Genomic DNA, 72089 nt, shown 5'->3' with positions numbered 1-72089 from the left:
TATAGTTACTATAATTACATTGATGCTTGGTTCAAAATTCTTCTACATCAAAATGAGTCATATAGTCATTCTTGGTTTTTCTCATTTGACCACAAATTCAAATCAGAATTCCCTTTTTGGTTCCTAAGATGGTCGTCACAACATGGTGCCATCCTAGAAATCATCCCTTCTAAGTTAATAGAACAAGTCATTCATAATATTGTTTCCATGGAAGAATGGGGTCTCCCTTTTCTACTACGAGACCTTCCCAACCATGATATACAATAAAGTTACTTCTGAATAATCGACTCATTTTTATTCTGTAAATTAATTCAACCTTCTTAAATTCTTATATAACTTATCATATTTTCACGTACTATGTGCCAAAATATTCAACAAGACAATGACGGTTCTGTTCATATAAGGTTTAATCGACCCCATATTCAATATTCTCGCCATAGTACTTCTAGTATCCCTACTGATACTGAAGATAATGAAATTTTCACTACACCTTTATTTACTAGACAAGATAGAAAAATTCATATTTGCCAAACTTCTAACACCACCAATAGTAAATTAAAAGGACTCGATAATTCCTTTACTTATCAAATTAGTAAACCAGTTTATTCCACCCACATCACCCGTCCTGATGATTGGGTTACAGTTAATGAAAATTATTCCCAAAATCAACAATCTTCTACTAGCCAAAATATTCAAGATATTCAATAATATAAGGATGGTTCTATTCATTATAGGTTTAATCGATCCCATATTCAATCTTCTCGCCATAGTACTTCTAGTATCCCTACTGATACTGAAGATGATGAAATTTTCACTACACCTTTATTTACTAGACAAGATAGAAAAATTCATATTTGGCAAACTTTTAACACCACCAATAATAAATTAAAAGGAATCGATAACTCCTCTACTTCTCAAATTAGTAAACCAGTTTATTCCACCCACACACATCTTCCTGAAAAAGATAGTACCTCACAGGATTCACCTACTCAAATTGATTTTGAAGTTGTTCTTCTTATTAATCCACAATTATTAACCCTTAGTAAACTTTTTATTCCAGATCTTAATAAACTTCATATTGAATTCAAATCTATAACAAATAAGTTAGAATGACAAACTTATAGAACCAATTATGATAAACACCAACAACCAAAAATTACCAAGAAATTGTATAAATTTATGAACGAAATCAGCACTGAAATCTACTTCTTTGAATATTTAGAAAATTATTAACAAAATGTCAATACTATTACTAAAACTAAATGGAAAACTTCCCCTAATACTTTTGTTTCTTCCAGTCAACCTCATTTAGAAACAATCCTTATTGAACATAAGCGTGCTGTAGTACATGCTTCTCCCTTTAAGCTTCCTGGTGTTGAATCTAAAATCAAAAAAGTAATTGAACAAAATAATAATACTAATCAATGTTTAAAAACTATTAGTAAACAATTAGACAAAATTGAAACTACTTTTGATGATTACTCAGCTAGTCATACTTCCACTAGTAAAGCCTTAAACAAACCACTTATTAATATTTCTAGCAATAGGAAATGGTTAAGCCTAGTTACCCATGAAGCTACTACTGTTGAAGCCATTGAACAATTGTTTACTAAAATATCCACTACTTCTAACGAAAAAGGCCTTATGGTCTTAACACAACAACCACTTGTTCAATTCAGTAGTGACACCGATACATCCAACAATGAAATCAATCAAATAGCCCAACAATTCCAAGACAATAATCTTAACCGAATCACACATCCTAAAGTTAATTTAAACGATTGTAAGTTTATTTTATTTCTACTTATCTGTTCTTATTTAAAATATTCTATCTATTATATTTTAGTTTATTTACTTTAACTTGTTTTTATTTTTGTGCTGCTTCCGCCTCTCTTTTTGGTATCAAAGCCAAGTTTGTTGATGTTATTCACTTATTGTTTCGCTATTCTGTTTAATTTCTCATTACCATCACCAAATATATATATATATATATATATATATATGTATGTGTGTGTGTGTGTATTCAGCTTGTTTGGTTTCTATTTTCAGGATTCACTTTTCATAAAATTAAAATTTTTTGTTTTCCGTATTTTTTCATTTTCACTGAATTTTTTTAATACTCTAAGCAATTTTTTAAATTTTTAGATACACCTAACATAAATACACTTAAAAAATATAATATTTGCGGAAAAAAAAATCTCTAGAAAATTCACTAAATACCAAAAATATAAAAAAAATACGAGAATTCAGTAGTTTTTTCGTATTCTTGTTGATTTATTGATATTTTTAAATATTTTTTTATAAATATTTTACTTTTTAAATATAAGTAAGGTGTATCTTAAAAAGTAAAAAAAAAAATTACTTAAAATTTTTAAAATATTTATTAAAAACAAAAAAAAAATATAAAACATAAAAAACTTAATTTTTAAAAAATTCAATCAAAAAAATTAAAACCAAACATACTGATTTTAACTCTGAATTTTTACACATAAATCATGAAAACGCCTCCTAAATTGGTGCTGCTTCAACTTCACACAGCCTTCCGTCTCTGCATAGCTGTTATGCGCGGTGATCCTTCTAAAACTATTTGTTGTGTCTTTTCTTTTCTTTATTCGTTTTATTTCAATTGGGTACTAATAAAGGTGGTTGTAGGATTTTTTAATTTTATTATGTGACTTGACTGGAGTGGAATCTATATTTTTGTTGGGTAAATTACAAATACATCTCTTAAGATTTGTAGTTTTAAAAATTATATTTCACCTTTTGAGATTTTTAATTTTATAACAAATTATCTCTTTTATTCATAAATCATCAAGTCAATTAACAATTTTTAATAATGTTAAAAATATGTTTTAATTAATAATTTAGGTAATTTTATGATTGTATAGGATAGCAATTATGAATTTTATTTTTTAGTTAATTCTATTAAATAAAAAATTCTAATAAGACAGTATTTGTAATTTTTCAAATGACATGGACAATCTGTATTTTAAACAAATCTCAGGGGGTGTATTTATAATTTACCCTTTTTTATTTTATGTTTTATTGGCTTTGATTTGGAAGAAGTTATTTGGTGGTTATTAGGCATGGACTGCTGATCTTACAAACATGAACGAAACTAGGAGAAAATTATGGGCCATGATCCCTTAATCTTCTTGTTTTTGTGAATATTATTCTTTTCCATGAAACTTTAAAAATATATATAAAATTGCCTCTCAGTATAAAAAATATATATATCATTCTTCTTTTATCTTGAATTCTCTTTTTATTTTATATCAAAAAAACTTATTCATCTTATTAGAAATTACTTCTATAGTATTTAAATTTTTTTATGTATATATAATTTATATATCATATATACATACACTTGTATTTTATATATGTGATGAAAAAAATTATTTTTCTTTTGACTCCGATAATGAAATCTATTCCATACCGCTTATAAAGAAATGTTATGGGAGATATTATTTGGTGGTATCCGCACAATACTTCAAATCCATGGTAGCACACTAGAAGTAACATTTGACATCAAATAAACACGAGTAATGGTAGAGATCTTAAAAATTTTATCAAAATTTCTACTAAATGTCTCACGTGAGTATGAGACCCACACAATATAAATCTCATATAAATCTTTTTCCTATATAAAATATTTGATAAAATTTTTAAAATCTCTAAGATTTTTAAATAAACACTCCACCAGATACTGCAAAATGTGACGTGGCTTTTGTCATGAACATAGTTACATAGCATGTCAATTTTGACATGATCCAAAGCTTCCATCATTTTTGTTTTTTCTTTGTTTATAAATGAAGTTCAACAGCAACATTAAGGAAAAGAAGTCCAGTACGTAATAAAAATGATACACAATACAATAAAATAATAAATTTGATATATTGAGTGCAGAATTTTCTTAAAATATCAAATTAGTATATATTAATTTATCAGTTAAATCTTTAAAAAAAAAATTGACATATTAAATTTTGAAAATTTGCGTGGAGATGAAGCATGGCCAGATGGTGCTCTAGAAATATTGTATGATTGGTAGAAGCATGGCCAGATGGTGCTCTAGAAATATTGTATGATTGGTAGAAGGAATAGGGTCTAAGATTTTCTATTGGGTTATGGATTAATAACAGGATATGATATTTGATAATTGATGAGATACATTATCAAGTAATACTCCCGGACTACTAAATATTTTTTCTTGCTTTGGAGATGTAATAATGATCTCTAAAGTGACAAGAAAAAAAGTTTTATGTTGGTTGTTTGATAAAGTTAAAAATTGAAAATTAAATATCGAAAGCTGAATCCTAAATTTATTAAGTTAAAAAGTTAATTAATAAAAATTTAAATATTGAACTAAAAATAAATTGTTTGATATGTATAAAATTAAATTTGAAATTTATTATTTTTAAATTATATAATTCAATTTTTATATTGTGATGGTGATAGTAGTAGTGGTGGTGGTGCTGGTATGATGGTGGTGGTAGTGGCGGTGGTAATTGTAGCGGTAGCGATGGTGGTGACGGTGGTTGTGACAATGACGGCGATAGTAGTGGTAGTGGTAGTGGTGGTGGTGGTGGCAGTTGCAGCGGCGGTATGATGATCGTGGTGATAGTAAGTTTATAATAGTATATATTAATACTTATATTTAGTATTTATAAATTTAGTCAGAATTAAATATGTTTCATATGACTTTAAAAAAAAATTAATTTTAATTTTAATTTACAGGTACTTAAATTTTTAAGTGATATCAATTATAATTATTAAATGGACTTAATTGATTATCACTTAATACATTCAGTTTTAAACTCTAAATCATATTATCAAACACCTCCTTAGTTATTAAATTTTTACCTATTTTTTCTTTGAAAATTATTGTACATAAATAAATTTCTTACTTAGATTTTTTTTTTTTTTTTAATATGGGAAACTTACATGTAAGTCCTAATAAGTGGATTTATTATCCAATAGATCATATGATAATTAATGACATTTTTCATCAAACACTATTAAAAAAACATCATTAATTATTAATTTTCAGCTATAGTTTGAAAAATTTATCATAAAAAAGTCACTAATTATAAATTTTATCGACGGTTAAAAAAATCAGCACAAAAAAATATATATATGTTAATTTTTTACTTTCAGCAACAATTTAAAAAATTTATCACATAAAAATTTATTAATTATAAGTTTTAGCAACAATTAATAATAATCATGACCAAAAAAAAAAGTTATTAATTGCCAATGTTTAACTACATGAAAAAAATATATAAAAAATTATTTTTAGCGACAATTTTATTAAAATTAATTTTTAATAAAACTTAATACAAATAAAATTTAGGAAAAATTATTTATAAGTCCTATTATGGAGACTTATGCTACATATGGTCCTACGAAAAAACTTATGTTCCCACAAGTCCTGTATGAAGTTTGTTGACACATTTACCCTTAATATTAGTTGTTAATATCATAAATAATAGTAAAATCATATATAGGAAATTGAATATTACCATAAATTAAGTTTGCGAAACGTAACGTGACACTTACATAAACGTAACGTGACGTGACCATATTAGATAGGACATTACATAAACATAACGTGACACCGTAACGTGACACCTACATAAACGTAACGTAACGTGTCACGTTCCGTTTCGCAAACTTACTAGGTTTTTGATTTTTTAAATTGAATGTGAAAATGTTACTTGTTCGTGTATTTTGAAATTCACATTCACATAAATATGATCTATGGTGGAAAATTAAATGTTACCATAGATTAAGTTTGCGAAATGTAACGTGACACCTACATAAATTTAATGTATGTAACGTTCAATTTCCTATATAGGAAATTGAATGTTACTATATATTAAGTTTGCGAAACGTAATGTGACACCATAAATGTAACGTAACGTGACCATATCAGATAGGACATTGCATAAACGTAACGTGACGTGACACCTATATAAACGTAACGTAATGTGAAACCTACATAAACGTAACGTAACGTGTCACGTTACGTTTCGCAAATAGGATCTTGTGAAATATATTCTTATCTAAATAGGACTTGAGACTCTATAAGAAATTACACAGAACTTAACATAGCATAAATGTCCGAAATAAGACTTATAAATAAGTCTCCCTAAAATTTAACTACTAAAATTTATTAGTTTGCCTTTTATTTACAGATCTACAATAATAAATAAGTCAATAAGTCATAAATCCAATTTTGGAGATCTTGGGGATAATTGGCACAAGCTTTACTTTTTGAAGCGCATAAAAGATAACAGTAATGATAGAGATCTCACAAAACATAATTTTCATAACTCTCAAAATAATGTAAACCATTTATACACAATTTTTAAAAAAAAAAATTAAATACATCAATGATCAATATATTAATAGGAGTTATGAAATCCTCTTTTTATGAGGATTCTGAGACATTTTCAAAGGACAACTATGACATCTAACAAAGCTCTCTCACTACAGGAAATAAGGGTTTTTGCGGCGTTTTTTTAACGGCGTTTTTTTAAATGTCATTTTTGTTAATATTTAACGGCGCTTTAAAAACGTCGTATATTTCTATAATTAAAACGACACCGTTTTATAATAAATGGCGTTTAAAAGCGCCTTCAATTGCGGTACCCCACACGCGCTATTTGGAATCTGAGAATATAAGCCTTTTGTAAACCCTCAAGCCTTCAGAGATAAACAAACATTGAATCTTCGCCTCGCCTCTCTCTCTCTCTCTCTCTCTCTCTCAATCCTCTCTAAACCCTTATTTTGAATCTCACCTTCAAATCTCACAGATTCACCGATTTCGAAGCTCCACCGCCACCACCATCTTCACCCGCGACGTAGCGAGATTCACTGATTCAAATCTCATAGATTCATCGATTTCAGATCGGTCTACACCGCCACCGCGATTTCGATTCAGATCGATCTGCGATTTCGATTCTCACTCTAGATCTCTCTCTCAGAGATTCATCTTTGATTTCATCTCAGAGCGATTTCGATGTCTCTCTCTCGATTTCGAAGCACCACCACCACCACCATCTACACCAGCGAGGTATTGATTTCTCTCTTGGCACTCACGCTGGTTCCATTTATATTGTTGATTTTCATCGGCAATCGCTTCTTCTCCGTGTTTTGTTTTGATTATCAATTTGTTGTTTTAACTCTCCAATATTTGTCTCCATGACTCCACCAACTTCACTTGGAAATAAGGGAGTTAGTTGAACTGAACTAATTTTGGGGCTGTTTGTTGCTTTTTTCAGTGGCTTAATTTGAGCTGCTCCACCCCCCTCTCTCTCTCTCTCTCTCTCTCTCTCTCTCTCTCTCTCTCTCTCGTTTGCTTGGGGAATGTATCATGAATCTTCTGTATCATTTTTTAGTTGTCACTGTGCATATTCTCTATCTTTTATCCTTTTACTTGATGTAGGCTATATATATGTTAATTAAAAAGTCGAAATATAGTGCACATAGAAACTGTGTTCTACATCTATGATTTGTAATTGCTAAATTTCCTAAATAGTTTGCTGACATTTTGTTTTTGCATGTGGAACTGAGAAATCAGGAGGATTCTCTTTATGAAAGTACCTGAGACACGAAAGGCATTACTACTGTCTAAGATTGATCGAGTAGCTCTGGTAAAATAACTTGCTACTTTTATATATATATATATATATATATGTTCGAGTGTCATCTGTTCCTGCATAACTTAAATATTATATTATTTGGAGCTGCACATGAATTGAGCAATCGATAAAAAGTTCATATGTAACTTGCTTATGAGCTTGTTCAAGGTTCTTTCCCTTTCAATAAAGGACATTTTTTTGGAAGGAATACACTATATATTGCTTTAGCCACAATAAAAGTAATGATAAGAAAAACAATGCAACTACAAGTTAAATGTCTTGTGCTTCTGCTGGCATCATTAGCATTGGGCTTTAATTTAATTTTATTTTTTGAGCCATTTATAATATGAGGATCATGTTTTTGACAGTGAATGACATATACTGTAATTTTTTAGTACTTCACTTCATACAAGGTATCTCACAGTTTTTATTTCTTTCAAACTTTTGGGATTATAAAATCCACAGAGATGAGATACATACAAAACTGGTTCAAATAATGAGAGAAAGGTTATTTGTTCATTTGCAGGAAGTTGGCTATTTTCAACGTGTCTTAACTTCCTTCATTTTGTTTTGTGAGTTGTTATTAACTTCAAATTGAAACTTCTTGAATTTTTTTCCCTACATATTGCCAGCATTAGGGGGTGTAATTGCCATTGATTTGTTTCGATATTGCAATATTTGAAGCAAATTTTTTGCCTTGGAGACCCCTGTTAAAAGTGTACCAATAGAGTAAAAATTCGCTCACTGAAATTATTGATGTAAATATTTTGTCTAACATCGTTGATTTGAAGATAAATCAATGAACCTCTGATATTCTTTTAATTTGTAAATGTTAAAAGATAAATCAGCATTAGGGGGTGTAATCGCCATGTAAATATTTTGTAAAAATTCCCATCTCACATATTTTTAGTTTCTGGTTTGCCTACTCTTTATTTACAATGTGATGCAGCACAGTTGGCAACTAGCACAAATTAATTAGTTATTTAGGAATTATTTCTGTCCTAGGGCAATTCATCATTACATTTGCTGGAACTGTAGGCCGAGAATGGTTTTACAGAGCAATTAGTAACACTATTAAACTCTGTAGGGTAGAATGATGGTGAAGGATGGATGGGGGTTGGGTGTTTTGGTTCACTTTCTTCTTATTTTTATGTTAATATCCTTTGGATTTTTATTTCTCTTCTTTTTTTTTTTTTTCCTCTGATCTGACTGAGAAAACCTTCAAGACCATGTAAACTGGATTAGATTCTTTTGGACTATGTGGTTGGCAACAAAGAAAAGCGTGGGGCTCGCGAAGCATTCATTGACTGTGACTGGATCAGCGCTTTCTGCTTACTCTTCTGCCCAGCATGTTCGCAGCCGTCATGAGGCATGATAAAGTTTCAGATTGATTGAATTGCTGCTATAGAAACTAGTCCGTGTAGAAATTTAATGGAAAAAAAAAAAGGCAGTTTGTAGTCTTGTGTAGAAATGTTTGAAGTACGTATGTTGCACTGCTACCTTATTGAGATGTTTTCCAGGATACTCCAATCTTTATTTATTTGGTGCTAATCAAAGATATAACGTAGCTAGCTTAGAGAAGTTAGGGCGAGTCGCCTATTTGTCGATTCCATTAGGGGCATGGGCATTATAGAAGCAAAATTTGATTATTTATTTATTTATGTTTCTTTTTACTTTGTTCGTATGCTTGCTTGGCGGTTTCCTCGTGTATTTTATAATCCTATATATCTAATATGAAATTGGAAAAGAAAATTACTAGTTTTTATGCCAGTTTACCATTTCCTTGAGTTCTACTCTCCAGCTGATTCTGGTTTTTTTGTTAATCAATTCTTTTAGACTAAGAATTGTTTTGTGGAAGATATTAGTTTACAAATTGTAGGAAGATATTGATAATTCACCTCGTTGTTTACCATCATCAAAGCTGTGTAACTTTTTCTTTGATCATCATGTGCATACAGAGGCCCACTCTTTGGGTAGTTTCTTCCCTTGTACCAATTGTAGGGGGAGTGGCATTGGCATCATTCACCGAGGCATCTTTCAATTGGTATGACACTAACTGAAAATTCTCTTAAACAAAGAAATTAACAAATCAAAACCCTTGAAATTTTGAAGTTTGGTTCTCACATGTGATGCTTTCTTTTGTTTTGAGACAGGATAGGTTTCAGTGGTGCAATGGCTTCCAATTTGACCAACCAATCACGCAATGTACTCAGCAAAAAGTTCATGGTCAATAAAGAGGTAAAAATTCATAACTTAGATACAAGTTCTAATTTTCCATGCTGTCTAATCATCAAAGTTCCACAAAGACCTTTCTTTGCTTGCACATTTGGAAAATGACAGTTCATTTTCTTGATTCATGCAAACTTGTCACAACATTGTTGTTGTTGTTGTTGTTTTTTTTTCCCTCTTAATTTTAACCAACAATCTACCATAAACAGGAAGCTTTAGACAACATCAATCTCTTCTCAATCATAACAATTATCTCTTTTGTACTGCTGGCCCCTATTGCTATTCTCATGGAAGGCGTGAAGTTTAGTCCATCATACGTGCAGTTCGCTGTAAGTGATATGTGTCTAACAAGATGGATTGCCTTAATTTGTTATACATAGTGTTTATAGATCAGTTTTTGTATCCCAACATGATACACATTTCTATGTACCTGGTTTCAGGCAAGTCAAGGGTTGAATGTTAGAGAGTTGTGTGTGTGTGAGAGCTCTCCTGGCTAGTTTTTGCTTCCATACTTACGAACAGGTGAGGTTTCTCATATCTTGTGTTTTCATGGCCTAGAACATTACAAATCACTGTATTTGTTACATGAAACACCACAATATTTTGAAATTAATTAAAGATCAAGCACAATAAACTGTTGCTATAGTGCCAAAAATTTTGGTTAAACTTCAGTTTCACCAATGATTTTCAGTGCTAACACTCATTTTATGATAATCACTCCCCTTGATTAGTCAATAAAATGCATCATTATCTCTTTCTTCAAATTTTTTTATTTTTGGGGACTATGTTTTACAGAATGGGTCCATTCTGTCATGAAAACAATAATCAGAACTGAAAAAAAAAACTATATTTGATCAATTTTACTTAAAAATATCATGTAACTTATCATTTCAAATTCTGACTGTCAGGTTTCTTATATGATATTACAAATGGTGTCACCGGTAACCCATGCAGTGGGAAACTGTGTGAAGTGAGTTGTGGTCATTGTGTCCTCTGTTATTTTCTTCCAGACACCCGTTTCGCCTATTAACGGTCTCAGTAAACCCTCTATAACTAACATGTTACTGGTAAAAGATGCCTCTCTTCACACTTGCTTGGTTAATGCTTGGTCTGTAAACTGGGTGAGTTTTAATTGCAAGAACTGCTGTGGCGCTTGCTGGTGTCTTCTTGTATTCAAGAGCGAAGCGCATAAAACCAAAGGTTACATGACTATCATATGATGAGTCATTCATTACATGAGATAAGTCAAATTCATATTTATATTTATATTTCCTGTTTGTTGTTTGTGTTTGTGTAGGTAATTACGAAGGAAACACCTAACCTCCTTAGCAGAAACACACCTATTGATGAGTTTCCAGCAGCTTTGCAAGGTTTCTATTGGCGCTCACCAGAAAACAATCTTTTAATCATATTTTGGAGCAGTGGGGCAGGTCTTTTAATCTTTTAATCATATGTTTGATATTGTGTTTAACAGTTATTACAACCCTTGGTTCCTCCTGTAGGACTTTACGATACTGTATTTGATGTTGACAATGATAAAGAGAGAGCAGAAGCTCAAGGTCTTGAACCAAATGGGTTCAGTTTTGATGGAGCTGATGCAGCCGGTGTTGATTACGCTATTAATCGGTGAGTGGACTTTTATCTGTCACTCAAATTACAGAAATGTTCTTTTCTTCTTGTTTTGACAATTTCAGTATTTTAGTTTTTATTGGGAAATTTGCTCATTCAATTTTTTTTTTTTTTTAAACCCAACAAGTCAAGAACTTTGGGTATGAGTAATGAACATAAAAACATCATGTAAGATGATCCTATGGTTGAGCCACTAACACGAGCAAATAATATTACACTTCTTCTATCAGTCCCTACCTCTCATGAGGGAAATTATTCAGCTTCTCTTATTTTCTTTTCTACGCCCTTGAATTGTCAGAGCAGAAACTGAAGGACTGAGGAGAGTTATATAGATAAATAACAAAATTATCTCTTCACATCAGCTTCATTATACAATACAATATGCTCGACCTATGTTACCTGGAACACAATCATTTCTGTACAAGGACTGGGAACCATAACACAATACACTACATGGTTTAAAATATGGTACAATAGATAAATCTGTTTGGCTGCTACCTCCTTGAACAAGACTGAAGATCTGCAAACCGTTGCCACTCCCCCCTTCTTCCTTTCCTCATGTGCGACTCTCTCTCTCTCTCTCGTGGGGTTGAAGAGCGAGAAGAAAGAATGATGATGACATTTATTATTCAGTACTTCTGCTTTTAATATTTAATGGCTCAATGCACTATTGATTGTGATACCAATATAGATTTCATATTAGATCCTTGTTCTGTATAAGATTGGAGAGAAGTGAAGATATAATAGATTTTAAACATGATATAATTGTTGTTCTGGTCTCAGGCTCTTAAGGGTGAAAAGAGATAAATTAATACTGAGCGAAGTCTATAAATTGAATAGAATGTTTTGTGGGACGTAATAGATACTAATATAAGTTGCAACATGAAAAGAGATAAAATAAAGTACGTTTAGAACCTGTACGTAACACATTTGTTATAATTTCTTCTAAAAAGCTCTTCCATGCCTTTGCTTTATGGAGAAATCTACACAACTTTGATATTGTGCATTAGAGTAGATTTTTTGTTATGCCATGTTTCATTTCAGATTGGCTTGTGTTATTCTTTGCCTGACTAGAACTGAAGGCTTCTACGCTATTCTACATGGACTAAATTCTTAAAAGAAGCTATTATTTATCCAGCCTAATAATATTAATAATTTCTTTAATTGAACTATTTATTCTAATAATATTTAATAATTTCCATAACTTATACTAATGTGAACCCAGCTCAATATTCAACAAGAACCATCTAGAATTAATTCCTACAGAAGAGAAGGGTACAATGAGACCGAGACAGTGCAACTTCTGAGCCAAACCCACATTCAATCTCCGAGTTCACTAAGACCCGGGCAATTCGTCAATGAGAGTGAAAACTCAATGCTTCACATGTTTTCACCCTCATCAAACTATCAAGTCTGTATTGAAACCCATTTCATGAGTTGGGTATAATTGGGTTAATTAATTAGACCGGCTAATAAATTGTTTTAATCGTGTGGTTGTAGGTTCAGTATCTTAGCAGCAACAGCAGCAGCAGCAATGGAGGTCAAATTGGAGCCACCACCGAAGGCAATCACCTCTCCCTGTCAATGAGCAACAATCAGCAAAGGCCGTTCATCAATCCTCCGCAACTGTTTGCAACTGCTGCAGCATCATCAGGATTCCCACAGCAGATAACTACCCGACCCCAAAATTGGCTACACCAGAAAAATTGATTTTACTCTCTGATGAGACCCTCTTGACCCAACTTTTTGTTTTTTGTTTTTTAAATCTTTATGTAACAAGGCCTTTGGAGTTTGTAAGCATGTAAAGATTAATGCTTTGAGCTTATATTTCTTCATTTGTGTGTTTCTAAAACCGTACATATGCATTATTATTTAGGCTGCCTTCTTATTTATTATTACATCAATAGGTCCTTGTTCATATTAAATTTAAAATTTAAGAAAATTAAAAAAAGGGGATATCACGGCGTTTCTGAAAACGCCACCTAAAACTCTAAAAGCTAACAGGAAGTTTTTTAAAAAGATATGGCGGCGTTTTGAAAACGTCGTTAAAATGATAGTGACGTCATAGTACCTTTGGTGGGATATTTGGCGGCGTTTTTAAAAACGCCGCCTATAGTCATATAACGACGTTTTTTAAACGTCATAAAGCTATAGCGACGGCCGCAGCATCGGCGCTTGACATTAAACGTCACAAAAATAATTAACGACGTTTGTTGTACCTATAGCGGCGTTTTGTAAACACCGCTAAAAGCAGATTTTCCAGCAACAACCTCATAACATCGACGACTTTTTTTTGACAATCCCCTCATAACACTGTTTGTTGCTACTGACCTCTAACATGGATGACATTTTTCTAACATTGGCAACTTTTTCTGATAACTCTTCATCAACTATTTTAGCAACTTTATTGATGATTTTTTTCAATGACTCTCGGTGAATTAAACTGATAGTTTATCCGTCTCTTTTAAATTTAAAACCGCTGTGATAGAGGGCTGTAGGTGTAGAGTTCTAAATTGAGTTCTATACAGTTAGTAGAGGAAAAAATTAAAAATAAATTTAAAAAAAAAAGGAAAAAAGACAAATCATAATGGAAAAAAAAGACAAATTAGAGCTCTTTTAGAACATCCGCAGTAACTCCCTTTTAATAGCTTTTTGCTATTGTAAGGGGTTAACTCTTCAAAAATTCTTCCCCATCAGATCCGTTATACAACCCCTTAAATTTAGGATTGCTACAGTCACTCCCTATTTGTAGGAGTCACTATAGCTCTCTCATATCTAACAATGGTCGTCTACCCGGATGTCCCAGATGAAGGGATCCAGGCAAAACTTGCTTTGCCAGTCGTCCACCTGGACGTTGCTACGATTCACCTTCCGGACGTCCTATAGACTAAAGATTGAAGAAGCAAAAACAAAGGTCAACAAATTACCAGGTCAAGAACATCAACAAGGGATTTAATTCCATTTTCATCCATGGAATTGATATGATCCTCCACCCATTTCCCCAAAATCAAATCTAGTTCAAGAAACCCTCTATGTCTGCTTTTGTATAACAATCTACATGCACATATAGTGATGGAAATCATCATTAAAATCACCTGAAAACTTAATACACAAATGGCATTTTTGTAGAGAGAGAGAGAGAGTATGCCTGGAAGAGATTGGGAGAGGATAGAGGAGGTGGTTCGAGCATGTATAGATGTTGAATTGAGGATTCGTGAGATGCTGAGCAAGAGAGCTCCTCATATTCGCCAATTTTTTTTTTTTAATGAACAATGCTCTACTTATGCTTTCTTCTGCTTTTTGTTTAATTATTTTATTATTAAAAAAATATTTAAATTTAAAAACAATTAAAAAGATTATTTTAATAGAATAAAGAAAAAATAGGGAGTTTGTTAAGAGAAGTAAATGAAAAAGTGATTCTTAAAATAGAAAATGAATTTTTTAATAATATTTTAGAGTAAAATTTAGAAAAAATTAGTCTAAAATCCCTCTCCCATATTTAGTAATGTAAAAAATCAATAATATTATTTTATTGTCCCACACTCATATGATTGAGACCCCTTTTCTTTTGAGACCCCCACAACCCCCTTTGGATCTCAACCATCGATGGTGTGAGCCCTACACATACATCAATGGTTGAGATCCAAAGGGGTTGTGGGGGTCTCAAAAAAGGGAGATCCTAAGCATTTTTTCACTCATGTATACCACACACAGAAATTTCCAAATCTCTCTCTCTCTCTCTCTCTCTCTCTCTTTCTCCCCCCCCGATCTCATTACTTCACCTCTGCCATTACTGCCGCCTCCTCCACCGCCACCGCCACCGCCACCGCTACCACTGCCTCTCCTTTCAGATCAACTTCGCAGATCGACAAATCCGCCACCATCATCACCAGATCAGACCTCCACACACGGACCAGGCCACCGCCTCCACAACTCTCTATCGCATTCAATTTATGCTCCCATCTTTTTACCTCTCTTTAAATTTAGAAAATTCAGTACCCACACAAATTCTATGGAATAAAACAACCCCATGACAAAAAGCCAGAATTCTACACCATTGTTGCTCAGATTCATTGATAATGCCTCCAAAAGTACAGAGCTAAACATTAAGGTTGCGTTTGGTAGAGTTTTATAATTATAATTTGAGAGTATGAGTTGTATTTTGAGTTTGTAAGGTTTGGAATTATGATTTGAATGTAAAAAATTTGTTTGGTGAGAGTTTTAAAAATAGTTTTGAAAAGAGTTTTGAATTGAGTGGGAAATATTTGATGTGACATTTGATATTTGATACAAAAACTTACAACTCATAACTAAACATACAACTCAAAATTATTTTAAAACACATAAAAAAATTTAAAAAATTCAAAAAATATTTTTTTCAAATATATAAAAATTAACATATCAATTGCCAAAAAAAAAATTCACTGTTCCGGTCAACCGGCCGGACGACCGGTTAGGCCAAATTTTGAAAAAAAAAATGAAAAACCCGCTATGTCAAAATAGAGTTTTCTGCAGAGTTGTGGAAAATTAATTCCACAACTCTATCCAAACATCATACTCAAACCATGAAGTAGAAAACTAGTTTGAAAACACAACCAAACAAAAAGTTTCTGTTTCTATGAAAGAGACATTTCAATTCTACTGAAATTAATCATACTTTTCCCTCCAAGATTACACAAGGAAGAATACCCATGAAAGTGCCAATACAATGTCTACAACAACCTACCTCAGCCAATCGTGGCCGAGTATTTCAAGCTTCCTCTCAAAGTAAACTCTCTAGATTGCATGGCAACATGAAGAAGCACACACCCTTTAACAAAGAAGATCTAAAACTCTCTGTCCTTAACAAATGTCACCATGAACAGAACAAACCCAATGGCAAACAAAAGCAATCCAGAAAACGAATCCGAAGTACAAATCAAGCGCTCATCATGAGGTGTTGATCCCACAAGCTTACTCTCAATTTCACTGCCATGGCTAAACACAAAGACCTCATTGAAGAGTATTCCCATATGCAAAGTTGTGTTGTAGTGCTTTCGGACACCAGTGAAAATGATTGACTTTTGTGCATAACATCGCTACTTCTGCTTCGTGTATTGGAATTAAGACTAGAGAAATTCTTTGGTTTGAATTGAATTTTCTCTTAGTTGATCCAGAGAAATTCTTTGGTTTAGACTGAATTTTCTTTAATTTGAACTGAATTTTCTCTGGATTAGTCCAGAGAAATTCTTTGGTTTAAAGTGAATTTTCTTTAGATTGGTCTAAAGAAATTCTCTAGTTTGAATTGAAATTTCTCTAGATTGATTTAAGAGACCTTAAACATTATGAAAATATTAAATGTCCTTTATGCTATAAAATCTTAATACCAATGACCTTAACCTTAGACATTATGAAAATATTAAATGTCATTTATGCTATAAAATCTTAATATCAGATACCCTAAAAAAAATCTCCTAAAACTTAAGTAAGCTGCTAGAGATGCTCGTAGAGCTCTTAATTTAAAGCTCCAAAATATTTTTGAATTTAAAAATAGAGTCGGGTCTAATTTGCAATACATTCTAGTCCCCTGCAGTTATATATATATATATATATATATATTTCAAAGATAGCGAAGTCAAAAGGCCAAAATACAACAAAGAAAAAGACCCCATCTAAGCCGGAGGGCAAATTCAAAAACGAAACCTCTTCCATTCAAATCAAAATCAGTTCAGTCATCCTCCAATCTGACGGACAGGCCGGGAAAAAAAAAACATAATTTCACCAGTGCATATTTGAAAAATTATTTTTAAGTTAGTGATAAACTTTATAAACATTAAAAAGTAAAATTATAAACTTTATCACGTGTTTGTAATTAATTTTTGAGGATGGTAATCCCCCCCCCCCCCCCCAAAAAAAAAAAAAAACACCCAAAAGCTTAAACTTCCAATCCAGAGAGACACTCTCATGAGCTTATACTTACTGCACAGATCGATGTTAGATTTCAAATCCCAACATTTAAAATACCTTGCAAAAATGGTATTACTACATTGTGTGTGTGTGTGAGAGAGAGAGAGAGAGATCTCATCACCATTACTGTAAACAACCATTCAGTTAGTCACAGCAATGTGTAACAACAATAAGTATCGATCCATCCTTTTGAGACTCCATTATCAAAATCAGATACGATACACAGTTACAGAAATTTTCGAAGTAAAAATAAATATCCAAAGGAAAATTTCCAAGGAGTCTTACGTGACGGTCATTTGAGCGTCACCCCCACCAGATTTCAGGCATCAAAGCTTCCATCTGATTCCAACTCACGCCAGTGAATGCTCTCCCACCTGTAAAGTGCATCGCATCAACTAAATTAAATATATAAATAAAAAAAATAACAATAAAAACAATAGCAGTTATCACCTGAAAGGGGAAAAAATGTAAGTATCAGTCAGTCATCTTAGAACATTATTCTTTGTAAGATAATAGGACTAGATGACGCCCAAGAAATGGCGATTATCTGTCATGGGTAGAAAAATATAGCGAAGGTGAAGCACATAATGGTGAAAGGAAAACCATATTAACTACACCAAAAAAATTAAATTAAGGATTTGCTTGGTTGCAAAATCTTCTTGAACAATATGCAGGCAAATCTCAGCAACTGAACTTTATGTCTCAACCATTATTTCAATAAATACTGGATTACATATGATTATACAATAGTTTTATAACCTCTTCCACTTATCACTTATAAAACTAAGCGTAAGGTTTCTTCACTGCTTGTCATTTCTACCGTATAAACTTATCACTTCTCCACTGAATATACCATTTCTCAGTTAAAATGTCTCCATTAAGATGGGGCGGAGAGAAAGAAAAATGAACAATTCCAGAAACAAGCACCTAAGTCCTGCACATACAAAATTTGACGCATTAAAAGATAGCATTTGTAACTATTCATACAAGAATCAATACGTGGACATATGCATCTATAATTTGCAAAAGTATCCATGCATCACCAAATCTTAACCCACAAAATTACCCAAGCATCTCCCTTCCAGAGTTCATGCACAGTACCTTCAACCCCACTGAATTCAACATCCTACAACACCCTCCTTTAACAATTTTTGTGAGATTTTTCCATTAATAACTATGAGCAGAAAAGTGATGCTTGGGCCCTATAGGAATCATGGTAGGCACTTTAGATGGCATAGAAGACCACCAGAAGTGCAGAGAGAAAGAACTGAGGTTGCCTCTGTGTGTGTGTGTGTGTGTGTGTGTGTGTGTGTGTGAGAGAGAGAGAGAGAGAGCCAGAGATGAATGTCTAACGAGTGGAGAAGATCTCCATTATATAGGACTTGAGCTATGGAAAGCAACTCACCCTTGGGAGTTGGGAGTTGACCAAGGCAGTAAGTACATATGATACACTCTTCAAGGTGTCAAATGGGTAGCTATGATATACATCTTTCGACGTATCACATGATCTGGTCAACATATGGTCTTATGACATATGCCTCTGCAGTGTTATTAGGCGCAAAGCCCAGCCATGCCCACCCCTTGCGCCTTGCCATGGTCAAGGCAAGGCGATTTCACCAAGGCGCGATTAAAGCGCACGACTCGAGCTAGGCGCATTTAAGCCCAAGGAGCAGTCCTTGAGGGCTTTTTTTTTTTTTTTTTTTTTATACAAATTGGACCACCAAGATTTAATGGGTTAGCTACAGCAGATTATTTCCTTCAAACATACTTGAAGATTTAGCCCAAATCAGCGATGACGAAAGAAACACCAAGCCCTAATCCAAATCTCCAAAGAAGTTCTTCTCTTCCAGTCATCTTCCAGCGCAGGCCTCGGTCGTCTTCCAGTCCAGGATGTGCTGGTATGTTCTTCTCTTTGTTTCTTCGTCTCTTCTTCCCCTTCTCTCCGTCTGTTCTCTTCGTCTGCTTGTTTGTCTGTCTTCTCTGTCTTCGTCTTCGTCTTCTTTTTCTTTGTCTGTTCTTTTTCTTCTTCTTCTTCTTCGTCTGTTCTTCTTCGTCTGCTTGTTCGTCAGTCTTCACTGTCTTCGTCTTCTTGTTCTTCGCCTGTTCTTCTCTTCGTTAGCCTTCTTCTTCACCTTTTCTTTTTTGCTTATACCTATCTGCCTTCTTCTTTTTCTTTTATTTTTCGTTTTCTGCTTTTCTTCTTCTCCTTTTTTTTTTTTGTGCCCTCTCCTCGTCTGTTTGAACCTTTTTTTTTTTTAATTCTGAATTGCTCTGTTTCTTCTCTACTTCTATGATTTAGATGGCATCTAAAAATACAAGAAAAGATCCTGCATGGAAATATGCACATCAGTTAGATCCTAAGAACCCAAATCAATTCAAGTGTAATTTTTGTGGTAAAGTATCTAATGGAGGGGTTTATAGAGTCAAACAACATCTTGTTGGAGGTTCAAGAAACATCACAGCTTGTCAAAAATGTCCACCTGATGTAAGGGAAGAGATAAAAGAGTATATGGGAAACAAGAAAACACAGAAAGAGCAAATGAACTTGTTGCCTCATTTTGATGAGATGAACAATGATCTTGAAGAGGATGAAGATGACATTGCTTTTGAGATTCATCAGCCTCGTGGACCAAGTGGTAAATCATTGCCAAGCAATCAAAATAGTTCTTTTGCTGGATCAAAAAGGTTGAAGAAGAAGGGGCCCGTGGATGTATTCTACATACCCAATCCTGAATTTGTGGTGCAAAATAGAAAAGGAAAACAAACAACAATTGATCACAATAAAGAATTAAGAGACCGAGCAGTGATAAGAATCACTAGGTGGATGTATGATGCAGGTATAGCTTTTAATGCAGTTAGTTATGATAGCTTTGGACCAATGGTTGAAGCTATTGGGCAGTATGGTCCTGGTATGAAACCTCCCAGTTTCCATGAAGTGCAGGTTCCATATCTGAAGATAGAGATGAATCATACAAATGAGTTGATGAGGATTCATAAAGAGGAATGAGTGAAATATGGGTGTTCCTTGATGTCAGATGGATGGACTTCGCAGAATGGGAGGACTTTGATTAATTTTTTAGTCAATTGTCCTAAAGGAACTATGTTTGTTGAGTCCATTGATGCTTCAAGCTATTCAAAGGATGGGCAAAAACTCTTCGAACTACTTGATAAGTTTGTGGATGATATTGGAGAAGTTAATGTAGTCTAAATTATCACAGATAGTGCCTCAACTAATGTGTTGGCTGGTAATAATCTTTTGTCTTGATTCTTAAAAAATATGTACTTACTAGCTAGTTAGTTAGTTAGTTTAGTTGTTATTAAATAATCTTCTGTGTTTCGTTTCTATAATTTTAATAGGTAAGTTTTTGGAGGCAAAGAGACCACACCTCTTTTGGACACCATGTGTGGCTCACTGCTTGGATTTGATACTGGAAGATATTTTCAAATTGCCACATATGAAGAAGACATTTGACAGGGCTATTCGGGTACACGGTTATATTTATAACCATCCAGGTGTGTTGAATATGATGAGGATGTTTACACAGTTAAAGAATTTGGTCAAGCCAGCAAAGACAAGATTTGCAACAGCCTTTCTCACTCTATCTAGGATTCATCAACAAAAAAACAACTTGAGAAAGATGTTCACTTCGGAGGAATAGACAAGCTCCAAATGGGCAAAGGAGCCAATGGGTAAACAAGCAACACAGATTATGTTCATGCCATCATTTTAGAATTTGGTTGTCTATGCTCTTAAGGTCTCAGGTCCACATGTGCATGTGCTTAGGTTGGTTGATTCTGAGAAAAAACCTGCCATGGAATACATTTATGAGGCTATGGATAGGGCTAAAGAAAGTATTGCAAAGTCATTTAATGAAAAAGAAGAAAAATACAAGAACATCTTTGAAATGGAGTCACTCGAAGCAAGTGACCCAAGAAATTTCGACCATCCCTCAACTTTAGTCAAGAATTCACAAGTCCCTGGTGGACCTACATGAGGTCATGGGTCACTCGGGTGTCCCAAAAACAAGGCCCTAACACAGAAGGGTACTTATTTAGGCACTACTCCCGACCTAGGCATGCTGTGACTTCCATGGCAAGGTGATCTGCTGAGTGGGTAAGAAAAAGGCAAGGTGTCGAGCGATCTGAAGAAGGTGATACAGAGAGGGAGATCCGGAGCAATGAAATGGCTTGGTATAAACTGAACTCATACAGATACCTACATTAGCCCCCTACCCGAAAGCTCTCACGAATCAGTTCAAGTGCACAGACATATCTCTATGATCATGAGGATTGCCCGATGTTGCCAATAGTCATAATGGAAGTGGTGTTTTGTAGATTGAGGGCAACTCCAACTCTGATTTTTTGTTGTTGATGCAAAAGTTTTGTTCACTAAGGTTCAAAAATGTAGTGAGTGTGATTTTCTTAGTGGCAAGGCATATGAACCCTAAAGAGGAGTTGAGGAGCCCCCTGCAGTTAGCCTCCTACACGAGCGCTTTCACAAGTAAATGAGAGTGCTTGTGCACCTCTTGACCATAGGAAATGGAACTGTATATGAGGTCAATTATTGATTATACTCTTCCATCATGACGATGGTGACTCTATGTATGAGGGCAACGCTAACCCCATTGAGTGAAGAGGCAGAGCGAGGTGCTTGAAATAGGAGCCAGGGAACCCCTTGTCAGTGAGACAAGCAAATAAGGCTTCATTTCATAAAGGAGCCAGCATATATTGGCTCCACCCTCCACCATTTGGAAGGGAGACATATATAGGCAAGCACCCAAAGGGAAATGTTGATGGGCTTTATCATAGAAGAGAGTAAAGATTGCATCTACCCTTTATGGGAGCATAAAGTTGACTCCACCTCCCCCATGGAGAGAAGAATGAAATGGCTCTACCTTGGCTCTACCCTGAAGGGGAGCATAGGGTTGGCTCAACCTTCAACACCAAGAAGAGAGGCATGAATAAGGCTCAAGTTCAACCTCGTCAGGAGTAAAGTTTGGCTCTACCATCAATCAACTTTTGAGTGGAGTAAAAGAATGACTCTACCCCATAGGGAAGCATAAAGTCTGCTCAACTTTGGAGGAGACCGAGAGACCAAGGAAAAAATTATGACACAAGATAGGTGACAGGAGATTGGTGATACATCAAATGCAATTGCCCATCAGGATCCTCCTTGTGAAAAGCATCAAGTGCATCCTCCTATGGGATACAATCGCCTGTGCAGTCAATTATTGAGATCCATCTTATGAGATTGGATACTGCAAATCTCCTTATGTGACCAGCTACTTGGATCTTCCTTGTGCAATTAGCTAATGGGATCTTTTTGAACTTCACTAATTCTAGGTCAGAAAATGTTCTTTCTTCACCAATGTCTCCAAGACGAATCGTATTTAATTATTCAGAAGATATTTACTTAATCAAATTATTGATGGATTGACTAGCTTGATCATTCATCATAAATATTAGTTCTTCGTCTGAACTCTCTTCATCACTAGAAATTTCATAAAGAATTTCTTCATCATCAAAAATTTCTTCTCCGTATAGTATTTCGAAGTTTTGTTCTTCAAAAACATTAATCATTTTCCTTGCACTTTTCCCTCTATTAGGGCATTCAGATACATAAAGAAATAACATTTACAAGATTTATTTTTTCGAAAACTTATTTATTTCTTTTTGCAAACAAATTTTTTTCTTTTTTTTAATTTTTTTTTTTTTTTTTGTTTCCATTTAAATCATTTTTGTTTGGAAAATCCTGTTCATTTTCTTTTTGTAACAAGATTACAACCAATTTTTCAAGTTCTTTCAAAATTGTCACAACCTATGTAGCACGGACACTGACACGGGACACGACACGGACACGTAAAAACGCAAATTTTTAAAAAATAGAGGACACGACACGCTGGGGACACGTTTAATATATATAATTTTTTTTATATATTATATGTAAAATTAAAAAATATATACTAATTTTATTTTTTATTTTTTTTATTATATGTAAAATTAAAAAATAAATATATTATTTGTATTTATTTATATTATTTATTTACAAAAGAAAGGCATAAAAAAAAAAAAGAATAAAGAGGGAGAGACAACACTAGGGATGGTAATTTCAACCGGGCCCGACGGGTACCCGACTCCCCGACCCCGAATTGAACGACTTTTTTCCAAAAAATACCCCCGACGGGCCGGGGATGGTATTTAAAAATAAATCCCCGATGATATTCGGGCCGGGGCCGGGGCCGGGGATACATTTTCCAACCCGACCCCGCCCGATTCAGCCCCCCGACCTTGTTTATATATATATATATAAATATATGAGTGTTGTGTGTTCTGAACACAGTGTTCATATATATAAATATATGTGTGTTGTGTGTTGTGTGTTACAGCTAGCCTACCCCCCCTCTCTCTCTCTCTCTCTCTCTCTCTCTCTCTCTCACTCTCACACTCACACACACAACCGAAGCTCCATCAACGCCGGCTCCTCTCGTCTCACCGACAGCTCCCTCACCGCCAGCTTCTTCTCTCCTTCTCACGGTATCTCCGTCTCTCTCTCTCTCTCTCTCTCTCTCTCTCTCTCAGATCTCCTCTCTCTCTCACACGGATCTCCTTCTCTCTCTCTCTCTCTCTCTCTCTCTTGTTTTTTGCTTTTGTTCTTCAGATCTGGAAAATGATGACGATGAAGATGAAGATGTTGCTTTCAGATTTGTTGGTGATGAAGATCGTTTTCTGATGAAGATGAAAATGATCTCCTCTCTCTCTCTCACACGGATTTTTTTTTTTTTTGATGTTTTCGATGTTCTTGATGGTGACGAAGATCTGTTCTTGATGCTGCTTTTTTGATGTTGTTGAGATGATTTTTTTTTTTTTTTTTTTTTTTTGATGTTGATGTTGTATTTTTGGCCGAGGATTTTCGGGATCGGGAAAACCCGATCCCCGTTAGGGGGCGGGGGCGGGGGTGGGGGCAGTAGTTGGTTCCCTGTCGAGAACGGGGACGGGGACAGGGGGAAATTCTGCCATCGGGGATTGGGGACAGGGAGGGTGATCCCGGACCCCGCCCCACCCCGCCCCGCCCCGTTGCCATTCCTAACAGACACGGTAATAAGAGGAAAGAGAGTGAGAAACACGAAAAACAGTGAGAGACAGAGAGCGAGAGCGAGAGGCGACGACGACGATCAGAGAGCGAGAGGCGAGACCAGAGAGAGATGGACAAAGAGAGGAGATGAAGACGATGAGAGACGAACACAGAAAGAGAGGAGACGAACAGAGGCGCGAAAGAAATACCTCGATCAAAGACAAAGAGGACTCGATCTAGCCTCGATCTAGGCTTCAACAGGTTCTTCCTCTCTCTCTCTCTTTCTCTCTCTCTATATTCAATGGGTTAGGGTTTCTCTCTGTCTCCTAGTTAGGGTTTCTTTCTGTTTACAACGTGTCCACGACGTGTCAAGCGTGTCCGAAAGAGTGTTCGCCTGCAAAAATTCAAATAAAAAAAGGGAACACGATAGGTCGAGTGTCGGACACGTGTCTATCGCGTGTCCGACACGTGTCCGACACCCATACGCTGCCTCCAAAGACGTGTCCGTGCTTCATAGGTCACAACATTGTTGATCATATTTTGAATTTGAAATTTGGTTTTAACCGACTTTTTCGTTTATACTTCCAAGCATTGATTTGCTATCAATCTTGGGACATAGTTTATAAAATTTTAGATGATTAGCTACCATTTACATGTTTATTACTCAAGGTAAAAAGACAGTTGTACAAAGAACCAAATGTTAATCATGTGAGCAATGATGTAAATGATGTCGTAATCGACTACTCTGGACGTCAAATAACAATTTTGAAGTCCACAAGAATTTTGTATATAAGGGCAAGTTTGCCTTGAGTAATAAACATGTAAATTCTCCTTGCCTGACTTCTTGCCTAACTTTAAAAATCCTTAGTCTTTAGTTTAGCTACTTTCTTTCCTTCCATATTTTGTTGTATTTAGTATTAGAGCTTCGTAAAGAGCTTATAAGAGCAAGACCAAGTTTGTGTATATAGTATGTTTTGTATGCAATGTGCTTCCAAGTGTTTCTTTTCTATATATTGTGTTTTTAATTAAGGTCAATCATGTATGATCCATCACATGTGATCCATGGATTCCAACTTAATCCTACACGTGATTCATGTCCAACTTGTACCTAGCCCCAAAATTACCTAGGATGGGAGCAAGGTCTAGGATCTCCACTCAAGATCATTAAAGTACTTGTGTCTTTTATGCTAGAGTTGAGGAATTGTTAAGGTCCAAATTCCTAACCTTTGATATTGTCATAATTCACAGACCATTTTCATATGGTCGGGCAGAGCTACAAATGAACCAAATTGTTCACGAAAAGGCTCAACTCAGCTCATTAACGGCTTAGCTCATTTAGTAAACGAGCCAAACTCGAACTTAAATATTAGGCTCGTTTACTAAACGAGCCGAGTTCAAGCTCGAATAAGATCAGCTCGTCAAGTTCGGCTCTTTTATCTTTATTTAATATAAATACATTATTTATATATTAAATAATATTTTTTATTTAAATAATATAAATTATATTAAAAAAAAAATCTTATCGAGCCTAGCTTGAGCTCAATAAAGGAGCTCTCGGCTCGGCTCGACTCGGCTCGATTGCAACCCTATAGTCAGGACAAAATATCATTGATGGATTAAGATTTTGATATTACCAGGGATATTCTCTTGTATGGTCTAACCGCACATAGACCATCTTGATATGGTCTGTATAAAAGATCATTGACGAATCAAGACTTCGATATTGTCAGGAATATTCTCTTGTATGGTCTAACCAGACATGCCCTAGTTTCCTCTATGTAAGGGGCTCACCATGCTTCTAAGAGTGCCTTAGCAATCTCCTCCTCCACCTATGGCGATCCTGAGTGACCCTAACCCTTCTAATTGCCTACCATCTTTCCAGATTAGTTTCCCTGGACTATCACAAAATTTGTGTGATTATGAGGTGTTTGATAGGATGAATATATATGTATTTATGTAATTAAATATATGTATATGTATAATTAAAAATGATTAAGGTCTCGTTTGTCAACTATACATTTTAATCAAAAAATCAAAAAGTTAGTATAAATTATCACATCACTCTCTATTTTTCTGCACATCTTTTTATAGAAAGTCAAAAAGCCACTAAAATAACCTGTTCTCAAACGAGGCCTAAATTAAATTACAATTAGCTTATAAAATTAGGGTGTTTAGGTTATTATGTGATTGAAAAAGAAGTCATCTTTTTGAATTTTATAATTGAAAAGAGAATGATTCATCTACTTTGTTAATAAGGTAACGAAATGAACTTCGAGTACTTCATAGGAAAGAGAAGGTCATCGGACATTATATCCAGCCCAAGGGTAGGACTTTCTTGATCACCTCATTCTTCAACAATGGGTTAAGATGTAGCTAAAGTATCTCCAATGTTACGCTGAGGTTGGTGTAAATTACGATGTGTCAATTCAGGTGGAAAAAAAATGGGTAATATGTACAATAGAAGAGAGAAAGAGAAGAAAGTAGAGTGGTATTAAGGTCATTCTTCACTTAACTAATTCACAGAAATAGTGTTGTATTTTAGTCCAAAATCACATGGTCCCTCTTTGGATGTTTTTGAATCCCACCCTACCCGCCCCCAATCCAATCTATTATCACTTTGAGATAGTTCCTCCTTCAGGAACTAACATAGATTGAGTAATCCAAATTCCTAAAGCCTATCCAGTCAAAAAAATATTATCAAAAGCAGACATTTGGCAAACCAACTAAACAAAATACTATCATGGACTTTAATTGTTTTCTTTTCCTAGTTGATCACAAGCTTTCCTAAACAATTCCAGAAATACCTAACAATATGCTAAAAATTAATGCTTTGAGACATGAGCCCCATAGTTATGCCATTAATAGGTCAAAATCAATCCAAATCAAGGCAAAATTTACAAACAACCTCATCAAACCCTAGAATTTGCCAGACATAAAAACCAGAAATTAGAGAAATCAGCATTAAAGAGAAATAAACAAACCCTAACCATGATGAACTTAAATTAACGATTCCTTTCAGCTGGCAATGGTCGATTGAATCCACCCCGTCGGTTCATATACTGCCTCGGCTGCCGCTTCGTCACCGCTCTCACTCCGCTCACATCCGACCCAGCCACATGCTTTCCCTTCGTCGAATCGAACCCTACAGGAATCCCCAACTTCTTCATCATCTCTATCTCATCCGCATCCATCTCCCCATATCCAACTCCGCCGCCGCCCTCTTCACCACCACCACCGCCGCCGCCCTCCGCCGTCGTGGATCCCTTTTTCTGTTGCTCCCTTGCAATTCCGTCGACGAACTCCGACACGGCGGCGGCCGCTCTCTTCCGGTCCTTGTCGTCGTCTTCGTCGCCGCCGCGCTTTTGGCGCTTCCGCGGCGGGTCCGGAGATGGAGTGCGGTGGGGCTGATGCCGGCGGCCGAAGCGATCGGGAGAGCGAGAGCGGGAGCGGTGGCGGTCGGGGGATCGAGTCCGGGATCGGGTGTGGCGGGATCGGGTGCGGTCCGGAGTACGGGAGCGTTTGCTGCGGTCGCGGTCGCGATCGCGGTCCTTGCGATCGCGATCGCGTTCTCGATCTCGATCTTCCTTATTATCTCTTCTTCGATCTCGGTCTCGGTCTCGATCGCGATCGTGGTCGCGAACTCTTTCGCGTCCGCTCATCTTCGGTTAGAGTGATGGTAGTGTTCATGTTTTTGGATGTGGTTTTTATGCCCTTTTTGAACGAGTTTTGGGAAGTTGGGAGTGATCGAGTGTTTTGAGAGGGATTTTTTAGGACCTTATAAATAAGTGTATTTTTTGACTTTTTATGAAATATGAATTGAATTTGAAGCGATATAGTAGAGAAATGATGTCAGTTAAATAAAATGATATGACTTAAATAGGACAGTGACTTTTTTGAAGGATACCAAACATAGCCTTAACCGCGTTAAGGTAAAACACTTTGGCTGCAAGAAAAGTATTAGCATAATGCTGTAGATACTAATTAATATATTACAGTAATGATAAGTAGCTCGAAATTTTCAAACTCGAATTCATCCCGAATTCAAAACGACGTCATTTTAAACGGTAGTTTCGTTTTACGAGAGGGTTATTTAATGAAAATTATCTTACCGGTAAGAGAATTTTAATATATCTTACCGGTAAGAGAATTTTAATATATCTTACCGGTAAGAGAATCTAAAACGACGTCATTTTGGGCAGTCATGGGATTCGGGGAACAAAACATTTTCTAATATATTAATATAGTGGGGGGCAAATGTGTATGTAACTTAAATAAGTATAAAAATAAAAAATAAAAAAATTAATATTATAATAAATATATTATCTAAATGGTAAGAGTGTTTTTAATGAAACCTAAGGTCTTTGGATCAAATCTTACTCATACATTTGAATAATATTTTTTTATTTTCGGATTGAAAAATTTGCCACGTGGTAGAAGAAAAAGCCATCACACTATTAGACACCAAGTCATGTATTCACATATATAATAGTACTAACGGTTGCCACACGCGATGCGTGTGCTATTCAAATAAATAAAAATAAAATAAAAAATTAATTATATATTGTGTGCTAGTCAAATGGTAAGAATCTTTTTCATTTGTTATAAGTCTAAGGTTCAAGTCCTCTCCACTCATCTATCTAAATTTTTTTTTAATTTTAAATAAAAAAAGTGAACACGTGACAGTATAAGAAACAAAGTTTCAGGACACTATAAGAGTTGTTCACTTTATAATAGTATAGATAGATAGATAAATATTAAACGCTATTAGACACTATTAGACACCAAGTCATATGTTCACATATATAATAATATAAATATTAATAGATATGATATAATTTTAGAAGTTTTGAGTATTTGTAATTTGTATAATAGATAAGTTATAATATTAATATTTTTCCGCCATACAAAGATTTTTCCGCCATACACACGATAAAGGATATACATATAAAAAAAAGAACAAAAACTCTCCTCTCCTCTCCTCTCCTCTCTCTCTCTCTCTAAAAACCTCCTTCCCCGGCCTCTTTTTGGGCCGGCCGGCCGTTGCCTTTGGCTATGGCGGTCGGCTGGCCTAGCTCCTTCCGGCCTCTTTTTGGCCTAGCTCTTTCCGCTTGTTAGTTTCTTTCTATCAATAAACGTGAGTCCCCCATTTTCCCCACCCAGGTGTTCGGCGTTGCTGCGGTAGAGTTTTTTTGGTGGTGTGTCAAGGACCGTTACAGCTGATTCATCAGGGGTCGTCCAGGATTTTCATTCGAGCGCTCTCTTGCAAGTAGGAGCTTGAGGGGTGAACTCCGGTTCAGATTGGTGGAGTAGTTTTGATGCTCTGTTTAAGCGGAAACATGGGTGTCGTTGGCGATCCAGTTCTGTCTGGTTTTCACTCGAGCGCTCCTCTTTGAGTGAGAGTTTGAGGGGTGAACTTCTTCCATTGTTTTGGAGGTGTCCCAGAGGGTGGTCGGTGTTCGGTGGGTGTGTGGTTCCACGGGGTGAGTAAGGTGAAGAACTGCTGGTTTCAAAGTTATCCTTTTAGCCTCAGCCGAGGTAATGCTTTTGGTCGGTGAGGAGTTCTGGAAATACTATCACCACCACTGGAGAGGAGTTCGGCATTGCAGCAAATTTTGGAGCTGCGTTGTCAAGTTTAGCAAGGAAGTTGCAGCGGCAGGGTTGGTGTTTTCCGGTGTTGGCTTTAGTGTTGTTTTTGGTCGGAATGGCAACATAGGTATGGGATTGGGTGTGGCAGCAGCATAGGCATGTGTGTGGACAGATTAGCAGGGGAGTTGCAGCGGCTTGGTTGGTGGTTTCCGGTGTTGGGTTTGGTGGTGTTGTAGCAGCATAGGTGAAGGCCTCGGAATAGCAGCATAGGTGAGGGCCTGGGGAGTTGTAGCTGAAGCATAGGCGTGGTTGGTGTGGGCTGAGGTGAGGTATAGCAGCGTAGGTGTGGGCTGCAGCAGAGGCGTGGTGTGTGCTTCGGGAGTTGTAGCAACATAGGTGTTAGGTGATTTTTGGGTTGATTAGTGGTGTTTGGTGGGTTGTTTTTGTGTGGGATTTATGTATTCTAATTTTTTAGTTAAGTCATTCTTAACTTTTCTGTTTTAAAACAAAAAAAATGTGAGGCCAAGGGGTTGGTTGTATGGGTGCGAGTAGCAGTAGTAGGGGTATTTTTATACTTTCTGAATCTCTCTCAATGCATGTCATCTTTCGTACCTTTAATTTCATGTTGTTAATGGAATTTTTCTTTGCTGATCAAAAAAAATAATATTAAAATAATAATGTCATAAAATATGTTGATATACTACTTGATATATCAATTAGTGCATGTAGCACCACCAAAAATACAAACCTACCCCTGAATAGGACTTGATAAATCAACTAAGGCTTGGTTTGGCATGTTTGAAAAAAGTCAAAAAGTCACTATCTTATTTAAGTCACTATCTTATTTAAGTCACATCATCTTATTTAAGTCACATCACCTTTCTAACATATCACCTCAAACTCAACCCAAACCCAACCCATATTTCATAAAAAATCAAAAAATACACTTATTTAGATCATTTCAAACAACTCTTAAATAGTCCATGTTTGATTTGTATTTGATTCATTTAAGTTGGTTAAATATACAATTTAAGTTTAAACATAATTTTGAACTAGTTAAAATTTTAAATAATCAATTCCTTGTTGAGCGTAGTTCTAAAACTATATACAAATACTAAACCACTTGAGTCGAGTTTGGCAAAAGTTGGTTTGAGATATATTTGAAAGTTTAACGAATTTATCTTGAATAAATTTTAAAATTCATTAAAGTTTGTAAACCAAACTTAATTGTTTGGCTTGTTTATCACTCTTATTCTTGAACTCCTCTTAGGATAGGTTGAAAACAAGATGAGTATTAAGTTGTTCAACTTAATTTGATAACTTATAATGAGTTTAAAATTATTTTAAAACTTGATATGTTTACATGACGAGTCTAGCTTTTAACAAGCCAAATACAAATTGACTTAAAGTAGTTTGATTTTTTATGGTGCATATAAACTTATTGAGTTGTATAATAAGTTGTTCAAGTTTGACTTAAATACTTATGGTGTGTTTGGTTGGAGGATTTGGAGAGGGATTTGGAAAGGGAAAGGGAAAAGGTGTGTGAAACTATGTGAAATTTAGGCATGTTTTATTCATATTTCACCTACCTTTTCCATTTCCCTTTCCAAATCTCTCCTCAAATCCCTCAACCAAACACAACATTAGCGAGTTTAAAATTATATTCAAACTTGACTTGTTTATATAACAAGTCGATATCAAACAAACTTTTAATGAGTTCAATACAAATTAAGTTCGAGTAATTTAGTTGGCTTAACACCCCCTATAAGTTTAGGGATGAGGGTTATAAATTCAATTTTGATATTGTTGAGTTGTCTCTAATTTTTATCTTTTGAAGTCATAAAAATAATAACAATTTAAAGTATTATATTACCTTCACATACTTTATTTTGGAAATATAGTAACTTTTTGATCTTTTAGTTAAAATATGAGATAAAAAAAATTAGTATATTTGGAATAATATTTTGATTTTTTACGAAATGATATGCAAAAAGTAGAGAGAAAATAGAATTTTTAATTTTTTGGTATATGTTGTTGACTTTTTAGTTTTTTAGTAACTTTTTGACTTTTTTTAGACTAAAACAATAAGTTGCCAAACGAGACTTTAATATAATACTTCTCTAAGTGGACCATGTAGCTTTCAGATTCATGATTATTATTGAAGAACTAGCAGTTGACACGTGCAATGCACATATTTTTTTTTTATTTATAAATATTTGATCATACAATGTGTGTTATAAAAGAGTAATTTAAAATTTCAATTAGAATTAAAATTAAAATTAAAGTATGATTTTAATTATTTATTTTGGTAATATTGACGCTATCATTCCATAAAATTATTACTTAAATACTTATATATATTAATTTTTAAAATTATTTATGTATTTTGATAATTTTAGGTCTATCGTATTATAAAATTGTAATTATCATATAACAATTTTGTATGATATATATTAAACTATAAAATAGAAAAATAAATACTCATTTTGATATTAAAAATAATAGTTAAATTAGAAGAAGAATTAGTAACATAAAATTAAAAGTAATTCTAACTATTTAATTCTCTTTTATATTCATTTGGAAAATAAAAAATATGTAGAAATAGAAATTATATAAAATTTATTAAAAAAAATTAAATATAAATATGTTATAGTTGGATTATTATGTAATGATTTTATATGATATATGTAAATTAAATTATAAGATTGTAAAATAAACATTCTTAATTAAATTAAAATATCATATATAAAAGAAATTCAATAACGATTAACCAAGAAATAATCACATAACAACATCTAAATCCAAAAAACAAAAATAATAAAAATATTCAAATGATAAATACAACTTAATGTGTGAAGTGATTAATCATATGTAATATGATGTCAAAACATAAAAAAACTTACTGTTCAACAATCAAAAAAGTGACTCAAGTAGTAAATCCAAACTTTAGGAGTTCCTCGTGAGTATTATTGTTGTGCAGGTTTTTCCTCATGTGAGTTGTGATTATATAAAATAATATAAGAAATGAAGTATAATTTCATATATAGAATCACTATAAAATTTAAACAAGAAATCGATAATATAGAATAATATAGAATTGGTATTGGATATAGAATAATGCATGATTTTTTTTTTTTTCAAAAAAAAGGCAATTTAGCATTAAAAAAAATTCTAATACCCTTGAAAGAAATATATATATATATATATATATATATTTAGCAATTGAGTTTGTGAATTATCTCAATTTACCATGAAAAATATATGGAAAAGAAATATTTGTCAAATAGAGTCCATATAAAATAGGTAAATTAGTATAATTTAAATTAGGTTTGGATTTGTGTAGAACTCTATATGTAATTAAGAAAACACATATTGACGTGACTCTCTTAGAAAAAAAGTAAACCCTTATAATGTATCATCTAAACATAGAAAAAATACTACTTTGAATAATACTAGTGGCGGTACACACGCGATACGTATGCAAGCTTGTAAAATAAATATAAGTTTGAAATAGTGCATTAAAAAAAAATTGAATATAAAATAATCTTGGCTAAACTCAAAATTCTCAAATGAATATAAATTTATAAAAAACTGAATATATAAATAATTAAACACAAATTCAAAAATTAAACATTTGCAATCAAAGAGATTTAATAAACATGAAAAATTAATTAATTAAAAACTCAAAAAAAAAAAAAAACTCAAAGATAATGCCAAAATATATAAGTGTGTGTATATATATATCCTATAAAAATCGAAGATAATGCAAAAATATATGAGTGTGTGTATATATATATCATATCAAACCTTGAAATTGAAATTTTTTTTCTTAATATCTATTTATTTTTCCTTCTTCATCTTTTTTGTTTCTAAAATAAGTCACTTTCAAATTATATATGAGCGTGTATATATATCCTATCAAATATTAAAATTCAAAAAAAAATTGAATATATATTTCTTCCTCATTCTTTTCTCTAAAATAAGTGAACTTTCAGAATATATTTTCAACTTACTATTCTCAGCTATCAAAGAATTAAGAGAATTTTTGTTTTTTAATATTTTATTATTATTATTTTGTTTCAAAAAATGTTTAAGAACATCCCCATTCTTTTTTTGTGAGTGCAAATTTATTTATTTATTTTTTTTTTTTTGAAAGGTTTGGAATACTACTTTTTTGGAAACAGTTTGGGAATTGAAAAATAGTTTACCTACGTTTTAAAGAAAGATAGAAAGAAAAAAATTGAAAACACAATGAATAAAAAAAAAATTCCCTTTTTTGTTTTATTTTTCTGACTTCTCTATTAATCTGTTAAATCAATGTGCAAAAAAAATAAATTTATGCTTAGAATGATATAATCTACATAATTTTAAAAGTTTGTATTGTAAAATCCACTTCTAACTATACTATGTATAAATCATCTAACATATATGTGCACAAAATCTATAGACAAATAAAATAAAAATATACTCACAAAGATAATATATATACAAAATCTATAGAGTTATTATTATTATTTTTTTGTATGTTTTTAATCAACATAATGAAGAAAATGAAAATGGAGTTTTTTTTTTTTTTTTTTTTTTTTGCAATAAACGTAATGAAGAAATAAAAACTATTAAAGAATTACAGAATTTATACAAACAAAAAAATAAAAAAATAAATAAAAGCCTTAGTCATTGAGAATTTTTTTTTTAAAAAAAAAATCAACACTCTTAGATTACTTACGGTCAAAGAGAAATAAAAGAGAAATATTGATAAGTAATTACTTGAAATGCTATTTCTTTTGAACAACACAAAGTTGTAAAACAATCTGGAAAAAAAAAAAATTATGTATATAAGTTGTAAGACAATCGTCGAAAAAAAATTTATATAACTTTGTGCACAACAACCTAGAAAAAATATAGGAATATGAATTTTATAAATGTAAATTCTGCATAATGGCTTATCAAATGGTCAACTCTTGTATGGGTCTACACTTTGCTTTTGTACTTTCTCTGTAAACCCAATCAAAACCTCCGAATTTTGGTTCCAAAAGACCTCTCTCTTAATCTCTAAACCAAATAATTATTCTTCTTCTATTACATCCCTTTCTTTCTCAATTTTTCGTTTTCCTTCTATCCATTTAGGCATCTTTAACACACTCAATCGCATTATTTGAAAATGATTGTAAAAGGGGAAGAAGAAAAAAATAAACAAATTTATAACAAAAATAGATAAATAAACAAACAAAACAAAACAAAACAAATAAACAAAAGTTTTAGTTATTGAGAATATAAAAATTTAAAAACTCTTAAATCACTAATCATTAAAGAGAAATAAAATATGGTATTCTGTTGGTTTGTACTTCCTTTGTCATAATTGAATCAAATACTTTTGTATTTCTTTAAAAGGAAAAAATATTGTAGAAATAGAGGAGGAAAGCAAAAAGTAAAAAAAATATTGAAGAAGACAAGAAGTTATTGTAGAGTATTTATTTGGAGAATATGGTTGAGTAGGAAGTTATTGAGTACTTTTTTTTTTAATTATATAAATGCTATATGGCAAAAGTTTCAAGAAGCTAAAATAAGACCTCACTTAGGCCAAGTTTGGGAAGACTAAATAAGTGTACTTTTTGTCTTTTTGGACTAAAAAATTGAGGTTGAAAATATGGATGTTTGAGTTAACTTTTTGACTTTTTATTGAAAAATGTGTAATAAAAAATTGTAAAAATTGATTTGTAGGGAAAAATTTGAATTGAGAGTTGTGCAGCCGTAATTGTTGACTTTTGGTGAATAGTGTTAACTTTTTAACTTTTTGAGTAACTTTTTGACTTTTTGACTTTTTTGGAACATCCCAAACTTGGCCTTAATATAATAGTGGAGTTATGCTAGGACTCTAAATAATTACTAATTTTTTACCAAACCTCTTATAGGGGTGTGAGACCCACACACATGTGATTTGTGTGGGTCTCACATCTATGTGAGAGATTTTGTAAAAAATTTAATAATCTATTTGGGAACCATAGCATTTTCCATAATAGTAGCTTGCATGTTTTTGGTTTTCCAAAAGTATTTTTCAAAAAATTCTACTTTCTTATTTTTTGTGTTTTTTTTTTACTAAATTTTTTTAATATTTTAAGCAATTTTTTTTTTAATTTTTAGACACACATAACATAAATACACATAAAAAGTATAATTTTTGTGAAAAAAAATCATTTGAAAATTCACTAAATACCAAAAATGCAAAAAAAAAAATGAGAATTCAGTATATTTTTCATATTTTATGTATTTATTAATTTTTTAAAATATTTTTCACAAATTTTTTACCTTTTAGATACATCTAAGTAAGGTGTATCTAAAAAAGTAAAAAAAATACCTAAAATTTTAAAAATATTCATTAAAAACAAAAAAATACAAAAAATAAAAAACTCAATTTTCAAAAAACTATCCATAAAACCCAAACACACATTAGTACAGATATCTATACTATATATTAAGCAAAATGGGGTTTTTAACCCCAAGCCTTGTGAGAGCTCCAATCTCCCAATCTAAATTTCTTGATTTTTTGATTTTAAAAAAAAAAAACCTTAACATTTATTAACTTCTCCCAACACCCAAGTTTTACACTCATAATAACACTTTAATGCATTAAGAACAAGCATAAATTTTTTTTTTGAAATCCAGCACATATGAATTCCTTGAAAAGTCCCAACACATATGATTATTATCCCTCATAATAACACTTTAATGCATTAAGAACAAACATAAAAAAAAAATTCTTGAAAAGTCCAACACATATGATTATTATCAAAATATTAAATTTTAATATAATATAATAAAAAAAACATTTAATTTCTTGAAAAGTCTAACACATATAATTATTATCAAAATATTAAACTTTAATATAATATAAAAAAGGAAAAAAAGAAAATATTTAAAAATATATATATATATATATATATTTAAAAATCACAATTTATATACATAGATAATTGTAAACACAACCTGTATATAGCATAGGTGATATGCTAGTGTATGATGATTAGCAATCCTACAAAATAATAAGTGGCAAAAAGGTGGATGCTGTGGAAATGGGCTGGGCCAGTACTATTTCTTACCCATATACCTTCTTTTGGATCTAGTCTATCTTAGCCCATATAAGCTTAAATTGAATTAAAATTTAAAAAAAAAAGAAAGAAAACATATGGTTGGGCTCGATACAAATTTTTAAGAAACTATACTGATACACTTGTAATTTTTATTTTTCATTTTCATTTTTTGCAAACTTTTTAAATAATATATATATATATATATATTTGTTTTTCTTTTTAGGAAAGGTTGGGCTTACACACACCTCTTCTACGAAAACCTGGCTCAAATAATATAAAGCTTGTTTGGTATAATTTATTGTAAGTTAAAAGTAAATAATACAAAAAATAGAAGTTAAAAGTATTTTTGTTCTCAATTTTTTTAAAATTATTTATGTCCAATAAACTATATGCAAAAGCCACACCATCTCCCTTTGGGGCCACCATCCTTGCAAGGAGTCTAACAACTAATTATTGAGTAAAAGAAAAAAAATAATAATAATAACAAAACTATAAGCAACCATAGCTTTTTGGGTCATAAATTTCAAAACTATTTATTTTAATCACTCAATTATATTAAAAAAATATAATTTTGAAAAATAATAAGGGATAAAATGATATTGACATCTGCATAATTAACTATAATAATAATATCATTGGTCAAAACTATTTATTTTAATCACTCAATTATATTTATGATTTTGAAGAATAATAAGGGAAAAAGTGATATCAACATTTGCAAAATTAACTATAATAATATTATCATTGGCCAATCCTAATAATCATTCTCTAGTATGTACATGTTTCTTGCTCACCAATGTTAATGTCTCTTGCTCACCATAATTTAAGAAAGATTTTAAACTTGGTAGACTTACAATATTTTGCAATTATATATTGTATAAATTAATTGATATATAAACTAAGAGGAAAATTCATGATATATGGATTAGATATTAAAGAAAGTTGAACCAGTCGTCAGATTTACCTTTTTTATTCTCTCTTTTTTTTTTCCACAACTTCAAAGACTAATAATATTTTGCAATAATATATTGTATAAATTAATTGAGATATAAACCAAGAGGGAAATTCATGATATATATGGATTAGATATTAAAGAAAGTTGAATCGAATGTAAGATTTACTTCTTCTTTTTTTTTTTTTTTTTTCTTTTCACGATGTCATGACCTTTTTCCTCATCAACACTCTTGAAAATGCTTGGTGGCACTTACTGATGTTATCTTTTTATTTAATGTACAGTTTTGCTACAATTACAAATTAATTTATTAATCTTTTTACTAATTATTTTAATGTTTGCACCCAAGGAAAAGTAAAACACTTAGGCCTTGAGTGTATGTTGATGGTATGGTCCAATTGAAATGATTTGTGGCTTCTAAACAGAAATAATTGTCTGTGATCAAGAAAATGCACTACTTAATTCGAATATTATCTTGATGAAAGGAATTTCTATAATTTTCTCGATGTGTGAAAGTAAACAAACTTGCAAAGCAAGTAACCGAAAATAAAGGAAATTTGAACTTTCATAAACTAATAATGAAGAACAATTAGAATTGAAATTGACAAATGCTTGAATAGAAAGATGAATTGAAATGGAAAATTGTTGAAATTGAAATGACCAATTGGGTAATTAAATTAAGGGCAAATTACAAACACCCCCTCGAGATTTGATAAAAATACAAATTCTTCCCTGAAGTTTGAGAAATTACAAATTACCCCCTGAGGGTCAAATTTTCATAACAAATTAGGGGAAATTAAGAGGGAATCTGTATGAAAATAAAAAACTTAGGGGATAATTTGTTATGAAAATATAAATCTCAGGGGACGGGATGTAATTTTTTAAATCTCAGAAAAAATTCTGTATTTTTACTAAATCTCAAGGGAGTATTTGTAATTTGCCCTTAAATTAACAATAGTTGATCTTGAATTGTGTAGCTGTTGGATCCCTAAGCATTGCTCTAGTCACACGTATCAGAACACTTACATAGACACAAAAGCGATAGTACATCTTACTATTTTAGTTAATAAAATTTAATTTGGGACACTATCTGTAGGAGCAATAATTTCCCTTAGAAAATGGGTAAATTAGTGACCGCTTTTGAACGTTGAAAAAAAGATAGCAACTTCTACATTTTTGTATAATTACACTGTTATTGTTTTTAATAAAGTTAAAATAATCAAAACTAATATAAATAATATAAGGTATAAAAATAATTAAGATAAAATATATATTTTAATGTAAAAGAAATGATAATCAGTGTGTTTGGTTTTAATTTTTAAAAAATTGCTTGAATTCAGTTTTTTGGAAATTAATTTTTTATTTTTTATATTTTTTTTTGTTTTTAGTGAATATTTTTAAAATTTCAAGCATTTTTTTACTTTGTTAGATGCACCTTATTTAAATATATCTAACTAGTAAAATATTTGTGAAAAAATATTTCAAAAAATTAATAAATACACAAAAATAAGAAAAATATAATGAATTTTCATTTTTTTTTTTGTATTTTTGGTATTTAGTGAATTTTTAAAAGATTTTTTTCACAAATATTATACTTTTTAAGCATATTTATGTTAGGTGTGTCTAAAAATTAAAAAATATTGCTTAAAATATTAAAGAAAATCAATGAAAATAAAAAATATATATATGAAAAACGAAAAAAGTAAAATTTTCTGAAAAGTGAATTTTGAAAACTGAAACCAAACAGAGTGAGTATCATTTTTTCCTTCATATGACTCACAATTTTTTTGACGAAAAGGGAATGAAATTTTTATTGCAATTAAAATCTTAAGAGAGCTCAATATAATTATATCAAACTTATGAAACTTATATTAATTTTTTTTCAAACTTCATGAGAAATCCTACAAAATAATAAGCGGCAAAAAGGTGGATGTAGTGGAAATGGGCTGGGCCAGTACTATTTTTTACCCATCTACCTTCTTTTGGATCTAGTCTATCTTAGCCCATATAAGCTTAAATTGAATTAAAATTAAAAAAGAAAGAAAGAAAACATATGGTTGGGCTCAATACAAATTTTTAAGGGGGAACTTACTGATAAGTCTCATGTACTAAGTTCAAAACCCAGCTAATCCCAAAACAAAATACTTGCACCAATTAGTCCAATACATTTTTAATTGTTACCAAAAAATCCTTTTTTTTTTTAATTTACAGACACTGTTCACATCTTATTACCGTCGGACTTCCGTCAAACGGTCGCTGGAGACTCGTCGGAATGTTCAACATCGCTGGAGACTCGTCGGAATGTTTAAAACATGTTATGAAACTGTAAAATTTTACAGTTCTAAAAAATGTTATAAAACTGTAAAATTTTACAGTTTTAAACCATGATTCATTCTAGCACCAAAAAAAAAATTTGAAACTGCAAAATTTTACAGTTTTCACCGTCTGTAACTAAAACTCGAAAATTACTTGTTCAGAATTCGAAAATTTTCTCATTACAAATCTGTGTGATATCTGTACAAATCTGAGTCATTACAGATCTGTTTCAATGATATTATAGATCTATTTCATCATCAACAACAACAACCATAGATCAACAACTATCCCAAAAAAAATCTGTAAATAGAGAGAGAAAGAGAGAGAAATTGACAAAGATATATACACAAATCTGTTCAATCTAAGCACAGATCTGAGGATGAGCGTCTTCTTGTTCTTGTTCTTCATCATCTTCTTGTTCTTGTTCTTCATCGCCTTCTTGTTTGACTTTAGGACTGAGATTAGGGTTAGAGGAGGAGGCGTAAAGAGGGAAGCAAAAAGCAGAGAGAGAGGGGAAAGGACTTTTGGGTGTACTCAAAAAGTTATGGGATTAAATGGTGTCCACATATTTCACATGGGACCTATGGGTAATTTCCCCATTTTTAAGAAACTATACTGATACACTTGTAATTTTTATTTTTCATTTTCATTTTTTGCAAACTTTTTAAATAACATATATATATATATATATATATTTGTTTTTCTTTTTAGGAAAGGTTGGGCTTACACACACCTCTTCTACGAAAACCTGACTCAAATAATATAAAACTTGTTTGGTATAATTTATTGTAAGTTAAAAGTAAATAATACAAAAAATAGAAGTTAAAAGTATTTTTTTTCTCAATTTTTTTAAAATTATTTCTGTCCAATAAACTATATGCAAAAGCCACACCATCTCCCTTTGGGGCCACCATCCTTGCAAGGAGTCTAACAACTAATTATTGAGTAAAAGAAAAAAAATAATAATAATAACAAAACTATAAGCAACCATAGCTTTTTGGGTCATAAATTTCAAAACTATTTATTTTAATCACTCAATTATATTAAAAAAATATAATTTTGAAAAATAATAAGGGATAAAATGATATTTACATCTGCATAATTAACTATAATAATAATATCATTGGTCAAAACTATTTATTTTAATCACTCAATTATATTTATGATTTTGAAGAATAATAAGGGAAAAAGTGATATCAACATTTGCAAAATTAACTATAATAATATTATCATTGGCCAATCCTAATAATCATTCTCTAGTATGTACATGTTTCTTGCTCACCAATGCTAATGTCTCTTGCTCACCATAATTTAAGAAAGATTTTACAATATTTTGCAATTATATATTGTATAAATTAATTGATATATAAACTAAGAGGAAAATTCATGATATATGGATTAGATATTAAAGAAAGTTGAACCAGTTGTCAGATTTACCTTTTTTTTCTCTCTCTTTTTTTTTTTTTTTTCACAACTTCAAAGACTTACAATATTTTGCAATAATATATTGTATAAATTAATTGAGATAGAAACGAGGAGGAAAATTCATGATATATATGGATTAGATATTAAAGAAAATTGAAGCGGTTGTAAGATTTACTTCTTTTTTTTTTTTTTGGCGCAATGTCATGACCTTTTTCCTCATCAACACTCTTGAAGATGGTTTGTGGCACTTATTGATGTTATCTTTTTATTAAATGTACAGTTTTGCGACAATTACAAATTAATTTATTAATCTTTTTATTATGGATTGTTTGGGATGATCTAAATAAATGTACTTTTTAACTTTTTATAAAATATGGGTTGGGTTTTGAAGTGGGTGAAAATTAATCAAGTCTTGGTGCTAGGTCCAATGCAATACTCACTCCAAAGTGGAGCTAGGTCGGACCTCAGCCCTATGGCCAACACTTGCTCCGAAGCAAGACAATCCTAGGAGTTCGGCCCAATGTACGAGCGTCACTCCAAAGTGAGCCGAGCAACATAGTGGACCTTCTGGATGGACAGAACCGCTCCGAAGTGGGTTGAGCAACGTGCCGGACCTTCTGGATGGACAGAACCGCTCCGAAGTGGGTTGAGCAACGTGCCGGACCTTCCGGATGGACAGAACCACTCCGAAGTGGGTTGAGCAACCTGCTGGACGTCCTGGTTGGACAACCGTTCTAGAGCAGACCAACTTAGAGAAGGCCAATTCACTGAAGATCTTTCTTGGGCTCACAAGAGACAAACAACTCTGCTCCTCCCCCTCTGTATGAACAGAACGTAGAGACATGGAGGTGCAGAGGGACAAGGTGCATATATGACAGACCTGCATCTGAATGGCAGGTGGAGTGGTCGTCCTCCTCCAATGAGAGATGTCCGCTAATGAGACAAACAAAGCAGACCTGCACCCGAGTGTCAGGCGGAGTGGTCGTCCTCCTCCAATAGGAGATGACCACGAATAAGACATATTGGACAGATGGCGGAGAGAGAAGGACTCGAACGACAAACAACCTTCTCCTATAAAAGGTGAACACTATTCACTCTCAAGGCATCCGAAAAATACACACACTTAACACATATACACCCATTCTCTCTTCTTCTTCTTCCTAAGTCCCTGACTTTACCATCGGAGGGGTTTCCGACCAAACCCCGGTCGGGCAGCCTCACCGTTTGTTATTCTGTGCAGATCTTCAATTCCCAAGGCACGCTGTTCATCCACGAAGTTCAACCCTTCTTCATAGTGCGGAAATCACCCTCGCACAATTGGCGCCGTCTGTGGGAAAACCACTGTTTGCTTCGTGACGACCTCCGGCGATGGGAATCGAAGATACACCCCACTCTGGGCTAGCAGAGAGGACTCCAATGACGGAGAGAACCAAAGATAAGGGTCTGGCATTCCCTCCAGCGCACGATGACCTTATGGACCACGATGGTCAGACACCCAATGCGGCGGAGCGACGCCGTGTCATTGCCGCTGAGACGTCTCAACGCCTTTTTGTTGAGAAAGACCATCGTGACCGCATCATCGACTCAATGGGTTTGGAGATCACTGAGCTTCGCACCCAATTGATGAAGTTCATGGCGACCCCAGCGGAGCCAAGAAAGTCCGTTGGTAGACCATCGCAACGGAGACGTACCCCTTCTCTCCCTCCGCCTCGCAAAGAGCACTACAGTCGTGGTCCTACTGGTAGAGAGCATAGCCGGCCGATTCCGGTGCTTAGTGAAGCGGCCAGCAGTAGGACGAATAACCTACAAAAAAATAACCCACGAGAGAATTCCCATAAAAGGCAAAGGACCGTTAGCCGCCTATCTGAAACCTTTTATTGTCGTCGCGATGAGCGACCACACGATTTGAGAAGTTGGCTGAATGATAACAGAGAAGAGGCGCGACGGCTATGCAGAGAAGGAGAACGTCGAGGAGATAGGGAGGAGGACTGCCGGCTCAGCAGGGAAAGGGACCAGTTAGACCGGTCCATACACCAACAAGAGCGTCGTGCTCTAGACCGGTTGGTGTCCACCCCCTTCTCCCCAGAGGTAGAAGCTGTAGAACCTCCACGGAAGTATAGCCCACCGAAATTCATTCTCTATGATGGAAAGACGGACCCTCTGACCCACATCAGCCATTACCGCCAGATGATGTCCCTCTGGAACCGTAACGACGCACTCATGTGCAAAGGCTTCCCCTCTAGCCTTGGAGAACTTGGCCTCCGATGGTTTGACAAACTCCCCAATGGCTCAATTTATGATTGGACGCAGCTCTCGGAGGCGTTCTTAGCCCGATTCGTCTCCAACAGCAGGGTCCCAAAGCAGTTAGATACCTTGTTCAATATTCGAAAGGACAGGAAAGAAACCCTACGCCAGTACGCGCGACGGTATTGGGAGGAGTATGGTGACCTGGAGGAAAATGTTTGCAGTGAACAATTGGCTGTGCTATACTTCAAGCAAGGCCTACCTCCTTCGCACAAGCTAAGACAGTCGTTGACGAAACGACCTGCCTCCACCATGAAGGATTTGAGGGCTCGAATAGAGCAACAAGCTCGCGTGGAAGATGACGCTGCTTCAGTACATGTTGCTGTTGCTGAAGAAGAAGTCAGACCGCCTCGACCACCTAAGACTGAGCAGCCAAGGAGGGATGAGCAGCGCAAGAACTATGGCCAAAGGAACCGCTCCACAGTAGAAAACGAGGAGGAAAGGGCCAAATCTTATGAAGGCATCACCACCGTCTTCAAAGAGCCAATATACAGGCTCGTCGAGAAACTTAAAGGGGAAGCCTTCTTTGTCTGGCCAGCTAAGATGCCTGGAGACCCTGCTCGGCGCAATCAGACACTGCGTTGCACCTATCATCGAGAGAAGGGACACAAGACGCAAAATTGCAGAGCTCTCAAACAACACTTGGAGGACTTAGTTACGGCAGGACACCTCCAACAATGGATAGACGTTGATAAGACGAGGGAAAAGAAAGGACTAGACCAAGCCCCCCTTGAAGAGAACCATGCCCCGAGGTTGGTTACCAATGTTATCCATGGAATGACTGACCCCGAAAGAGAAAACACCATTCGAGGGGAAATCCAACGAGCCACCCACATTCAGCAGGTAATGTCGGTAGGACCTCCTCCCAAAAAGTCCAAGACAGAAGCCAGACCTTCTCGGTTTAACGTCGTGTTCACCGAAAGGGACCTAGAGGGAATCCAGCACCCCCACACAGATGCCCTCATCGTTACAGTTGGTGTGGCCAACAAGTTCGATGTGAAGCGAGTCTTGATTGACCAAGGAAGTGCCGCAGACATCATGTATTATGAGCTTTTCAAGAAGCTCGGCCTCAGTGAGCAACACCTGACACCTGCCACCTCCCCTTTAGTTGGCTTTAACTCGCAAACAGAATGGCTGCTCGGTCGAATAACTCTATCTGTCGTAGCTAAGTCCAAGGTGGTCTCTTTTGACTTCTTGGTGGTAAACACCCCATCTCCCTACAATGCCATCCTCGGCCGACCTTGGATTCATCAGATGGAGGCAGTCCCTTCCACCTATCACCAACTCGTTCGCTTTCCAACCAAGTATGGAGTAGAGGAGATTCGTGGAGACCAAGTGGCAGCCAAACACTGCTTCATTGCTGCCATGAAAACCAAACAAGTCTGCGACCAAGTACAGATGGTAGAAGTACCTGACCAGCCAGTTTTGGAAGACATTGGCGGAGTGCCGACCGAAAAGATGGTAGAGGACCTAGAGACGGTCTTGGTAGAAGAAGGAAACCCAGATAAGTTCTTCCTGCTCGGCACTTCCCTCACAGTTGGAGAGAAAGAGCAATTACTGGCTCTACTCCGTAAACACATCGAAGTGTTCGCCTGGTCGGCCTATGACACTCCTGGGTTGGACCCCAACTATGCCTGTCATCGACTCAACGTCCAATTAGGAGCGCGGCCAGTTATTCAGAAGAGTAGACGATCATCCGCGCAACACACCGATGCAGTGATCGAAGAGGTGGACAAACTTTTGGCTGCTGGAGTCATTCGAGAAGTGCAGTACCCAAAGTGGCTGTCCAACACCGTCGTGGTGAAAAAGAAGAATGGCAAATGGAGAGTCTGTGTTGACTTCACTAGCCTTAACAAAGCTTGCCCTAAGGATAGCTTCCCTCTTCCACGAATAGATCAACTTGTTGATGCAACGGCTGGACATGAGCGCATGAGCTTTCTAGACGCCTACAGTGGCTACCACCAGATCCCCATGTTCGGTCCTGACCAGGAGAAAACGGCTTTTATCAGCCCTAGAGGCACTTACTGCTACAAAGTGATGCCCTTCGGCTTGAAGAACGCTGGTGCGACCTACCAGCGAATGGTCACCAAAATGTTTAAGGACCAGCTCGGAAAAACCATGGAAGCATACATTGATGACATGGTCGTCAAAAGCAAGTTGGCCAAACACCATCTAAGGGACCTTGAGCAAGTGTTTAGAATTTTGAAGGCTCACAAGCTTCGATTGAACGCCTCGAAATGTGCCTTTGGAGTAGGATCGGGGAAGTTTTTGGGGCATATGGTGACTAGGCGGGGCATTGAAGCCAACCCCGACCAAATCAAAGCCCTCCAAGACCTTGAAGCACCTACAAAGGCTAAAGAACTCCAGAAACTCGCTGGTATGGCTGCAGCACTTAACCGTTTCATCAGTCGGTCATCTGATCGAATGAAGCCCTTCTTCCAACTTCTAAGGAAGAAAACCAGTTTTGAGTGGGGAGGTCAGTGCTCCGAAGCGCTAGAAGATTTGAAGAAGTATTTGTCCTCTCCTCCCCTTCTATCAACACCTGTCGCCAACGAAGAGCTTTTCCTTTACTTGGCTGTTTCTGAGCATGCTGTCAGTGCAGTGCTAGTCAGAGAGGATGGGAAGGAGCAAAAACCAGTGTATTATGTTAGCAAGACACTCCTTGATGCCGAAACTAGATACTTGCCATTGGAGAAATTGGCATATGCACTATTAATTGCCTCTAGGAAGCTTGTTCATTACTTTCAAGGACATACCATCAACGTCCTCACTGAATTTCCCCTCAAGTCTGTGTTCAGTCGAGCAGATTTCTCAGGCCGAACAGCAAAGTGGGCGGTGGAGCTTGGAGAGTTTGATATCAAGTTCCAACCTCGAACAGCAATCAAAGCTCAAGTCCTGGTAGACTTTGTTGCAGAATTCACCCCGGGACCAGTTGTTCCCTCCGAAGGGAGCTCGGCTTTGGTCACTATGACTGCCCAGCATAAAGGGCAATCCCCAGCCGAAGCATGGAAACTTTTTGTTGGAGACGTATGGAAGCTGTTCGTGGACGGTTCTTCTAACCAAAAAGGGTCAGGGGCAGGAGTTGTCCTTATTTCTCCTGAAGGATTCATGTGGGAACAAGCCATTCGATTGGGCTGGAAAGCCTCTAACAATGAAGCAGAGTATGAAGCTCTACTAGCCGGCCTACGAAGTGCCGAACACTTCAATGCGGAGGAGCTACTCGTCTTTAGTGACTCTCAATTAGTGGTCAACCAACTCTCTGGAGTTTACGAGGCTCGCGATGAGCGGATGGCCACTTATGCAGCACAGGCCAAAAATTTGATCAGAAAGTTCCAAGCCATCAAAGTCGAGAAGATTGGCCGAGAGGGAAATGGTCATGCTGACGCTTTAGCTTGCCTGGGTTCCTCGGTCGACTCCAGAGACGGCCGCAAAATATGGGTGGAATATGTACCCCAACCAAGTATTCAACTAGTCGAAATGGTCCTTTGCACTGACTTGGGCCCGAGCTGGATGGACCCACTCTTGGCCTTCTTGAAAAATGGCACCCTTCCTGAGGACAAAAAAGAAGCGCACAAGACAAGGCACAGAGCTTCTCGGTTTTGGCTCTCCCCATCTGGCAAGCTTTACAAGAAGTCCTACATGGGCCCTTATCTACTCTGTGTTTATCCAAGTCTGGTGGAAGATGTGCTTTATGAGATCCATGATGGAATATGTGGGAGTCACACTGGTGGTCGGTCCTTGGCACACCGAGCGCTAACACACGGGTATTGGTGGCCGCGCATGCAAAAGGAGGCCCAACAGTACGTCCGCAAGTGCGACAAGTGCCAAAAGTTTGCTCCTCTCATCCACCAGCCAGCCAAAGCTCTAACCCCTCTCACCAGTCCTTGGCCATTCGCTCAGTGGGGCTTAGACATTGTTGGACCATTAGCTAGGGGAACTGGGAATAAAAGGTTCTTCATTGCTGCAACTGACTACTTCACCAAATGGGTGGAGGTGGAGGCCTTGTGCAAGATCAAAGAAGCAGACACTAAGAGGTTTGTTTGGCGCAATGTTGTGACTCGATTTGGCATTCCCAGAGTCCTTCTCTCTGACAACGGTACACAATTTGATGGCAAGATCTTCAGGAGATTTTGCGCTGACTTGAGGATAGAGTTCCGAAACTCCACTCCGGCCTACCCACAGGGCAATGGCCAAGTTGAAGCGTCCAACAAGACGATTATTGACGGGATAAAAAAGCGTCTTGAAAAAGCCAAGGGCAAATGGGTGGAAGAGATACCGAATGTCCTCTGGGCTTACCGAACTACTCCTCGTCGGTCAACCGGTGAGACACCTTACTCTCTCACCTATGGGATGGAAGCAATCATCCCTTTGGAGGTTGGCCTTCCTACCATCCGTTCTGAGATCTTTGAGCCAGCAGACAATGATGAAGCTATTGCCCAAGCTCTGGACATGGCCGAAGAACGTAGGGAAGCTGCCCTCATTCGATTGGCGGCTTACCAGCAGCAACTCACTAAGAGCTTCAACAAGAATGTGCGTCCAAGGCAATTCCTACCAGGTGACTTGGTACTCAGGAAGGTAATGGATCACAAGAAAGTTCCTGGGGAAGGGAAACTCGGTGCAAACTGGGAGGGGCCCTACAAGGTTACCTCAGCACTTGGCAATGGCGCATACTATCTGGCTGACTTATCGGGGAAGGCAATCCCCAGACCATGGAACGTCGCCAACCTAAAGAAGTACTTCCAGTGATATGATTCTTAGGATGCAATACTTACAGTAATGTATTTCTCAGAACATGCCTTGATGTAATCAAAAGTTACGAGTATCAATGAATGAAAATTTGTTTTATAGTTTGTCCTTATTTACTTGCGTTGTACATTTATGCTCGGTGGAGCAAATTGGCCACGGGTCTTAACTCAAGCCAATCCCGGATGCTCAACCCTTTGGTTGGAGCGGGATGCCAAGTGGTATAACTTGGTGGAATTTGTGCCAAGTATCGTTACTTAAAGCACGGTCCAAATTCACAATTCACGCTCGAAGACGGGCAGAATTACACTCTACGAAGGGTTAAATCCCGCCAACACTTGCCCAAGTCAGGTGGCGGCCGACCAACATGATAAAAAACTTTCACAATTTTTTCTCTACGAAGGCATAAAGCATGGTCTGACCGAACAGACAACCTTCCGAGCCACAGAGCTCATGCTCGGCTGGGGGCATCGACAAACTTTCTCAATTTTTTCTAAGGCACGAAGCCTGATCAGACCGAACAGACAGCCTGCTAGGCCACAGAGCCTCTGCTCGGCCGGGGGCAAACATGACATATAAGCAAAAATTGAAGATAAGCGGTTCAATACTTGCGAAAATAAAAGAACGAGTGCATTGAAGTGAAACTTCAATTACTAAAAAGAGTTCGGCCTTACAAAAAAAAAAAAAGAGGTCCACCCGACCGAACTCCAAGATAAATAAGAAAGTACAAGTTGCAAATTCAACACTTGGCAAATTTAGAAGGTACTTCATTACAAAAGGGAGCTCGGTTTGTATCATAGCTTATCCAACCGAGCGCTAAAGCAAAACTTGAAGATACTTCATTAACTTCCAAGTTTCATTACAAAAGAACTACTAAAGCAGAAGTGAAAGAAAAACTCGAGGCAACCTAACAACTTACTCCTCGCGTTGCTCCTCCTCGTAGTGTCCATCCTCGCGGTGCTCCTCTTCTGTAGGATTGACAGTCTGTCTAACCAAGGAAGAGCTTGGCAGGAAAGGAGAAAGGCCAGAAGGATCAACATCCGTAGCTCCACCTTGGCGAGGCCTTCTCATCCTAACCCTTGCAGCGGTCTTCGAAGGGACTGGGATATCGTCAATATCATAAAGAGGAGAAGCCTCTTCCACTTTAGCAGCGCGCAGAGCCCCAGTCCAACCCTTAGTAAAGATCTTGTCCCTCAGCTTCAAAATCTCCTCCGAATAGGTCTTTTCGGCCTCGTCATAGCCCCTCTGTTCGGCCTCGTCCACCATCCTTTGATAATTAGCCTTTAAAGACTTCAAAGCAGCATCGGCATCTACGGCCCTCCGCTCGGCCATGAACATCAGTGCTTCGACCTTCTTCTTTGCATCTTCCATCTTCTTTATATCCTCCCCGGCCGCCTTCAAGGACATATCAGCATCAGCCAACATGTTGATTGTCTTAACCTTCTCTTGCTCCTCACGATGCCGCCTTTCATCCATGATGTGCATCCTCTGAATGCACTGCACCAAACCAAAATGTCATATTCTCAACAACCAAATTTAAGTAAATGACAAAGACATAAAAGAAGACTTACTGCGGTTAGCATCTGCACCGAACCCTTGATCAACACGTCGCTTGAAATGTTTTGTTCCGCCATATCCAAAGGTAGCAGCAATGTCTTTGATAAGTCAAAGGCCAAGTCGCTTGAGTAGATTGTGCTGTCCGATGTAGTGATTGCTCGGCCGTTGTGCTCCAAGGGAGGCACCCATTCTTCATCTGAGCCCTGCTCATTAGAACCCCCAGCAACTTCTTTACCTTTGGATCTCTTCCTCTTTGAGGCCCTATCAGCAGGAAGAGCAAGAGTAGCAACGGGAGGGAGAGGAATAACAACATGCTTTTGTCCACCCTTAGACCTCTCAATCGGTGGAGAAGAAACTCGTGTGTCGACCGTCGAAACAGCTAGAAGGTCCTCATCATCAGATCCAAAGACTAAGGCATCAAGATTGAGCTTTTGGCGACGAGCCATTTTGCTTGCTAAGTCTGGCGACGGAGAGTAGCCTCTACTGAGTGATCCGCTTGATGAACAAACAACAGCGGAAGAGGAAGCTCCGGTAGTATGGCCAACTTGTTCTTCTGTTTCAATCCCAAGTGAGTCCCTCGCGAAGTTGTTTACTTTGGGTTTCCGTTGGATGACATGTCTGTAAGTTCGCACATAGTTAAGCAAATGTGAGGCCGACCGATCTTCGTACCTTAGTGCAACTTTGATATCCCTTGGATGCTCTTTCTCCGGCCTCCTCTTTAGCTTCTTTGAACCTGCAAGTACGAACAATAACACTTTAACAAAGAAAAAAATCACAGGCGATAAGCGAATGGATAAAAGGAAGCTACAATAAAGAATGACCTGGGTGGCCGTTCTCTCGTGGAACCCGCTTCGATCGGCCCACCTCCTCGGCCGCAAACTCCCAATTACCTCCGACTTGAAGGAAATCAGAGCAATGCTTGTCATTATCAGGAAGTTCAGTAACGAGTTGGAGGTCTAACGACCGAACTTTGACATAATAGTTTTTACCGCCTTTATTACGACACAAGGAGTAGCAATGAAGGATATCCCAAATACCCAAGTCCAAGTCTAAGAGGTCGTTTAAGACCGAGACACCGTTTATCACTCTAAGTGTGTTCATTGATATTTGCATTGGTGTAAGTTCAAAATAAGAAAAGAATCGACGCAACAAAGGGTTCAACGGAAACCTAACACCCCCCTCTACGATGGAGGCAATTGAGAAGGGCATTGTGGTGCTTGTACATGACCGATCTGCGTCAACCGTCGCCAATGTCAATGTGACATCATTGGGAATGTTATATCTTCGGCGGAACTCATCCATCCCTGCCGGAGTGTCCACTAGGTTCCGAAACTTACCCATTGGAGGTGCGACGTTCCACCAAACAACTACACTAAGGATGACTTGCAAGGTTGGAGGTACAATGGCCGACCAAGCAACCGTGTGCTAAACGACTCTCAGCGTTACACTTAACCAAAAAAGTAATGGTGAAGGTGGAAAGGAAATACATGGGTTCTACGACTTACAGTGCCAAAATCAAGGGGAACTTGATGGCGAGCCTCTCCGATGAAGCAGTCCCACTGTGGCAATCAAGAGAAAAATTATGAGTTGCAAAAAATAAAAATAAATAAATAAATAAATAAAAAGAGCAAAAAAAAAAATGAATAAATAAAATTTGTCAGAATAAAGGTTTGGTGATGAATGATAAGATTGGTAAGAATAAAGGTTTTGCATTTGTCCAGTATGCTTCAGCTGCTGATGCTATGAAGGCATTAGCAAAAATTTTCCAAAGTTGAGATTTGTGGAAAGCAATGTAGCGCTACACCTGTCGAGGGCAATGACACAATTTTTCTCGGTAATATTAACAAGAAGTGGAAGAGTGAAGATATTGGAAACCTCAGAAGAATGTCTTCGAAAAGCTGCAAAAGATAAAAGTTGCTTGGGCTGAACCCTTGAGTGAACCAGATGAAGACGAAGTGCTTAAGGTCAAATCTGCCTTCCACATGGGATGAAGAGAAAGTGAGGAGACCACGTTGTTGGTGCAAGCTCCAACCTTTCTCAACAAAAGTTTGGGATTTATAGAAAGAGGACTAGAGGTCAAGCTCAGGTTTTTAAAATTGTTTTAAAATCCCAACGAAGGAAAGCGTGAGAATAAAACCAAAGTCAGACTCTTCTTTCCGAAAATAGGTTCTGTTATTCTTGGAGTCAAAAAGTGAGGCAGGAAGGGAATGGAAAAAATGGGTCTGGAAATCCAAATTTCTAGAGGGAGAAAGTGTTAAACAAAGTGGGTTTGCTTGTTTTCATTAACAAATTCTGAAATGGGCTTGCCTTTATGTCATGTTGACAGCTCCCAAACTAGTCAAATGTGGACACGTGATGGCTCGACAGTCGGAGTAAGGACATTAGTCAGGGCCGAGCTTGAGGTCTGGTGGCAAGGCCAAGATCATGGACGACCGAGCTGCGATGCTCACGGACGAGTCGGCCGAAGCATTTTAGGCCGAGCTAAAGGGCACTTGAAATAACGAAGTGTGAAGTTGGCCCAGCTCCGAGCTTTCCAGGTGAGCCGTGCAAGGAAGTTGAATGCCCGAAGCCTCACTAGGCAACTCTGTCAAACCAGCGAGCAGACAAGTTCAAGAAGCCTAGTTCCCTAGTATGAAGAAGATAAGCAAACTAAGTCGCAGATGCGCCGACCGATCCAACGACGACGAAGGCAACTGAACAAGAATGAATCGAGCACAAATTGGAGATCACCGAGCAGCGTGAAAGCTGGCGCGAACCAAGCTACGGAGTGACGACAACCGACCGAACTCATTCGTCGATGACAACGAATCAAACTAGCGACCGAGCTGCGAATTTGGTGGGTTGTTCTTGTAAGGCCGACCAACGGCAAACCCATAGCCAAGCAACAATCCAGCCGGGCTAAAGTGTACGGGACTCATAAATTGGCCCAACATTTCGATGTGAACAATGGACCAAGCTTGTACCGCGCACGACCTCGGCTGACCGAACAGGCAATGGCAACTTCGAACTAGAAACGGAAGTTGCACTCTGTGATGATTGAATAACAAAGGCTACGGAAGAAATAATCTGCTGGATATGAAAGGAGATGACCACCGAACAAAAAGGTGACCGAGGAAGAAAAAGACTCAGTGAAGAAAGTTGATGACCAAGCAGAGGAGATGAAAAATGAGCCGAACAATTGATTAGCCAATTATGTTCAAATAGGATGGAGCATGACCGACCAAGCTCTGAGCATCACTTTTTCATTTCTTAAATGGGACCGAGCAGACAAAATGTATTGTCGTCTATCCTGGTTGGAGACCGAGCAAACAAAGAAAGCTTCACTTTTTCATTGGAGCATGTTAGACAAATAGTGCAAGAGAGTGATCAGTACGTGGCCTGCAAACATTTCCATAAGCAAACTTGCAAAATTTGATTTGGAGTGTCAAGTTTGTAGGGCCCACGTCTATTTCACCAAGTGCAAAACAGTACCAAGTGCCCAGCAAATGGTTTTTGCATGTTATTACCATGCATGGCAATGGTATTGCTTAGTCCACGTGTCCAACTTTAGGAATATATGTATATATATATATTTAATAAAAAAAATTAAAAAAATTTCGTGTATATATATATATTTAAAAAAAAAAATAAAAAAAAAATTCGTGTATATATATATATATATTTAATAAAAAAATTAAAAAAAATTTCGTGTATATATATATATATATTTTAAGTTAAGCAGCGACGCTCAGCCGACTGAAGGAGCATCAAGCTAGACAATTACAAGGCTAGTGAAGACACATTTAGTTTAGGGGCACAACCGAGCTACAAAACATTGGGCAGACGCATACGTTAGAATGAACAATAATTTTTAATCCAGCTCATGGAGCTCAAATTAAGTTGTGATCACCCAAACTTCGAAGTTGGTGACAGAATTGGCTTCCGCTTCGCCAAACGTAAGCGCAAGCCAGGGGGCAAATGAAGTGGGTGAAAATTAATCAAGTCTTGGTGCTAGGTCCAATGCAATACTCACTCCAAAGTGGAGCTAGGTCGGACCTCATCCCTATGGCCAACACTTGCTCCGAAGCAAGACAATCCTAGGAGTTCGGCCCAATGTACGAGCGTCACTCCAAAGTGAGCCGAGCAACATAGTGGACCTTCTGGATGGACAGAACCGCTCCGAAGTGGGTTGAGCAACGTGTCGGACCTTCCGGATGGACAGAACCGCTCCGAAGTGGGTTGAGCAACGTGCCGGACCTTCCGGATGGACAGAACCACTCCGAAGTGGGTTGAGCAACCTGCTGGACCTCCTGGTTGGACAACCGTTCTAGAGCAGACCAACTTAGAGAAGGCCAATTCACTGAAGATCTTTCTTGGGCTCACAAGAGACAAACAACTCTGCTCCTCCCCCTCTGTATGAACAGAACGTGGAGACATGGAGGTGCAGAGGGACAAGGTGCATATATGACAGACCTGCATCTGAATGGCAGGTGGAGTGGTCGTCCTCCTCCAATGAGAGATGTCCGCTAATGAGACAAACAAAGCAGACCTGCACCCGAGTGTCAGGCGGAGTGGTCGTCCTCCTCCAATAGGAGACGACCACGAATAAGACATATTGGACAGATGGCGGAGAGAGAAGGACTCGAACGACAAACAACCTTCTCCTATAAAAGGTGAACACTATTCACTCTCAAGGCATCCGAAAAATACACACACTTAACACATATACACCCATTCTCTCTTCTTCTTCTTCCTAAGTCCCTGACTTTACCATCGGAGGGGTTTCCGACCAAACCCCGGTCGGGCAGCCTCACCGTTTGTTATTCTGTGCAGATCTTCAATTCCCAAGGCACGCTGTTCATCCACGAAGTTCAACCCTTCTTCATAGTGCGGAAATCACCCTCGCACAGGTTTAAAGTGATGTGGTAGAGAGGTGATATTATTTAAATAAGTGTTGATGGCATGGTCCAATTGAAATGTTTTGTGGCTTCTAAACAGAAATAATTGTGTGTGATCAAGAAAATGGACTACTTAGTTCGAGTCTTATCTTGATGAAAGAAATTTTTATAATTTCTCCATGTGTGAAAGTAAACAAACTTGCAAAACAAGTACTGAAAATAAAGGAAATTTGAACTTTCATAAACTAATGATGAAGAACAATTAGAATCGAAATTGAGAAATGCTTGAATGGAAAGATGAATTGAAATGACCAATTGGGTAATTAAATTAACAATAGTTGATCTTGAATTGTGTAGCTGTTGGATCCCTAATTATTGCTCTAGTCACACATATCAGAACACTTATATAGACACAAAAGCGATAGTACATCTTACTATTTAGTTAATAAAATTTAATTTGGGAGCATTAATTTCCCTTAGAAAATGGGTAAATTAGTGACCGCTTTTAAACGTTGAAAAAAAGATGGCAACTTTTACATTTTTGCATAATTACACTGATATTATTTCCACTACAATAAATAAGAATTTTAGAGATTAAATATTTTGGTCTCTAAAAGTAAAAATTTTATTATAAAAGATATTTAAGGACCAATTTCTATCGTCATGAGGATAGTTGCCAAAAGATTGTCCCGAAAAGTCCAAAACAAGGCTTTTAGCAACAAAATTTTGAAAATGTCACTAATAAATAGACTTTTAAAGACAAAATAATTTGGTCTAAAAATGGTTTATCTTTTGAGATAAAAAATTTGGTCCCAAAAGGATAATAAATTCATCACTAATGTCTAATTTTTGTTGTTAAAAATATAATAATGGCACTTTTCTCAACAAAAATATTTGGTCCTTAAAAAATAATTTTGTCCCTAAATTTTAGTCTCTAAAACTTTAATTTTTTTTGTAGTGTTCTAGTAAAGTTAAAATAATTGAAATTAATATAAATAGTGGAAGGCATAAAAATAATCAAGATAAAATATATATTTCAATATAAAAGAGATGACAATTTCATTTTTTCCTTCATATGACTCACAATTTTTTTGATGAAAAGGGTACATAATTTTTATTGCAATTAAAATCTTAATAGAGTTCAATATAATTATATCGAACTTTTGAAATTTATATATATATTTTTTTTCAAATTGCCTGGGAGCTCAATGTAATTTAATTAATTTTTTTAAAAAAAAAAACTTATTTCCAACTCTCAATATTCGAAGGAAAACGTTTGAGATTTTTTAAAAAGCAACTCAATTTGACTTACAATAATGTTGTATGGCACGTGTTAATTTTTTATTTATCATATATATACTCATTCAACTCTCTTTGGCACATAATTGTAGATAAATTGAAAAAATTATAAGGTGTTTAGAGGGCACCACTTGTCCTTTCCATCAACCAATCATTAATTTTCATTTCCTAATACAAAATCACAAGTTTGCATCATTCTACCACTCACAAATCTCCTTAACGCACCACATAATCATACCCTGGACTTGTTTGATTCAACTTATTATAAGTTAAAAAAATTAATAATCGAAAGCATAAACTAAAAGAATCTCCCATCTCCTTTTTAGATAATTAATTTTTTTTTTTTGAGTTTTTAAAACTATTTCTACCTTATAAAGTGTTAGGTTTTTATAATTGATAATCTCGTTTAACAAAACTCTTTTTAATTGTAATTTTATTCGCTCTCTTGTTTCAGTGAGGCTGTGAGTATTTAGATACGAATCCAACCCAATTCGTGCCTGCGTAGAGGAGTTTGTGCTGACATTCCGTATCTTGAGCATTCATCATTCTTTGTTTGTCATTTCACTAATTATGTATGGGGATTGGGTTGTCCGGTCAGCTCGCGAGGGTCTAGGGGGCAGTGTTCCTAGCAAGTCCAGAGCAGTGCCCACAGAGCCAAAGTTGTTTGACCGCTCGAGCAGTCATTTGTGCGCCCGAGCAGTAAAGTGGATCATCTAGTATCTCTGCTTACAAACTGAATTTCTGAGAATCCGGTTTGCATCATTTATCTTTTGTTTTTCAAGGTTTTGAATTTAAATAATTTTTCGTATATTGTTTTATATATCCATTTGAATCCATCTTGTAATATATTCCATGGTGTAATTTAGTTCATTCTTGTGTTTTTTTTTTTTTTTAGTTCTATAGTTTATTTAGTATTTCATCTTTTTAATATAAAATTGTTGTCATTTCTATTTAATTTGTTTTATATATTTTTCATGTACTATTATGAAAAAATACCTACAGGCTATAAATTCAATTTTGAAATTTTTGAGTTGTCTCTAATTTTAATCTTTTGAAGTCATAAAAATAATAACAATTTAAAATATTATATTACATTCACGTACTTTATTTTCGAAATAATTTTCAAGACACTTGACTTTTTGTTTTTTTACGAAAAGATATATAAAAAGTAGAGATTTTTTTTTTTGACTTTTTGATATAAATTTTTGATTTTTTAATTTTTTTAGTGACTTTTTAACTTTTAAACTAAAACACTGAGTTGCCAAATGAATAAAATACTTCTCTAAGTGGACCATGTAGCTATCAGATTCATGATTATTGTTGAAGAACTAGCAGTTGACACGTGCACATATAATTTTTTTTTTTAAAAAAAAATATTTGATCATACAATGTGTGTTACGAAAGAGTAATTTTAATTTTAAATTAAAATTAAAGTATGATTTTAATTATTTATTTTGATAATGTTGACCCTATCATTCTATAAAACTTGAATACTTATATATATATTAATTTTAGTTCAATTATTTGTGTATTTTGATAATTTTAGTTCTATCATATTACAAAACTGTAATTATCATATAACAATTTGTATAATATATATTAAACTATAAAATTATAAAATAAATACTCATTTTGATATTAAAAATAATATTTAAATCAGAAGAAGAGTAACATAAAATTAAAAGTAATTCTAACTATTTAATCTTCTTTTATATTCATTTGGAAAATAAAAATATGTAGAAATAGAAATTATATAAAATTTATTAAAAAATTAAATATAAATATGTTATAGTTGGATTATCATATAATAATTTTATATGATATATATATATATATATATAATTATAAGATTGTAAAATAAACATTCTTAATTAAATTAAAATATCAACTATATAAAAGAAATTCTCAATAACGATTAACTAAAAAGAATCACATAACAATATCTAAATCCAAAAAGGAAAAAAAATAAAAATATCCATACGATAGATACATCTCAATGTGTGAAGTGATTAATCATCTGTAATATGATGTCAAAACATAAAAGAACTTACTGTTAAACAATCGAAAAAGTAACTAAAGCAATAAATACAGAATTTAGGGGGTTTCTCAAGAGTATCATTATTGTGCTGGTTTTTCTTTATGTGAGTTATAATTATATAAAATAATATAGAAAATGAAGTATAATTTCATATATATATTCACTATAAAATGTAAACAATAAATTGATAATATAGAATTGGTATTGGATATAGAATAATGCATGAAATTTTTTTTTAAAAAAAAAAAAACAATTTAGCATTAAAAAAAATTCTAATACCCTTGAAAGAAATATATATATATATATATATATATCTTTAGCAATTGACTTTGTGGATTATCTCAATTTATCATGAAAAATATATGAATAAAAATATTTGTCAAATAGAATTCATATAAAATAGGTAAAGTTGGTATAATTTAAATTATGTTTGGGTTTGGGTAGAATTCTATATGTAATTAAGAAAATACATGTTGACGTGACCCTCTTAGAAAAGAGTAAGCCCTTGTAATATGTAATCTAAGCATAAAAAAAATACCATTTTTAATAATACTAGAGGCCGGGCACACGCGATACGTATGCAAACTCGTAAAATAAATGTAAGTTTGAAATAGTACATTAAAAAAACATATAAATTAAAAAAAAAAACAAATTGAATATAAAATAATTTTGGCTAAACTTAATATTCTTAACTGAATATAAATTTATAAAAAAACTGAATATATAAATAATTAAACACAAATTCAAAGATTAAACATTTACAAAGAGATTTAATAAGCATGAAATAAATAAATTAATTAATTAAAAACTCAAAAAAAAAAAAAACTCAAAGATAATGAAAAAATATATAAGTGTGTACATTTATATATCCTATAAAACTCAAAGATAATGCAAAAATATATGAGTGTGTGTATATATATATATCATGTCAAACCTTGACATTGAAAAAATAAAAATAAATGGGTAAATTACATTTACCTCCCCTGAAGTTTCTGACAAATACAGGGACCTCTCCTGTGGTTTGAATAATTACAGTAACCTCCCTTACTTTACCTGACAATGTCAAGATTCCCCCATTTTTTAACTGCCGTTCACACTACTAACAGAAATTGATGATGTCATCAAAGATAAATAATGAAATACCCATAATGCCCTCAAGTGTCTCAAAACACTCCATGAATTGGGTTACATGAGATTGAATCTACCATTTTTTTATTTTTTTATTTTTTTTTATTCCTCTTATGCTTTCTTCCTTTTTGCTTTATTGACCAACACAACACAATCATCTTCCTTCCTTTTTACGTTTGACTAACAGAGCACAATCACCAACCAACTTTCTTCTTCATCTCTTCTTACCCTTCTCAAAGGCAACCAAATCAAAACCTACAGTAGTTCATTTGGCTTCACAAGCAATCAGATTAAACACACAAATAATGTTAGAATGTTTATTACGGAAACACAATATTCAGATTAAATTATTTCATCTGAATTTTTATTTGATTTGAGATTTATTTCTTTGTTATGGATTTAAGCTTTAATGAGATTTTTTGTATTGAATCTTTGTTTGAGGTTTCAGTCAAGTCTTTGGAAGATTTGGATAGTGATATAGATTTGTGATTATTTTTTAATTGGAATTTGAGTTTATTTTTTTGGTGTGATTTGGTTTTAAATTAGAAAGGATGAGAGTGGGCAACAAATGAGAGAAGGGAAAACTAAATCAGGGGGAGCAGATGAATTTTGATTGGAGAACATGAAAGAGATAAGAAAATAAATGGTCATCCATGGGGAAAAAGAGGAAATAGAAGAAAGAGTAAGATTGTAGGAGAATAAGGTTAATTTTTTTTCCCCCTTTTTTGTTTCTATATCCATCTTCTGGTTCAACTTCTACCACTCACTGCCCCAATGTCTCACTCTTCCTTCCATCTTTTTTTTTTGCCCTCAAACCCTCTACACACACCACTGCCTCCTTCTATCTCCCCCCTCTGCTGACAAACCTTTTTGTTTCAACCTCCATCTCTACTTTCTCTGTTCTTAACCTCTAACAAGCAACATCGAAATCAAGACAAACACCACTATATCTACAGCCATAGTGATCAAGAACTCCATGGACGCTGGTGCCACCTCCCTTAAAGACTAATCACCATGAACATCTACAACGACGAACATTAAGACGATGAGATCTGGTGGTGTACAATGATCGGCAAGACCAGCAAGATCAAGATCGACACTACTAAGAATCTGCCTTCGACATCTCTCTCTCTATCTGTCTTTGGCATTGTTGTCTCGTTCTGTGCTCCTCATGGGTTTGGTGTCTCGATTTTCTACTTGTTGAGATATAGTAGCGTATACGGTTGGGGCAATGGAGATTTGTGGTGGTTGGGGGTTATGAAGTTAGAGGTTGGTGGCAATGGAGAGTCGAAGCAGGTAGAGGGAGAAGGTAGAAATTGGGTGTAGTGGAAGAGAAATGCAGAGGGAAAAGAGATGAAGATTGATAATTATCAAATAGAATGAGGTGCATGATAAGGTTGTATGAGGAAGTGAACAAAGGGTATTTTGTCTTTTTGCCCTCAAATGAAGGGGTAATATGGTCATTTTGTATAGGCAACTAACGTTGTTTGTACATAATTGACGGAATGGGGGAATCTTGACATTGTCAGGTAAAGTAAGGGAGGTTACTGTAATTATTCAAACCACAGGAGAGGTCCCTGTATTTGTCAGAAACCTCAGGGGAGGTAAATGTAATTTACCCAAAATAAATAAATCGGATTATCTATTTATTTTTCCTTCTTCTTCTTCTTTTTTGTTTCTAAAATAAGTAACTTTCAATATATATATATATGAACGTGTATATATATCCTATCAAATATTGAAATTCAAAAAAAAAAAAAAATTGAATATCTATTTCTTCCTCGTTCTTTTTTTCTAAAATAAGTGAACTTTCAGAATAAATTTTCAACTTACTATTCTTAGCTATCCAAGAATTAAGAGAATTTTTTTTTAATATTTTATTATTATTATTTTGTTTCAAAAAATGTTTAAGAACATCCCCCATTCTTTTTTTGTGTGTGCAATTTTTTTTTTTTTTTTGAAAAGTTTGGAATACTACTTTTTTGGAACAGATTGGGAATTGAAAAACTGGTACGTTTTAAAGAAAGATAGAAAGAAAAAAATTGAAAACACAATGAATAAAAAAAACATTCCCTTTTTTGTTTTATTTTTCTAACTTCTCTATTAACTTGTTAAATCAATGTGCAAAAAAAATAAAAATAAATTTATACTTAGAATGATAATCCATATAATTTTAAAAGTTTGTACCGTAAAATCCACATCTGTCTGTGCTATGTATAAATCATCTAAGATATATGTGCACAAAATCTATAGAATAAAATAAAAATATACTCAAAAAAATAATATATATACAAAATCTGTACAGTTATTATTTATTTCTTTATTTTGTATTTTTTTAATCAACATAATGAAGAGAATGAAAATGGAGTTTTTATTTTTTATTTTTTGCGATGAACGTAATGAAGAAATAAAAGCTATTAAAGAAGTATAGAATTTATACAAACAAAAAAATAAACAAAATAAACAAAAGCCTTAGTCATTGAAAATTTAAAAAAAGACAAAAAAATAAAAATATCAACACCCTTAGATTACTTACGGTCAAAGAGAAGTAAAAGATAAATATTGATAAGTAATTATTTGAGAAGTTATTTCTTTTGATCAACACAAAGTTATAAAACAATCTAAAAAAAAAAAATCTGGATATAAGTTGTAAGACGACCTTTGAAAAAAAAAATATATAAAAATTTGTCTAAAAAAACCTGGAAAAAAAAATAAGAATATAAATTCTATAAATGTAAATTCTGCAAAATGACTTATTAAATGGTCAACTCTTATATGGTTTTGCACTTTGCTTTTGTACTTTCTTCTACAAACCCAATCAAAACCTCCGAATCTTGATCCCAAAAAACATCTCTCTCAATTTCTAAACCAAATAATTATTCTTCTTCTATTACATCCCTTTCTTTTCCAATTTCTTGTTTTTCTTCTATCCATTTAGGCATCTTTAATAGACTCAATCGCATTCTCTGAAAAATCAAAAAGTTAAAAAAAAAAAAGAGATTCATGTAACAAAATGATTGTAAAAGGGGAAGAAGAAAAAAAATAAACAAAATTTATAACAAAAAAATAAATAAATAAATAAACAAAACAAAACAAAACAAAATAAAACAATAAACAAAAGTTTCAATTATTGAGAATATAAAAATTGAAAAACTAATCACTAACCATCAAAGAGAAATAAAAGATAGTATTCTATTGAATTGTACTTCTTTTGTCATAATTGAATCAAATACTTTTGTACTTTTTTAAAAGAGAAAAATATTATAGAAATAGAGGAAGAAAGCAAAAAGTAAAAAAAAAATGATAAAAGTAAATTATTGGAGAAGAGAAGAAGTTATTGTAAAAAATTTTTTTTTTGGAGAATATGGTTGAATGGGAAGTTATTGTAGAGTAGGTTTTTTTTTAAAAAATTATATAAATGCTGTATAGCAAAAGTTTCGAGAAACAAAGATAAGACCTCACTTTGACCTCGTTTGGGAACAGACTAATTTAGTAATTTTTTAGTTGTTTGACTAAAATATGAGCTAAAAAAAGCTAGTACGTTTGGGATGACTTTTTGACTTTTTACGAAAAGATGTGCAAAAAGTAGAGAGAAAAGAGAATCTTTGACTTTTTAGTATGAGTTGTTGACTTTTTGACTTTTTTAATAACTTTTTGACTAAATGGACTGGTTCCCAACGAGGCCTTAATATAATAATATTATTGATAGTATAGATATATATGATGATTAGGAATCCTACAAAATAATAAGCGGCAAAAAGGTGGACATAGTGGAAATGGACTGGGCCAGTACTATTTTTTACACCTCTAGCTTCTGTTGGATCTTATCTAGCTGAGCCCATATAAGCTTAAATTAAAATTAGTTGGGCTCAATACAAATGGCCTAAATGGTGAATTTTTTCAAGAAACTATACTGATACACTTGTAATTTTTATTTTTTCATTTTTATTTTTTGCAAACCTTATAAATAATATATATATTTGTTTTTCATTTTAGGACAGGTTGGGCTTACACACATCTCTTCTACCGAAACCTATATGCAAAAGCCACGCCATCTCTTTTTTTTGCCACCATCTTTTCAAGGAGTCTAACAATTAATTATTGACTTTTGCCAGTAAAAATTAAAAAAAACAAAATTTAATAATAATAACAAAACTATAAGCAACCATAGGTTTTTGGGTCATAAATTTCAAAACTATATATTTTAATCACTCAATTATATTAAAAAAATACAATTTTGAAAAATAATAAGGAATTAAGTAATATCGACGTCTGCATGATTAACTATAATAATAATATCATTGGTCAAAGTTATTTATTTTAATCACTCAACTATATTTATGGTTTTGAAGAATAATAAGGGATAAAGTGATATCAACATTTGCAAAATTAACTATAATAATATTATTATTGGCCAATCCTAATAATCATCCTCTAGTGTGTACATGTTTCTTGCTCACCCTAAGTTAGAGGTTGTTTGGGATGATCTAAATAAGTGCACTTTTTAACTTTTTATAAAATATAAGTTGGGTATGGATTGGGTATGAAGTGATGTGATAACACTACAAGAAAAGGGACTTAAAAAGACGAAAGTTTTTGCGACGGCGAGGTTACTGTCGCAAAAAATGATTTTTAGCGACGGCATTTTGTACCATCGCAAATAAGATCTTTAGTGACGGCATTTTACCGTCGGCAATAAAACTACACGCATAGGGATAAAAATACGGAAATTAGTGGTTCATTTGCGACGGCCAAAATTTCCGTCGCCAAAAAAGGTTATTAAAACGGCGTCGTTAGCTCTAATAAGTTATCAGTTGCGACGGGGAAAAATTTACCGTCGCAAAAAGTGGAAAACATTTGCCACTCTTCCCTTTCATCTTGGCGGTCACATTTGGGTCGAAATCCCTAAATGTTCGAAATCTCCAAACGACGAACGGCGGACTTTTTCCCCCTCTGGACAAGCGACGAACGGCGACCAAGGTAGGGGTGGTGCGGTGGTGCGGTGATGACGGCAGCGAGGGCCGGACTGGCGACGACGACAGCGATCTCACTCAGCATATGCTCTCTCTCTCTCTCTCTCTCTCCCTCTAATCACGTGAAGCAGCTTCTCTCTCTTTCTGTTTTCCCTTGTGCATAATATATAGCTGTGCAGATTTGTGCCCTTATCAGTCCAAACCTCCATTGTTGCTCAATGTTCATATATCTCTCTCTCTATATATATATATATATTTTTTTATATATTTGCCAGTTTGGACTTGTATACATTTCTCTCCATATATCTCTTTGTTCTATTTTCTTTCTCTCTTTATATATATATATATTTTTCTATCAAAATATTGTGATTTCATTTTTGCACAATTAATATTCACAGTGATAGTGAAATTTCAATGCAAAACTTCACTCTATGATAGTTGATTTTCACTGTCAAATAGAAATTTCACCAAGTTATGAATTACATAAATAAACTTATTAATGAATTTGAAATGAATTGATTGAGTAATTCAAAACACAAAGAAATCTCACTGAAACAACTGAATGAAACTTCACTGAAAAATAGAAAATTTTGATTTAGCCTTAAATTGCACTGTATTTGGCATAGTGTAGGTGAGAGAAATTTCTTGTGTTGAAGTAATATAAATATTTCATTGATTTTTATTTAAAGCTCAACTGAAATATTTTGTTATATTTTGTTGATTTAAATTGTCTTCGCATTTGAATTTGTTGCTTTTGTTTGTTTACGGTGATATTAAGAGTGAAATTTTACTTCACCAAAAAAAGTTGTTGAAAAATCATGTGGGAGAGTTAAAGCAAAAAAATCTTTGCCAACCAATGGAGGTTATTGGAAAATTATCGTAAACCAAACATGTTCACATAAATTCTCTTTTCAATGCTTGTCTATTACATCTCCATCTATAATTTTCCACTGTTATGTCTAGTTTTTCCAATTTCTCTTGGACTTGTAATTCACCTTGCATTGAACTAACTGGGATAAGTATTTCATTTTTTATGTTCTCCCATCAAATCGGTAAATAACTAACTGGGATAAGACCACCTACCTATTTGAGAGAAATTGGACGGATAGGTATCATGGTACATGAATACGTAAGTATTATATTTAGAGTTACTTTGATGAGATATTTTTGTAGATGTGTACAGATGATGGATAAGAGTTGGATTGATTTGCCCAATAGGATGTCGAGCGAATACATTAATGGGATTGATGAATTCCTTTTGTTTGCCTACACCAATAGGGTTGAAGGTTCGATGATCAGTTGTCCGTGTAGGAAGTGCGAGAATCGATACTATTTTGTACGAGAGGGTGTACGGGAGCATCTGATTTTGAATGGTTTTTTTAAAAAATACAAATATTGGATTAATCATGGGGAATCTTACGTATCTCTGCATGGTAATCGAGAGAATGAAACATTAGCTAATTTAGACATTGGGGATGATATGATTGGAATGATACAAGGGGCTATGGGAAATCCACATGCCGGTACAAGTGTTGAGGGTAATGAACCACAGGGGCCTGATCCCCATGCATTTGAACCCCAGCTCGGTCCAAATGCAGAGACTGCAAAGTATTTCAAACTTCTTCAAGATGCACAAAGTGAATTGTATCCGGGTTGTCAGAAGTTCACATCTTTGTCATTCATTGTTCGACTTTTATATTTGAAGGTGCTTAATCAATGGACAGACAAGTCTGTTGATATGCTGCTTGAGTTATTGAATGAGGCGTTCCCGTTGGGTGTGAAACTCCCGGACTCATATTATAAAGCTCAAAAGGTCACAACAGATTTGGGCTTCACGTATGAGACGTGGGATGCATGTCCCAACAGTTGCATGTTGTTTCGAAACGAGGACGCCAATCTTGATAAATGTGTCATATGCAACAGTTGTAGATGGAAATCAAATGGTGATGGTGGTTCAAATGGTCCTAACAAAGGTGGCAAACGAATAGCTGTAAAACAGATGAGGTATTTTCCTTTAAAGCCAAGGTTGCAGAGGTTGTTTATGTCATCCAAGACGGCCAAGTTAATGAGATGACATGCAGAGGAACGAACTGATGATGGTGTCTTCAGGCATCCTGCTGACTCCCTTGCATGGAAAGATTTTGACCGTCGGAATATTGACTTCAGTAATGATTGCCGAAGTGTAAGGCTTGGCTTAGCATCTGATGGTTTTAACCCATTCAGAACGATGAACATAGTTCATAGCACTTGGCCTGTTGTGCTCGTTCCATACAACTTGCCGCCATGAATGTGCATGAAGCAACCATTTCTAATTTTAGCCGTGCTTATTGACGGCCCAAAAGGACCTGGTGACAAGATTGATGTGTATATGCAACCGTTGATTGAGGAGTTGAAAGAACTATGGAATGAGGGTGTGTCAACATTTGATGCATCAACAAATCAAATGTTTCAAATGCATGCAGCTTTACTGTGGACCATTAGTGATTTTCCTACATACGCAAACTTATCAGGATGGAGCACTAAAGGCGAATATGCACGTCCTTGTTGCAATAAGGAAACTACATCGTATTGGTTGAAGCATAGTAGGAAACAATCATACTTGGGTCATCGCAGATTTTTACCTACTGGCCATAAATTCCGGAAGGATAAAGTATCATTTGATGGTAGTCGGGAAGTCCGACTCAAACCCAAATTGTTGTCTGGAACTAAGATGTTGCTACAATTAGAATCTGAGGGTATTTTAACCCAATACAAGAGGGATGACCTTAAGGAGAGGCACATGAGACAGGTAGAGAAGGAGAAAGTTGGACATCGCACCCACAGTTGGAAGAAAAAGAGTATCTTTTATGAATTGCCATATTGGGAGCACAATCTAATAAGACACAACCTCGATGTGATGCATATAGAGAAGAATGTTTGTGACAATGTGTTGTGGACAATATTAGGGGTTGCAGGAAAATCGAAGGATGGTGTTAATGCTCGGCGTGATTTACAAGATATGAATATTAGAAAACCCCTACATTTGCAGTTAAGAGGGTCGAATAAAGCCTATTTACCAGCAGCACAATTCACGATGACCAAGGATGAGAAAGATTTGTTCTTGAAAGTGTTGAAGGAAGTAAGAGTTCCCGACGGGTATTCATCCAATATATCACGTCGTGTGCGCTCACATGATAGAAGTATTGGGGGTCTTAAGAGCCACGATAGTCATATTCTGATGCAACAACTTATTCCATTGGCTATTCGAAGATCGTTACCGAAGAATGTAATTGAACCCTTGATTGAATTGAGTAATTTCTTTAGACAATTGTGTTCAAAAGTGAATCGTGCGACGGATTTGCAATATATTCAAGATCGTATCGCTATAACACTTTGTCATCTAGAGAAAATATTTCCTCCGAGTTTTTTTGATATAATGGAGCACTTGCCTATACATCTAGCTGATGAAGCCTTATTGGGTGGAGCGATTCAGTTTCGATGGATGTATCCAATTGAGAGGTATCTTCTTACTTTGAAGCAATATGTGCGTAATAGAGCTCATCCTGAAGGATCAATTGCTAAAGGATATCTTATGGAAGAATGCATGAATTTTTGTGCACAATATCTCAATGATGTGGAAACCAAATCTAGTCGACCCGTGAGGAACTATAGTGGTGCTGATAATTTGGATCATGCTATTGGTGAAAACACAAGCTTTTATCTTGATAATACTTCTTGGGTACAAGCTCATCGGTACATCTTATTCAATACAAGCGCGGTTCAACCATTCATAAAGTAGGTTAAGTCACTCACTCAATATTTTATTACGTTTTATTGAATTTTCTACAAAATTTTTTGTATTGCTAAAATTTCAATTTACACAGCGAACACCTTGAAGTACTTAAGCTCAAAATGCCTCGTGTTGACGATCATCAGCTTCGGCGTGAACATTTTGAAACTTTTCACATTTGGTTCAAGGAACATGTATGTATTTAACTCTATAGATTCTAGTTACTTAAGTCGAACTACATTTTAAATTTTACATTTTCGTGTTAAATAGGTCCAAACTTTGCGAAGGACTACTGATGTCATATTTTCTGAAGAGATTATTCTATTGGCAAATGGTCCTCATAACTTGGCAAGGAGGTTCAACGGGTATATACTGAATGGGTTTCGGTATCGAGTAAAGGCCATGGATGATCGTCGAGCCACACAAAATTGTGGTGTAGCTTTGAAGGCAGATACCATAAGTTATGCTAGTCGAAAATACAAGAATCCTCGTGTGGGGTCTGTGTACTATTATGGACAATTGACAGATATTGTTGAGATTCGATATTCCAATGAGAAGAAACATGTGTTGTTTAAGTGTGATTGGATTGACAACATTCACGGAAAGAAAGAAGATGTCTTCAATTTCACGTTGGTGAACTTCAATCATTTGTTGTACCGAGATGATCGAATTACCAATGAACCTTTCATCTTGGCGTCCCAAGCAAAGCAAGTTTGGTATGTTGCAGACCCGTTACAACCAGACTGGCAAGTCGTGGTGAAGATGTCTCAAAGAGGTTTATTTGATATGAGTTCGACTGATCCACAAATCGAGCCATACATGAGCCAACAATTGGACGAAAATATAATGCTTCGTGATGAAGAAGTTGGTTGCGTGAGGGAAGCTGCAGAAGGGGAAACAGTTGATGTTCAAATAGGCTGATAGTGGTGGAAACATTAGTAATTCAATTAAGGCCAAGGTTGTAGTTAATCATCAATTTCGTAATTTAGTTTATCTTTGTAATTGTATTAGTTCAATTAATGTCATATTATAGTTGACGACAAACCATTTTCTATGTTTCTAATGTTAATTAATGTTATATTGCTTGCAGATTATTATGGGAAGGAAGAGGAAGCCTGATCATCCCCGGCGCATGATGTCTGATGTGCTACATAACAGGACATCAGTAGCACCACCATCAGAGGAGGCATCACATCGGCCACTATCGGAGGGGCCTTTAGTGGCACCACAGCAGCTACCATGTACTCAGCCTCCACGCCTACCATCGGTGCGTCCACCATCAGTGGCACCACAGCAGCTATCATCATCAGCTTATGAGCCATCCGCAGGTATATAAATTTGCTTTGATTTGTATGAAAATTATTGAAGCATACATTTATTTATGCTCATTATATATAACTTGTTTATTCTCATTGTATTTTGCAGACCCTTCGACTTCTTCACAGTCCACCTCAGGTTTATTTGATATGATTTGTATTCACATTATTTAAATTTGCATTTGTTTATTACCATTGCATATTGTTTATTGTTATTGTATCTCACAGGTCATGTTAGTTCTTCATCAACCTCGACTAGGCGTGGTAGAGGATGTGCCAAGGGCATTAAAGAGTGGGGTACTGGTAAAAAGCTAGACATATAATTTGATGGAAATTACTGCCCAATAGGGGATAACGTGGCTAAGTTAACTACTCAACTTGGCATTATTGTGCGGAATGGTAACATTGTTCCTCTTACTTTTCTTGACTGGAACAATGTGCCCGATGATATTATTGATGCTATCTGGAAGGATATGAAGGTAAAAGTATATTTTTGTCCACAAATTCGAATTCCAAAATTGTGTTATTATTATTTAAACTTTGAAATTGTGTTTTATAGGACAATTTGAATATATGTCCAGAGGAGTACAAGCCAATCTGCATGAAAAACTGCAACAGCATATGGAAGGATCACAAGAACAAGCTTAAGGCTAAGTATTTCAAGCCTAGAAGTTCTGATCCTAATCTGAAGGATGATGTTCTTATGCACATTGTGCCAAGCCAGTGGGAAGAACTTGTGGAGTATTGGCGTACTTTCGATGCTGAGGTATACAAATAAGTTATATTTATGATATGTAAACATACAAATCATATTTACATACTCACATTTGTCGAACCTGTTATAGAAAATTGCAAGTAGGAACGCTAAAAATCGACGAGCTCACGGCATAGCTCATACCACAAGGCGTACTACTTTCTCTCAGATACGGCATGAGGTTTACATTTTATTGTTTTATTTTTGTATATAAATAAACATTGTATATTTACAAATTATTTAGATTGTAATTTTCATATTTCTAAAAAAATGCAGATGACCAGTAAGGGGGAGTCTACTAATAAGATGAATGTTTGGCTTATGACACGTAGAGTAGATGACCCAGAGGTTATTCAGACCTTGGTAGTTTCCAAACACCTTTGATTGTATTTAAAGTTTATTTTTTGTGTGTCAACCATCTTAATTTGGCATATACTTGTATGTCTTATTCAATACAGGATGAGTTTAATCGTCAACTCTCTATGCTACATGAGGATGGTCGGACATTGGAGGCTAGGAATGCCATTTTCCATGAGTTGATAGGTCATGACGGACATGGATATTGTCACACATACGGGAGAATTGTGCCTCGGAGAGCGGTGTATAAAGCTGGTGCTGGGCCATCACAGTCAACACCCCAGCCATCGACTATTGATCAGATCACGCAGAAGGTTCGTGCAGAGCTAAGGGATGAGTTGAGGGAGGAGCTGCGAGCAGAGTTCTCTACACATTTACAGCAGATGAGAGCTGAGATGATGGCCTTAGTGTCACAGGGGGCGAGTGTGGATCCCAACAGACAGGTTCGATATAAATTAAATTGTTTGATAGTTCAATTTTCACACAAGATTATGTACAAAATTCGAATATGATTAACACATTATGTATTGACTATCATAGGTTCTGATGCATCGAGTGGCCACCGGGCATTTAGGGAATCTGCAGAAGACGAGAATCCATATACCCCACCACCAGAAGATCAGGTATAAAATGTATCTTTGCATTCTAAGCTAAAATGTATCTTTGCATAATTTAGACATTCTAAGTTAAAGAGAGACTTGTGGGAGAAGACGTTTTTTGAATCGGGGAGTTAACGCTCCAAAATCACCAAACGGCGTCGGTTTAGCACGAAACTTGGCACACACGACCGCCTAGGCACGAGAGACTTGTGGGAGAAGACGGGGCTCGAATCGGGTTCCCGGTTTAGGAGTTGGAGCCGGATTTCACTTTGGGCAAACTAGTTCCTTAAGAAACTTGAATTCGAGGAGTTAACGCTCCAAAATCACCAAACGGCGTCGGTTTAGCACAAAACTTGGCACACACGACCGCCTAGGCACGAGAGACTTGTGGGAGAAGACGGGGCTCGAATCGGGTTCCCGGTTTGGGAGTTGGAGCCGGATTTCACTTTAGGCAAACTAGTTCCTTAAGAAACTTGAATTCGAGGAGTT

General features: G+C 35.1%; 3 protein-coding genes and 1 long non-coding RNA gene across 9 annotated transcripts in view; 3 read left to right on the top strand and 1 right to left on the bottom strand.

The window, feature by feature from the left end:
• Nucleotides 1-17474: 17474 nt before the first annotated feature.
• Nucleotides 17475-28269, bottom strand: LOC114268707 (U4/U6.U5 small nuclear ribonucleoprotein). 6 transcript variants are annotated; one of them, XR_014366066.1, is made up of 3 exons: nucleotides 27507-28264; nucleotides 19216-19774; nucleotides 17475-18381 (listed from the first exon to the last, which is right to left on the bottom strand). XR_014366066.1 is itself a non-coding variant. In XM_028209923.2 (2 exons), exon 1 carries the CDS (start codon nucleotides 28176-28178, stop codon nucleotides 27522-27524), a length of 657 nt encoding a protein of 218 aa, XP_028065724.1. In that variant the 5' UTR covers nucleotides 28179-28269; the 3' UTR covers nucleotides 17475-17821; nucleotides 27507-27521. The 6 variants fall into 6 exon arrangements, 4 of the variants coding, with proteins under 4 accessions (XP_028065724.1, XP_028065732.1, XP_028065744.1 ...); XR_014366065.1 differs by having other exon boundaries at nucleotides 18055-18381; nucleotides 18853-19774; XM_028209923.2 differs by lacking the exon at nucleotides 19216-19774 and having other exon boundaries at nucleotides 17475-17821; nucleotides 27507-28269.
• Nucleotides 28270-43254: 14985 nt separating this feature from the next.
• On the top strand, nucleotides 43255-48936 carry LOC145823598 (uncharacterized). Its single transcript, XM_082923085.1, has one exon. It carries the CDS (start codon nucleotides 43255-43257, stop codon nucleotides 48934-48936), a length of 5682 nt encoding a protein of 1893 aa, XP_082779211.1.
• Nucleotides 48937-68467: 19531 nt separating this feature from the next.
• LOC145823597 (uncharacterized) lies at nucleotides 68468-71513 on the top strand. Its single transcript, XM_082923084.1, has 10 exons — nucleotides 68468-68579; nucleotides 68669-68768; nucleotides 68845-69532; nucleotides 69665-69902; nucleotides 70000-70029; nucleotides 70119-70369; nucleotides 70450-70656; nucleotides 70736-70825; nucleotides 70921-71007; nucleotides 71103-71513. The coding sequence occupies exons 6-10, from the start codon at nucleotides 70364-70366 to the stop codon at nucleotides 71511-71513; spliced, it is 801 nt and encodes a 266-aa protein (XP_082779210.1). The 5' UTR covers nucleotides 68468-68579; nucleotides 68669-68768; nucleotides 68845-69532; nucleotides 69665-69902; nucleotides 70000-70029; nucleotides 70119-70363.
• Nucleotides 71514-71544: 31 nt separating this feature from the next.
• LOC145824500 (uncharacterized) overlaps nucleotides 71545-72089 on the top strand; it is a 3566-nt gene continuing 3021 nt past the window's right edge. Inside the window, exon 1 of the long non-coding RNA XR_014366064.1 lies at nucleotides 71545-71624. This is a non-coding gene — a long non-coding RNA (uncharacterized LOC145824500). The remainder of the gene's footprint in view (nucleotides 71625-72089) is intronic.

Source organism: Camellia sinensis, chromosome 4, assembly GCF_055761805.1.
Source record: "Camellia sinensis isolate YWXY chromosome 4, ASM5576180v1, whole genome shotgun sequence".
Lineage (NCBI taxonomy): Eukaryota > Viridiplantae > Streptophyta > Magnoliopsida > Ericales > Theaceae > Camellia > Camellia sinensis.
The sequence above is the reverse complement of the archived record's forward strand: the minus strand, read 5'-3'. Positions and strand labels throughout refer to the sequence as shown.

What these genes read in the sequence shown, in the direction of transcription:
- LOC145823598 (XM_082923085.1), top strand. Translation starts at nt 43,255, where the DNA reads ATGGGAATCGAAGATACACCCCACTCTGGGCTAGCAGAGAGGACTCCA.
- LOC114268707 (XM_028209923.2), bottom strand. Translation starts at nt 28,178, where the DNA reads ATGAGCGGACGCGAAAGAGTTCGCGACCACGATCGCGATCGAGACCGA.
- LOC145823597 (XM_082923084.1), top strand. An exon ending in GGCGTACTTTCGATGCTGAG is followed by an intron (nt 70,657 to 70,735) that starts GTATACAAATAA and finishes AACCTGTTATAG; the next exon opens with AAAATTGCAAGTAGGAACGC. An exon ending in TCTCTCAGATACGGCATGAG is followed by an intron (nt 70,826 to 70,920) that starts GTTTACATTTTA and finishes AAAAAAATGCAG; the next exon opens with ATGACCAGTAAGGGGGAGTC.